This window comes from Chelonia mydas, chromosome 14 (assembly GCF_015237465.2).
Source record: "Chelonia mydas isolate rCheMyd1 chromosome 14, rCheMyd1.pri.v2, whole genome shotgun sequence".
In the NCBI taxonomy this organism is placed as follows: domain Eukaryota; kingdom Metazoa; phylum Chordata; order Testudines; family Cheloniidae; genus Chelonia; species Chelonia mydas.
This window is the reverse complement of record NC_051254.2, coordinates 34,867,218-34,939,114: the sequence shown is the minus strand read 5'-3', so window position 1 is coordinate 34,939,114 and position 71,897 is coordinate 34,867,218. Positions and strand designations below refer to the sequence as shown.

The 71,897-nt window shown below is 44.3% G+C and overlaps 3 protein-coding genes and 3 pseudogenes across 4 annotated transcripts in view; 5 read left to right on the top strand and 1 right to left on the bottom strand.

The window, feature by feature from the left end:
* The window catches only part of LOC102930616 (olfactory receptor 14A16), a 10,253-nt gene extending 3,594 nt beyond the window's left edge, over positions 1-6,659 (top strand). Inside the window, exon 2 of the mRNA XM_007053858.3 lies at positions 6,626-6,659. Coding sequence (XP_007053920.3) covers positions 6,626-6,659 — 34 coding nt within the window. The remainder of the gene's footprint in view (positions 1-6,625) is intronic.
* Positions 6,660-12,005: 5,346 nt separating this feature from the next.
* LOC102930401 (olfactory receptor 14A16) lies at positions 12,006-19,810 on the top strand. 2 transcript variants are annotated; one of them, XM_007053857.4, is made up of 2 exons: positions 12,006-12,015; positions 18,064-19,810. In XM_007053857.4, the coding sequence occupies exon 2, from the start codon at positions 18,084-18,086 to the stop codon at positions 19,044-19,046; it is 963 nt and encodes a 320-aa protein (XP_007053919.2). In that variant the 5' UTR covers positions 12,006-12,015; positions 18,064-18,083; the 3' UTR covers positions 19,047-19,810. The 2 variants fall into 2 exon arrangements, with proteins under 2 accessions (XP_007053919.2, XP_043384474.1); XM_043528539.1 differs by lacking the exon at positions 12,006-12,015 and adding an exon at positions 16,055-16,525.
* Positions 19,811-27,391: 7,581 nt separating this feature from the next.
* LOC114022123 lies at positions 27,392-28,219 on the bottom strand (annotated as a pseudogene).
* Positions 28,220-39,784: 11,565 nt separating this feature from the next.
* Positions 39,785-40,732, top strand: LOC102943310 (olfactory receptor 1020-like). The gene has a single exon (XM_007070747.3). The coding sequence runs from the start codon at positions 39,785-39,787 to the stop codon at positions 40,730-40,732; it is 948 nt and encodes a 315-aa protein (XP_007070809.3).
* Positions 40,733-54,530: 13,798 nt separating this feature from the next.
* Positions 54,531-55,450, top strand: LOC102943085 (annotated as a pseudogene).
* A 2,023-nt stretch (positions 55,451-57,473) lies between these two features.
* Positions 57,474-62,501, top strand: LOC102942867 (annotated as a pseudogene).
* Positions 62,502-71,897: the final 9,396 nt, after the last annotated feature.

Sequence of the window (71,897 nt, the reverse complement as noted above, 5' to 3'; positions counted from 1 at the left end):
TCACTGCAGCCAGGCAGCAGTGGGCAGTGGGGGCCTCGGGAAGGGGCGGGGCAGGGACAGGGAGAGGTGGGGCCACCACGGCCCAGGCGTCCGGTGGCGGGTTGTCAGTGGCTGCGCCGGAGGAGGCTTAGCCTCCCCTGGCCTATTATACCCACCACCCATGGGGACATGGAATGGGAAGAGATTGTGCCTGATAAAGTGTCCTGGGGAACGTTGACACATTCTGATATAAACCTCCACTGGACAACAGAGGAGATGAAGAGTGAAATATTGAAAAGTGCCTAAAGGCCAAGAGTTAAAGGTATTTAGGCACCTAAATATTCAGAAAGGTGCCTACTGGGACCCTCAAATGTGCCTAAGTCCCATTGATTTCATGATTTCCACCCATCTGAGCTGTTGCTAGTGGTCTCCAACTGTGCAGTCTTCTGAAGGATCAATAAGCCAGCTCTGACCTGTGATGTCCATCTGGATGGTGCAAGGGGGAGTTCAGTCTCCAGGACCCATTCATGACCTGCATCTCCACAGAGATTGTGCCAACCAGCAATGGGGACATTGTCTGCCCATCCAGCTAGTGGTGGGTTTTGTAGTGACAGGGCAAATCCAGGATCTCAGATCCCAAAGCTTCTCTCTTGAACTTTGAGGAATCTGGGATCCCAACATGGTTTAGAGTCTTGGTTTGGGTCCATCTCTGCTTTTCTGTCATGTGGACACAATCCTGCTAAGGGGAATGCTTCTTCTTTCAGCTTGAGTAAGCCTCGATGCTATATCCCAGCAATGTCCCAGTCTTGTTTCCACTGGAGTCCATAGGCTCTCCATGTCTTCTGGGTAGAGCTGGTAGGGAATTTTCCACTGGAACGATTTTCCAATGTAAAATTCTCGCTCACAAAATCAAATTTTTCCATGAGAATATTGTGGTGTTCAGCGATCCCTCTGTGCTGAGGGAGCGTGCAAGAGCTCAACACGTAGGAAAAAATGTGTCTCTTCTCCACATGAATGTGGTTAGCACCTAGGGATTCCTGCCTCCAGCCACTGAGTTCAGCCCACTCGGCCTTGCTGCTTCTACGTTTTTGCTCTCCCGCTTGTTTGCCGACACTGCAGACATGCACAGGGCAGGGAAGCCTGGGTCTGAGCTGGACAGGGCTCCAGGGATTGAGTCCTGGAAGCCCTCAGAGAATGGACGTGGTCACATCTTCTTCTCCCTGGCAGTGAAATGCAAAGTCAGCTGCACACAGCCCAGCTGCAGAGACCAGTGTGTCAGAGTCACCTCTAGTCCCGTGGTTAAGCCACCCAGCTAAGGGGTGGCAGAGCCCTGTTCAAATCCCATCTCCTCATCAGGCAGAGGGGAATTGAACTGGGCTCTCCCACATCCCAGGGAGTGCCCTAACCACAGGCTAAAGGTAAAGAGGGAGGCTTCCCCTGGCCTGATTCCTTCTGGCAGGAAATGGCTTAGGTGCCTAAGGTAGCTGACTCCAGGAGAGGCATTCCTGGCTCTAGACCTCAAACAGAGATAGGGGCGTCTCTGCAGCCTGGACTTTGGTTGTGATGTGCCTGAAAGGGGCAGGGCTTAGGACACACCCCTCTTGTCAGCATCTCCCATTGGCTAGTTTAGGAATCACTCTGGCTTTTGTGGGTCCTGTTCTTAGGGGCCTGTCTCTCCGAGTTCGTTGTATGAGACAGGAGTCCTAACTCACTCTTTGTGGATCCCATTATTCCTCAATGATTTCCTAGGCACCTGGAAGTTAGTCGCTGTGATGCTCAGCCATTGCAGCCCATGAGTCCCCTTATAGATTTGGGGCTGGGCTCCTCTCTCATCCCTTAGAAGGGTCCCTCCTGCTCACGGGGGAGGCTCTGGGCAGGGCTGATGTAGTGGGAATGTCCCACTGCCTTGCCCACACTGTGTATGTTAACTAAATGACTCAGGGCTTGATCATGCTCCCATTCAAATTAATGGGACTTATGCCATTCACTTATTTTATTTGGGGCATGAGAAGAAAAATAGACCCCTTTCTAGTGTGTGATCTGACCCATCTTCGAAACCACGGGGCAGGAAAGAACCTGCTATTGTCCCCCACCAAAGATGGGCCACGCTATTCAGTGGCCGCGCTGACTCCAGGGGCAGGAGGAGGAGAACCGGCCCAATGGGCAGAAGGTAGCAGCAGCACTGACTTTGGTTTGGGAGGAAGGGTGGGCTTGAGTCAGAAAATGTCTCGACTGGGTCGGTTGGGTGGGCTTGGATCGGGGTTGGGTCCAGGTCCGGGTCAGGCCTAAAAATCAGTCCTGAGCACACTGCTAGTCCAATCACCATTACATGTCTACCAAGGAGTCAATCATCTAGACAGCATGTGTTCCATTATACCCTAATACACCTCCCAGTTTACAGAGAACAAAAGGTGACTACGGCTTTGGCCAGTGGAGACAATAACACTTACTTTGCCCATTGCGGTTGGAACATTCTATGCTTTGGCAAGACTTACATCTTTGGTTTTGATTATAACTTGTTAGTCACATAGTACAGCCAATCATAAAGCATAAAACAGCTTCAAAAATAGGTCATGACTTTTAGATATATTTTCCGCTCTATAAACCATGTAAAATCTGCCTGCATGATTTGCAAGAATTGCATGACAATTCTTTATTGTCTCTCTTATCCTAACATCGCAAAGATTCGTGGGAGTCTTGTTTGTCAATTGTTTAGCACAGCCATGAGCAATGCTTAACCTTTAGATCCATGTGGCAATATTTCCCCCGTTTGCTACCATAATCATTAGTTATGGTAGTACCTTATCTGCTTAACCTCCACTGGAAACATTCATATATGTAGCTGCAGATAGTGCTTCAAGATGAGATTTATAGTTGTGCATTAAAAACTATGAATCACAAAACAGAACTAATACAACTAATATAATTAGTTGAAAAACCTTAAATCCTGCCTCTAACCTCGTATGAGTTACTGATTGTTATGAACTAGATCATCCTGTTAGCTTTTCCTTGGACTAGGCCATACTGATACTGATTTGGATCACATGAGTATACTTTCTATTTAGTAACTTCTTAAGGTTTGGAGTTAAAGGATTTATGTTGACCCTGAACTTGGATCTATCTATCTATCTAGGTCCATCTCTTCAGGAGCATTGTTAATGGTGGTCTCATTAGCCCAGACTGAGCCAGGAATAATAACTGTGTGGAAGCAGGGAAAGAAAGAAAGGGTTTAAGTGCAGTCATTTAAATGTCAGAGACAGAACAACTGTTAAGCTAAGTCTTAGCCCAATATCGTGAGACCTGTAGAAGCAGGGCTCACGTCAGAAGTGAGTAGGAAACAGCAGAATAGTCAGTGTGACCGAGGCTTGAGATAATGATGTGTTGAGAAGAGAAAGTGAGAAAATACTGAATTACATAGTAAACAGCCTAAATAAAATGCAGATGTTTTTAAGTAATGCACATCACAAAGAGGTATAAATGCTTGTGTGATTTTGCTTGCACTTTGGAGAAACTGAGGCAGAGATGCTCTCTGCCAGCTGTATTCTTCCCTTGCATTTGCTTGAATAAAGCTGTCTCTGATTTTGTTGCTTCCAACCTGAGAGTGGAGTTTGTTTTCTTTCACACCTATGACAGTTTTTTTTTCTAGGGGTGTAAAACAGAAGTTGTAGTCAGTAACGGGACACATTAATGAGCCATACTGACAGATTTTATGGTACTGCTCCTTCACAGTATAGGTCACCCTCACAGCTGGTTTATGCCATTTGGTAAGCTGTACCAGACAAGACACAGTAGCAGCTGTTAGAAGAAAAAGGAGCAGGTTGACCCAGAGGCGGATATAAGTACAAGCTTCTTTATTGTGATACTTGTTCCCCTGGACCCAATTGTCCAGTATTAATCGAATTGATTACAACATATGCTTTTTGTTTAGATTAGTACGTACATGCCTACCTCCATTACAACACCACAAAAAGCCTTAAGTAATAAAAACACCCACTGTTAGTAAAGCCACCACTATCCATTACTCATAGCATTACACGTTACTTTTACCTTGAGGATACAGTTCTTTGCAACAATTTGTTGCCATAAATCTCCCTCATCAGCAGTTCTCAGGGAAGGAAGGAAGCGTCCTTTTCGCACACTGAATGGCGGGGCATTCAGGCTGGAGGTCCTGGCTCCAGCTAGCCTAATACCTTGGTCCACTAATCATGCTGTGCCAAAAAAAACCCAATCCCCCACAAAAAACAATGCAGCACAGGTCAAAAAAATAAGCTACTAAATTTACAAATATAGCTTTCAAAAAAAAAAAAGCTAAGGCAACGCATAATTTCAAACACCCCATAAATATAATCAATATTACAATTCATAAAAACCATTCCTACAACATAAGTAATACAACCAAAAATTAAATATGCATCCATTAAGCCTGTCCAAAAGGCACAAGCAATATCAGTGCAAGCACAAAGAGCAGGTAGTTCAATAGCCAGTTGAAATGCATTCGTTCCTCAAAGGGCCTTGGCTTCCAAAAATCAACATTTGGCAATGCTCCACCAGGAGCTCCTGGAGTAGCTGTATCACATGGTCCCAGTACCACCATAGTCCAGTTAGTAGGTATTGTTGGGTGTCCTGTTACATTAAGCCAATGCATAGCCGGTATATAAATCTAATAGGTAAAGTTTCCCCAACTTCAAAAAAAAGTTTCCTGGTCCAAATCCCACCCTCCACACACCTTCTACCCTCCTGTCTAGCATACTCACAGATTGGAATTGTGATGTCAAATACCCCTCAGTAGAACAACATGACATATGAGGCATGCTGCAAGCTCTGGATTTATCATGCCATATGAAAATGTTTGGTATCTCCAGGCATTCCTTATAAATATTTCCTTCCAGGTAACCTCTTGGATGGACAGCTGCCAATTTATCAAATACTTGGCCAGAAGGATTAAACACAGGCAAAGAAATTAAAATATACAGGAGACTGGCTATTGAGATACAATTAATTTTACAGGCATCCTCACTGGGAAGTGGCATTACTGACCCAAAGTTGCTGATGGTATAAAACTGAATTAGTTCACGTGTCCAAATACAGGACCAATTTATAGTCTGATTTTCCTGGGTACATTTAGGACAATATCGCTTGGGCATATGTCAAGGTTCCTTCCCCACTCTGAACTCTAGGGTGGAGATCTTTATGAAAGGCCCCCTAAGCTTATGCTTACCAGCTTAGGTTAAGAACTTCCCCAAGGTACAAACTTTGCCTTGTCCTTGAAACCTATGCTGCCACCACCAAGCGATTTAGACAAAGAACAGGGAAAGAGACCACTTGGAGATGTCCTCCCCCAAAATATCCCCCCCCACGCCCTACCCCTGCTTTCCTGGGGAAGGCTTAATAATAATATCCTCACCAATTTGTACAGGTGAACACAGACCCAAACCATTGGATCTTAACAATGAAAAATCAATCAGGTTCTTAAAAGAAGAATTTTATTTAAAGAAAAGATAAAAGAATCACCTCTGTAAAAATCAGGATGGTAAATACTTTACAGGGTAATCAGATTCAAAACAGAATTATTCTAGGCAAAACCTTAAGGTACAAAAAGACAAAAAACAGCATAGCACAGCAAATTTTACAAGCCAAACACCAAGAAAATCTAACGCATTTTCGAGCTAGATTACTTACTAACTTTACAGGAGTTGGAAGGTTTGCATCCTTGATCAGTTCCCAGCAAAGGTATCACACAGACAGACAAACTCTTTGTCCCCCCCTCCCTCCAGATTTGAAAGTATCTAGTCTCCTCATTGGTCATTTTGGGTCAGGTGCCAGCGAGGTTACCTTGGCTTATTAAGCCTTTACAGGTGAAAGGCTTTTGCCTCTGGCCAGGAGGGATTTTATAGCACTGTATACAGAAAGGTGGTTACCCTTCCCTTTATATTTATGACAGCATATATTTGTCTTTAATTAATCTAGACACTTTGTGTCCCTTAGGATCCTTTTGTACTTCATCCACAGCTTATAATATATAACTGCTATAAGCAGTAGAAAATATTTCCTTACCCCTGTATTTATCTTTCCACTTTGCACTATTAACATTAATTATTTCCTCAGCTAGCCCATCTGTTTCATTGGTATTGGGTTAAGTACTATATCAGCCTGTTTATAATGGAAATAGCTGATCTGTTTTTTTGATATTCTCTTAGTGTACCCTGTTCCAAATTGACTTACCTGATTTGAAAAGGCCCAGAATAGAACTTATAATTCTGTTTAGGCTTTGTAACCCCCCCATGTTCTGAATGCCAGAGGAGACCTGATTTTCCTGACCTCCTATAGTACCTCATTTTATTAGGATATGCAGCCAATCTCTCAAATCAAACCAACATGTACAACCTGGACACACTAGTATCATTACAAAGACCAATCTCTGCCATATTCTAATTTAACAAATTTAAAACCCCAGATATATGCATAACCCGAACATTATTAATCAAAGGCCCAGGTATCAGAGTAGCAGTGAGTCCATCTTTGGTCCTACTTCAAATTCTGTACAGGAAATGGATTCTGCAGTTGTCACTGTGGTGATCACTGAGTGGATCTACAACCCATAGAGTAACTGTTTTGTTTGTGGTACACGGTTCCCTTCGGGTCTCTCTTTCTTTGGAGAGGAGATCAATACTTATTTATAAAACACTTGTTCTTCCTTTGTTAAGTTCTAAATTAACAAGGAAATGCTGCTGGCAAAACCAGACACCTGATTGCTATTTGTACTTTCAACTGCATTGTGTTTTACGTTATTAGTTGTTCCATTATCATCAAGTTTCCATACAACAAAATATACAGAAGATTTTGTCCAGATAAAATATATCACAGAGAAGTTGTGGATTCCTGTGAGATCATGTTACTGGTTGAAACGCATTGTTTCAGAAGGTCCCCACTACTGCAGTTTTATGGATGTTGAGATATGAACCTCATTTACTACCTACTGGGAAGCAGATCCATAGGAATAGCCCTGGTAGGATGTTGCCTTCTATGACTTCTTCTGCTGGGAAGAGAATTCTCTTTTGAACAGCTTAAAGTTGTTACATAATGAATTTTATCAATCAAACTCTTATTTCTAGTAACTCACTTTCATGTATAGGTGATCTTTATGCAAAAAAGTTTACTTTCCCCCTTTGACTTTCTGTCTTTTGAGGGATAGTGTAGCAGATCACCACCGTGGCCCCTCCTGCTGGTTGCCTCAGGAATTAGCTCAATTCCAGCACTCAGAGCACCTCCGGCTGGCCGGTGTCTCTCCTGCCTCAGGCCCTCATGTCCCTCCCAGACCCCAGTGCCCCTTTACCTTGGGGTTCTGCCCACAGCAGTACCCCTACACTCAGTTTCCCCTCCCAGGGGAACACCCAACCCTCTATGCCCACCTTGTTTCAGTGGCTACTGCCAGTTGTCATCTAGCCCCCATTCTCTGGGGCAAACTGCAGTCTGTAATGGCCACTCATCACTAGCAAGAGGGGTTGGACCTGCTGCCTTTCTTGGCCCAGCTGTCTCCCTGCAGCCCTAGTACCTCTGTTGCCCTTCAGCAAGGCCTTAGCCTGGGGACTGGCCTGGCCTGGCCTGGCCTGGCCTGGCCTCCTTCAGGCAACTAGGTCCTTCCCATTCCAAGGCCGGAGTGAGAGCGATCCAGCTCCTCCCTTTGTCCTTATATCAGGGCCAGCTGTGGCCTGATTGGGTGTGGCCACAGCTGTGGCTACCTCTTCCAATCAGCCTACCTTTTTTTCCTAGGAGCAGGGTAACTGCCCCGCTACAGATAGTTACAGGACTTTACCCAAGTTTTTTAATTAATTTGCTTGTTATAACAATTAAACCTCCATTATGGGTTATTAACAGTTTTGTACAAAACATCAATTCCAATAACCAATAAATTTAAAAAAATAATTTTGCCGAATAATTGAATTGATGTTATGATAATTTGCTAAACTGATGATTAAAAGTAGTATGGTACCACTAGTGAAAAGCAACATTGGTGGTTTTTTTTTTATAATTATGCACACAAAATTAATTTTTGTTCTTACAATAAAACCAAATAAGACAAAAATAGTTAAGTTACACACAAATGTATAGCATATATATATAAGACATCTTACAATTAAGATGAATGTGGCACCACAATTGTTATACTTGGCCATAAAAGATAAGACATTGAAACTTAAATCCATTAATACAATACTTGCCAGGAAACAAAAGGGATTAAATGATTGATTAGGCAGGTTATCCGTTACCTTTCCATTTAAATACTCCCATAAAATGAATTAGAATTCATATTAATTTATTTGCCCCCTTAATTGTATTAATTTAATTAACTTAAGGCAATATACATAATTTCCCCTAATGATTATTGCTATATATAGAAAATTATATTACAGATTTGACATTTGGATTCCTAAAGGGTTAAAATTATTAATTTCACTGAATTTATTCAATGTATTTATTGCTAAAGTTAATTTGGTTTGTGAGAGTTTAAAAGGGAAGTTTTGTCACCTTATTTTTCCTCTTTGTCTACACCTGCTTTTATAAATTAAGTATTTTGCTTTTCTGTTTTTTTTTTTTTCCATGCTGACTTCCAGCATGATCGTACCATTTATGCTAAAGGGTTTATTCTCTTTCCCCACTCCTCACCCCACCTTCCACATCTGGATTTTTAAAGAGTTAAATTTATTTAAGAAAATAAATAGAGAGAGAGAGAGAGAGAGAGGAGGAGAAAAGTGTAACTTTTAGCTACAAACAAATGCACTTGTATCTTTTGTCTTTTCAAATGACCAGTGGGGGCTAAGGCCAGGGACTGATTGAAGCACAATCTGTTCCCACACCATTAAGCTTCTGCATGGTGTGCAAGGGATATAACATAAGCCCAGGGATTCAGCTACTGATAGCAACCAAAGCAATCAGACAGTGTGGGGAATCCCCTAGGAAACCCCCATAAAGGTCACAGAGCTGTGAATATCCCCAGCGGCCATTACCAGGGGAGTGAGTGGAAAATAGATCAACAGCATGGGCCAAATATATCCTGGTTACAAATCTGCTGATTTCCATGGAAAGACACTGGAATGGTCTTGGCCCTATGGAGGGACCTGTACCTGACTCGGCAGCATCCTGTGCAATTAGAGCAGGAACAAGGGACAGTCTGTACTGCAGAATCTGCACCAATACAGTGGACTCTTGCTCCAGGCTGTGAGCTAGGACAGGGATTTTCAGAGTGACTTAAGACAATTAGGTGCCCAACTCCCATTGACTGCACAAGGGGAGATAGGCACCTAACTCCTTAGACCCCTTTGATTATAGCAGCCTTAATGTACAGAGATTTGTCTTGTCCTCTTATCTCCTATTATTTTTGGTGTCACCCTAACCCTAAATGGTCAGATCATTAGCGCAAGGGTCTGAAGTCTGACATTTTTCAATAGAACACATAGAAGTCCAGGTAGCAGCTGTGCAATCTTCCCCCACTCACCATTCCCTGGACATGTGCCTCTACCCTGTGCAGGAGCGACCCTTTCTGTAGATGTCAGGATATCCTCTTCTTTATGCCCCTGGAGCTTGCTAGAGTAATAGAGCACAAGGGTGCAAATATACTGCCAGTAATATTGATGTTTGTGTGGTGGGGACACATATCCTGGGTACAAATCCATCAAGGGGCCTGAAAGCCCTGGCAAGGAAGGCTGCCGCGGAGCCATGTATCATGGGAGGCAAGGCTTCATTGCCAGCCTGCCTTTCCTTCATTGAAAGTTCATGGAATCTGAGATGTTTCTGTGAATCTCTGGGTTCTATGAGTCGGCAATATTGGACAAAACTCTGTTTCCTCAGAAAATTTCTAACCAGCTCTACTTGTGAGCTACCCTGTTATTTATCTCTGCCCTAAGCTGGAGTGAGCTCCACCCTGTATCACTGGAACTGAGTGAATATGACAAAATCATCCCTGTATGAATAGTAATGTTACTTTTACAGGGAATTTGATTCAGCTGAGTTCATGGCCCGTGTGTGAATATTCCAGCATTGAAGACAGGAATGTGCATGGACATTTAAGCAACAGGGATGGGATTTTCAAAGGTGCCAAAGGGAGTTAGGTGCTGAATACCCAGTGAAAGTCAATAGAAGTCAGGTGCCTCAATACCTTAGGCCCAGTTAAAAATCACAGTGTCTCAAGGTGGGCTGAGGGAAGGGAAGGTGGGCTTTTAAGGGAAGATGGGCTCCTCCATACCTGTTCCCTGTCATCTGATCCCAGGTGATGGGTTTGGGCCTGGGGCTGGGTTGGGTCAGGTGACCAGACATCAAATGCAGGAAAGAGCTGGGCCTGATGCCCTGATACAAGGGTAAAGAGTAGAAGAATTTTAGGGATCAGGAACCTCCTACAGGGGAACCAGAGAGGACCCAGGGTCAGAGAGGACTTGGGAAGCAGCTCTCCAGAGCAGCCAGAGGGGAGGCCTGGCTGGAGAGACCTGCACTGCTGGGCAGGAACAGAACCCATCAGAGGGAATTAGGATCCCACAAGGGACATAATGGCCTGATGAGTCTGGAGAAGGCAGCCTGGAGATTCTGGCTTTCAACTTTTCTTCTCTGTTAATAAACCAAATCTCAGAGGGGACAGTAATTCTAAAGCACCAATTGCAGTGGGATGTTTGGATGGGGAAAGAGAGGAACTGAGGCAGTGGCTGGATGTGACAGCAGTTTGAGTAAGTCCCTTTTATATGTAGCCTTTTGCTTTACCACTAACCCTAACCCAGACCCTAATCCAAAAAAGTGCCTGAACATGAGTTTAACTTTAAGCTTTTAAGAGACTACTCAGATGGTTAAAGTTAAGCATACACAAAAGTGGTTTCCTGAACCAGGACCTTTGTACAGAATATTCAAGGGTGGTGGGGTTTGAAATCATAATCATGAGTGTTCACCATGGATCCTCTCATGATATGGATTCTCATAAAACTATTGACTTCAATGGAGCTATAACAATTTACACCATCTGAGGATTGCCCCCTTCATTTTTACGTTAATACTTCAATTTATCCAATCAAAGAAAACAAACAGCGTGTTGAAAATATATCCACTTGAAAGAGTTTTAAGTTCATACACCGAGTACATATGATGAGCTGATTGTAATGGAGCTATGGGATAGGAAATATTCATAGACATGCTTTGGTAAATAATGTTTAACAATGAATACTTATAAGAAAATTATGATCTGGACATAGACAGTCATTGCAGGAAAAGAGGATCAATAATTTGCGTTATCTATCTAATCTATCTATCTATTAGTTCACAATCAAACAGAAATCTATCATTATGGCACAATTAGGTTTTGTGTTAGGACAAGGAATGGTCTATCTAATCAGATACCCAGTTTTTATCGAACATATTTGCAGCAGTGTACACAACGATGCACAGAAGGAAGAATAAATAAATAAAAGAATCAACCAAATTCTGATGTCCTTTTTCAGGTTGGATGTGAGTAGATTGACATGGGATGCCGCATGGAATGCCAGATCAATGCAAGTGATGACACTTTTCCATTTACACCAAGGTTAGAACAAAATGACCCCAGGTAAGTAACTTATACCAGTGTTTATGTTACCACTGAATTGATCCCAGAGGCATTGGGCCAGAAACTCATCGGTATTAAACCCTTGATGTCAACGAAGCTACTCTGCATTGGCACAGGTGTAGCTGAGATGGGAATGGGAGGAGCAGGGGGAAGGGGAGGAGCAGGGGGTAGGGCCCTGAGGTGAGGGGTGGGCTGGAGGCCCCTAATGTTTTTTGTGACCAGGGACCCAATCAATCTTAATCCACCTCTACCATGAGTGGGCAGACATAGAAGGAACTCTACAAGGTGACTCTCATGCCTCGATTTCCTTGGCTACATGGATTTTATCCCTCTCTGGCAACAAGGACACAAAGAGAATAAGTACCTACAACTGCTACCACCTGAGGAATCTGTTTGGTTGAGCTCAAGTGGTAGAATCATGTGTTTGGGGATTGATTCTGAGACTTCAGTTTCTTACAGTGACCAATTAAGTTTGCAGACACATCCTGAAATTATAGCAGAGTATTCTAAAGTTTAGTTTGAATGTAAAGAGGCATGTTTTATTCACTTCATCACACAGGAAAAAAAGCCCTTCTTATTAATTTCATATGTATTGCTAATGATCTAAGGTGATGTGCTGTGGAAGAAGGAGGCAGGTCATGGTCCATCAGCAGGTGAATGTTCTGCAAAAATGAGCGCCTTCCCCTCCCCATGGGGCTGAGACTCAGTGATCTGGGGGAATATGGGACTCACTGATTTAAGAGCTGTAGAAGGGCTTTTGCTGCTCTCAGGATTCTGTCCATGTCCTTTGGGTTATGTCCCATAATTGTCTCACTAGATCAGAGGTTGGGGCAATAGGTGGTCAGTCACTGCTGACCTGTCTCCTTCTTGATGTGCTGTTCATCATTCAGAGGTTCAGAATCCCTGCCCATGTCTGCAGCTCTCTGGGGTGAAGGGAAGGTTCAGGACAATTCCCTCCCCCTTTCCAATAATCTGTGCCCGTGGGAGAGAAGGGTCGATTCCCCAAGGGTCCTCCTTTATCTCAGGGTCTCCCTGGGGAGGAGCCAGTGGCTGTTCTCAGGGCCCTCTCCTGGGTCTCAGAGGGGTTAGAGGTTCTCGCTCCCCAAGGCAGCCTGGTGCCCTATTGTTGGTGAGAGGCCTGGGTTTGGGCCTTACTAATGGTCGTGGTTTGTGTGTGCTACAGAGATCCATCACTACGTGGTTCAAAGGGAATCCCCTGGGTGGGTGAGTCAATGCAGGATTGTGCCTCAAGGGATCCAGCCACTGTCTCCCTGGCTGATCCCCAAGTCTCTGAGAGCGGAGCTGCTGGGTCAGTGAGTGGGGAAGAACATGCCCAGCTATTACCTGACCAGATCTCAGCTGGAGTCCCAGCTCCCTGTGAGAGCACAGAGAGAGTGTGGGGGTTTCCCATCACCATTGGGAGTCAGGAAGCAGAACAGATCTGCGTTGGGTCAGGGACATGGTGAGCTCCTATCCTGGGATGCATTACTGCACCCTACGAAAAGCTGAGGGAAACATCAGTGGGGTGGGGAGTGGTACCTGAGTCCTCCACCGGGGCCACTCTAGGGCGATACCATCCCAGCCCCAGGATTTGGAGCTGGCTCTGTGCAATCTGCCAAAGGCACGTGCCCTGTTGCTTTTAGGTCTTTGGAAAGATCTTCTCTGAAGGGCAGAGAAGATCCTTTCTGCAGGTGGTGCTGCTGGCCATCTACGACCCCTTGCTGTCCATCAGCCAGGCTGTTCCTCCATCCTGGGGGAAGCTGCCCAGCTGATGGAGACAAGGTGAGAGGCTGGATTAGGCTCAGGAGATTGGGGACGGGACCCAGGACCTGTCACCTCTAGGCCCCGGAAAGTCACTCCCGTCCCATCGCCATTCGGTGTCCGGGAAGCAGCAAGGCAAATGAGTCAGAATGGGTACCGTGGCTTGAGGTGAATTCAACTCCATGAGCAGGATGGACTAAGGGACTGAACTGCAGAAATGCCACAGCCACAAAAACTCCAGTTCCAGTCAGTGCCGTCTGCGCTCCCTCAACACCTCTGAAAACCTGGCCTTCAGTGAGGAGCCAGGACCTCAACCCACTAAGAGAAGGAAAGGGGAACAGCCATAGCCAGGTACATCACCATCCCACTCCTCAGTGCCTCTGGCCCAGCTCCCTTGGCTTGATGGAGCTGCTGAGATTGGGATGCAGTGAGAAGAGATGAGAACAAGCTGGGGACATAGTAGAATGGCAGGGAGGGCCCCTTCCTCCCAAAGGAGAGTCCATGGCCCCTCCATGGGGGACCGTTCCTTCCCTCCACACTGTGTGCTTTGGTGCATGGACACTGCCCAGCCATCATTCTCAATGAGTTCTGTGATTCATGCACTCCTTCGTACCTCTCCCTTTAATACCTATAAGGAAGCAACAGGAAACTGTTTTGGGGGGCTATAACTCAGAAAACCCTTAGCCAAATGACCCCAGATTTGGATCACTATCACGACCCCATGCCCCCTGGAGGCAAACCAAACTTCAAAGCAAACTGAGTGACTGGATTTTAGAGCACTTACAAGGTTTAAGGTTCAAAGCGTATAAAATGGCTGGAATGGAAACCCTCTGGCTATTTCTCGGTACTGGTGCATGAGGACAGTAAGAAGTGATGTGGTGGAAAATTAACCACACGTTGTGTTTGGTTCAGAACAAACCTGAGGCCAGCTTTATTCAAGCATGCTCAGACAGGGAGAGTCAGCTGGAGCTGCTCTGGCATAAACAGCAATACAGGAGCTTATATTGCTGAAAACCACAATTTGCCAAACCCACTTCCTTCAACAGCATTTTTCTTATTTGGCATATAGTGCAAGCTTCAACAGTAGCTTTGCCTTACTTGGCGTTTAGCAAAAACAAGCTTTTTCTGTTATTGACAGGTGTTTTCCTTTGTGGCTAATGGTTTTTTCTAACTTCTAGCAGTTATGGTTACATTTCTTAAGCTGTGCTGTTGCAATTGCCCCTCAATGGCATTTTCCTCACTCTCTTCTTATGCTTCATATACACAATTAGCTTGACTGAAGATTTAGGCCTATTAGTTTAGGCCTACTAGATTTTTCCTTCACAGTGAACATTGTGTTAAATACAGCTTGGGTTCCCCAAAGATAGAATAAAGTCAACAGGCTGAGACATTTTTGACTCTCATCACATCAATAGTTTGAGCTCTAGCACTGCACAAAAAAATTCACCTAGAAAAATCCTTTTCATCTCCGCGACCCCTAGCTCAAATGACTTTTTGAAAAAAACAAACTATTCTTCTTGGCTTATAGCTCCATAACCCCTAGGTCTAATGACCCCTAATTCAGTTTACTAATCCTACACTGCACCCTCTGGAAGCACACCAATTTTCAAAGGAATCTGACTAAGCATGTCAATGTTATGGGCCTTAGAAAGCTGACTTTTAAATGGTAGTCACAACACAACTTTAACTATACTATAATATTTCTAAGTTCATTTACTGGCTGAGTACCCATCTCTCAGATTTCTGTCTATTAACCGTGATCTCGGAATATTCCATGAGCATTAAAACGGGATTGTGCTGTTAAACAAGGAGAATGCTGACAGAGCAATAAGCATCAAAGTATGCACCACAGTATAGACATTCACCTCATGTAAACTGTCACAGCTCCACAGCACTATGCCAATTTACACCAGCTGGGGATCTGGTCCTTCATATTTGTTCAGTCTCTCTGACATACACAAACCAGTGTGAATTAAACATTGTTAAAATGCCATGCAGCATTGCACCTGCAGCCTAATGAGCCTTTTATTATAGTGTTGCCTGCAGTAAGAAAAAAAATGTAATTGCTAAGAAAGAAAGAAAGAAAGTTGGGCCATTCATCCCAATGGAAGTCAAAGCTCAGACACAGAAAATCTTAGCAACAGTGAATTCCTCCAAAATTCTGTCCCTAGTGGGAATGAATCACTCCTTAACATTAAAATTTACACACTTGCAATTAATCCCATGGAACAAAGAATGAAGAAAGTGCAGATGGGTTCAGAACTTTTGTCACATCTTTGGTTTAAACTCACAGGCAAAGAATATGGGTTTGAAACTGTGTAACAGGCTAGATCCCCAGCTGGTGTAAATCAGCCATTGCTCCATTGAAATCAAAGAGCCAGATCCCCAGTTGGCAAAAATAGCCCTAGCTACACGAGTGTGGACATGGTTCTTAGTTGTTAGTGTTTGCTTTGGGTACCTCTTAATGACCTAATTCAATCAGCCCAGCCAGCCTGAGCTGTGGGTTCCCCTAGTGGCTGTACTCCAAGAGCTGCTGATGCAATGCAGGAGAAGGAAGGGTGGGGGGAATCTCTGCTCACCCAGAGGTAATTATGTGGAGTTAATGAAGGAATAGGCTATTCCAGGCCAGCTGAGCATCTGGTGCCACTAGGCTCTTAGCGATTGTAGGTGACATGTCTGTGTTATACATATATATTTTATTCTGCAACCCCTTTGGGACACCCTTTGAGCCTCAGCCCTGCCTTATTTTTAGCCAAGGGTCCTTCCAGGGATGCTGCCATTGTATGAGATCCAGGGAGGGTGCTCTTCCCTGAGGCTAGGTTGAGCTAGTGCAGGTTGTCAGGGTGGTTTGCTTCAGAGTTGAGATTAGACCTGGGTTCACAACCCTGGAGACTGGATTCAGCTATTTTGCCCCTGCACAAACCAGGATCAGCTCTAGAGCTGGGAGGGGCTTTCAGTCTCTGATCCCATTTAGTCTATCACCTCTCGGACTATCCTGCCCAAGGAGGGGAGCAGGGCGCACACATCTGTGGAGTGGATCCCTGTTTTCTAGGAACTGCAGAGAGACCCAGCAACTCAGGAAACAGTTTCTGGATAATACAGTGATGGGGGCATGATAGACAGATATGATTATTTGGACATTATCACTCTAACAGAGGAGGATCAAATGCATCACAAGTTGGGAAAAATTCTACAAAGACCAGCAAAGTAAGTTTCCTATTTCAATTAAATATGTTAGGGTATTGATATACAGGGCACATCTGAGAACATAAATATGCATGACAATTGGAACTCTTGAAGAGTTTTACTATCAGTTTAATCAAATACCTAGCACCAGTCAGACTTATTTTTTTGTTTATTTTTCAGCAGCAAAAATTGATTTTTCATAGAAACTGTGAAAACTCAAACATTTGTTTCATCATGGCAACTGAGAAGAAAACAAATTTAACTAAAAGCTGTTGAAAACTGAAAAAAAAAAATAGCCTCTGCTGTCCTTGGAAAAACAAAATATATATCGAGGATAGCAGAGATTTTCCATGAAAATGTGTTCAATTCAAAACCCAATTTGCCTTTGAAATAATTAAAGCAGAAAATGTCTGTCTACCCGGAACTGGAAACTTTGCACCAGGGTAGGGAACATTAAGATTTTCCACTAATACCACAATTTCAAACCCATTCGCTCTATTGCAACTGTTTCAAAGGGATAGCTCCAGGATGGTTAAACTGAGTGCAGTCAAGTCGATAGCCCACAGAATATATTTTAAGTGTCATGATGCTAAAAGACAGAGTTGAAGCCCCCAGACAAAACCTTTCTATCTTGACACTGCCCAAGGAGAGACAGAAGGTCAATGGGATTAGAACCTAGATCTCCTGCTCTAGCACCATATCTGCTGTCCGATATTGCTGCCAGTTAAATGGCAGTGCTGTTGAGCAGTGCACAGAACATACACATAATAAGACACAGTCCACCCCCCTAAAAGCTTCCAGTCCTAATGGACAAGGCAGAGAAAGGGAGGGAGGAGATACAGAGGCACAGGGCGGGGAAGTAACTGGCCCAAGGTCGCCCAGCAGATCAGTGGCAGAACCAAGATCAGAACCCAAGTCTCCTGACTGCCACTGACCTGCACAACATAGACATAAAGTCACAGAGGGAAATAATGCAACCTAGAAGTAACTGAGTGATGCTACTAGCCCATCATCACACAGAGATGGAAGTGCAGCTGGGATTGGTGCCCTAAATCAATCTGTAAATAGGTAGCGGGCCGTCTATGTGGAGAAATCATCACAGACGAGCTGCCACATAGGAAGCTGGGTGAGTCACTGTCGTATTTCTCTGGAAAGTGGGAATTGGGCTGTGCTGTCATTTTAGTATGTTAGTTTCATGCCCAAGCTGTGGACTTGCTGTTTGTCACAATAGGGAACCATCTTGCCTAGAACTGTTGGATTTGGATTGTACTTTGTTCCATCCTTCATACTGCATTTTATCTGAGGCCAGAGCCTCAGCTGGTGTAAACTGACCGAGCACCATTGAGTTTAAGTGAAATAATCCAGTTTTCACTAATGTGATAATGCACCTGATTACTGCTCTGAGTGATGGGTGAAGAGCACTTGTGTCTCCTCGACAATGGAAGTAATGAGTGCTGTACACCATTGACATCACATCATGAGATATTTCAGAAAGAGAATCAGGATCATTTCCTCTGTCACTGTAATCCTGGCCACTGCCCTTCTCCTTCCCTCCACAGCCATCACACTGAGGAAGAAAATGTCCAACCGAACCACCGTGACCGAGTTCCTTCTCCTGGGATTCTCTGATGTTCAGGAGCTGCAGATTTTACATTTCATGGTGTTTCTAGTGATTTACCTGGCAGCCCTGATAGGGAATCTTCTCATCATCACCGTTGTTGTCCTCGACCACCATCTTCACACCCCCATGTACTTCTTCCTGATGAATTTGTCCATTCTAGACATTGGCTCCATCTCTGTCACTGTCCCCAAATCCATGGCGAATTCCCTCATGAACATCAGGTCAATTTCTTATTCTGGATGTGTTGCCCAAGTTTTTCTCTTTGTCTTTTTTGTTTCAGCAGATCTTGCTTTTTTGACTGTCATGGCGTACGATCGATACGTCGCCATCTGCCAACCTCTGCACTATGAGAGAGTGATAAACAGGAGAGCTTGTGTCCAAATGGCAGCTGGTGTCTGGATCAGTGTTTTTCTCTACTCTGCATTCCACACTGGGATCACATTTGCAGTCTCCTTCTGTGGAGGCAATATGGTGGATCAATTCTTCTGTGAAATCCCCCAGCTCCTCAAGCTCGCCTGCTCTGACACATACCTCAGTGAAACTTGGGCTATTGCCTTTAGTGTGTGCTTAGCTTCAAGTTGCTTTGTTTTAATAATTGTGTCATATGTTCACATCTTTACCATGGTGCTGAGAATCCCCGCTGAGCAGGGCCGGCATAAAGCCCTATCCACCTGCCTTCCTCACCTCACTGTGGTGTCCTTGTTCTTTTGCACTGCTAACTTTGCCTACAGTCATCCCACCTCCAGCTCAACCTCAACTCTGGATCTCGTGGTGGCTGTTCTCTATTCCGTGCTGCCAGCAGTGATGAATCCAGTCATCTACAGCATGAGGAACAAGGAGATCAAAGCTGCATTGAGGAAACTGATAGCGTGGATGTTATCCACCAAAAATAAACTGTCCATTTTTTCCCTTTGGTTGTGATTTCATTCTGTGTTTCTTTATAAATGTAATCCTCTGATGACATTATCGACTCCATGAGAACATACTTTGTCATTTGCTTATGCAGAAAGGTGTATTTAGACAGGTAAAAATGTACACAAACACCACTCAAGTCAGTGGAGTTACTGTAGATTTACACCAGTGTAAATAAGATCAGACTCTACCTATCTATCTATCATGTTTTTTGTACTGACACCCATCATCCGAGCACCTTCCACCTCAAATGAATAGCCATAATCAAGTCCCCAGTGGGCTTCATGAAGTCTCTCTGTCTTCTTTCTTGGGGCATAAACTCTGCTTGGGGTGCCATGGCTTTTGGTTAATTGTTTGCTTGTGTAACAGAGTGGGGTATGATGGTGTCAAACTGTTAACTCTGTTGTAGTGTGTGTGGAAATATTGGCATGGTGACAGCACAAGTCTGGCCTGCCTCAATGGCAGCCTGTTGTGCTGCTTTCCAGACAGCTGCCTTGCCTGGGAAAGGTGTTTGATACCATCATAGGAGGACCTCATTGAGAGCCATCCAGGCGAGAGTCTGAGGCCATCGAGTTTTGTTGTGTCTCGACTACTTGCCCTCCCACAGGCAAAAAAATGATTTTTCTATACAGGGGGCCCACAGGAATGAATGTTGGAGATGGAACTTCACTGTTTGAACCCATGGCACAGTGACAGGGGCCTATTTAAGAGTGCTATTCTGCTCTATGCAGAGAGGGGCCGACCATGCCCACACGTAGGAAAGACTTGCAGGAGCAAGAGGGTGGGAGGGACTCTGCCCAGCCTGAAACCTCAGACTCACAGAATGGATGAGATCAGACTAGGGGAGGGGGTGTCTCAGGACCATCTTCTTTCCAAAGATCTGTAACGCTCGAGGGCTTAATGCATAAAGTTTCTGTGGTTAAGAAATACCTTTGCTAAACCCATGTTCCTCTCCTTCTTGTCACATTCATCTTAAAGGGCTTCAACCAGAGTGAGCACAGCCTAGGTGAAGCTCTGGCAGAGTGTGTGTAAGTGACCTGGGGGCTTGGGGGAACTCAGACACTGGTTTTGAGCTCTAAGGCAGCTGGACAGGGGCCTCCCAGTGGCCAAAGGAAGGGCGTCAGACCAGAGGTCTGAGCTGGGGAATGGTGTCTACAGCCCCAGAGCTAGAAACAACGATGAGACTCTACCCAGATACAATTACCTTGGAAGAACATGCCACCCAGTGATTGGGTCTGCTTTCATGAGATGGGTGACTATACAACTGGGTACTGGGCCAGATTGTAACAGCTAGCTCGTCTGGCTATTGTTTTGTTTTATCAGTTGGTCAATTTGCTTTTAGGATTTTGTTTTGTTTTTTTGTGGGGTGGGGAGGGAAATGATTGGCTACATAGGGGTTTCACAAAAAGAAAAGGAGGACTTGTGGCACCTTAGAGACTAGCCAATTTATTTGAGCATAAGCTTTCGTGAGCTACAGCTCACTCCGTCAGATGCATCCGATGAAGTGAGCTGTAGCTCACGAAAGCTTATGCTCAAATAAATTTGTTAGTGTCTAAGGTGCCACAAGTCCTCCTTTTCTTTTTGCGGCTACAGACTAACACAGCTGCTACTCTGAAACCTGTCATTATGGGGGTTTCAGTAATTTGTCATGTATTCGGGAGGGCAATGTATTATTGCTTTGACTGGGTTTTCTGAGAGAGCTGAAGGTTTGCTTCCCACAAAGATGAAGGGGTGGGGAAAGAGTTTCTGTAGCTGTCTGAATGACTGAGTTCCTGTTGAAATGACTAATTTTAACATGCCTAGAGCCTGAGCTAGGCTTCTTTTTTATTAATGTAAATGTAAATGTAAATAAATAAATAAAATCTATGTCATTCTTGCTATGGTGAGAAGGCCTTTTTGAAGAGAAACTTACTCCAGTGTTTCCTGAAGAAGAACTGACTCTGGATAGTAAGCCCATATTTGGATCCCATTGAAGTCACTGGGCTAAAGCCAGTCACTTCAAAGGGGTCAGGACTTGGCCAACAGCCAATATACACAGGGATCCAAATGTTGCTAAAGGCAGCCTGGAGAAAGCGAATGGGCCAGAGATGTAAGTGTGAGATTCCCATCTTCTGTGCCAATGAAGAGTAGCTCCATTGACATCAAGGGTTTAATACTGATGAGATTCTGGCTCAATGTCTCCCGACTCAATTCAATGGTAACCTAAACACTGGTGTAAGTTACTTGTCTGGGGTCATTTTGTTCTAACCTCGATGTAAATGGAAAAGTGCCAACACTTGCACTGATCTGGATTCCATGCGGGATCCTGGGTCGATCTGCTCACAAGATGAGAAAGGAGCTCAGAATTTGGTTGATTCATTTATTTATTAATTATTCCTTCTCTGTGGATTGTTGTGTAAACTATGTATATGATAGATAAAAGAGGAGTATGTGATTAGACAGACATAGTGATGGGACCGTTCCTTGTCCTAATACACAAACTAATAATGTCATAATGCTAGATTTCTGTTTATGAATTAGTTTATGCTAATTATTGTACAGCTTTTCCTGCCATTACTGTCTATGTCCAGATAATGATTTTCTTATAAGTATTCTTTATTAAACGTTATTCACCAAAGCATGTCTATGAATATTTCTTACTCCACAGCTCATTAACAAGCACCTCATCCTATGTACTGGGTGTGTGAACTTAGAGCTCTTTCATGTGGATACATTTTCAACACACTGTTTCTTTTCTTTGACTGGATAAATTGAAGAATTAGAAAGCTTAAAAATGAAGAGGCCAATCCTCAGATGGTGTAAATTGTTATAGTGCCATTGAAGTCAATAGCGCAAAGAGAATTTATATCATTGGAGGATCCATGCGGAACACTCATGATTATGAATTAACCCCTGCCCTCCCCGCCCCCCTTGAATATCCTGTACAAAGGCCCTGGTTCAGGAAACCACTTTGGTATGTGCTTAACTTTAATGACGTGAGTAGTCCCTTCAAAGCTTAAAGTTAAACTCATTCCTAAGCACTTTGCTGGATTAGGGTCCGGGTTAGAGCCAAAGGCTGTATGTAACAGGACCTTACCCAAACTGCTTTTACACCCAGCCACTGCCTCAATTCCTCTCCTTCCCCAGTCAAATGTCCCACTGCAATTGGTGCACTGGAATTACTCTCCCCTCTGGGGTTTGGATTATTTACACGGAATAACAGTTAAAAGCCAGAATCTAGGGGCTGCCTTCTCCAGGCTCACTAGGCCATTATGACCCTCCTGGGCTCCTAAGTCCCTCTGATGGGTTCTGTTCCTGCCCAAGAGCGCAGATCCCTCCAGCCAGATATCTCCTCTGGCTGCCGTGGAGAACTTCTTCCCAAGTCCTCCCTGACCCTGGGTCCCCTTTGGATCCCCTGGGGGAGTCTCCTGATCCCTGAAATTCTTCTAGCCTTTACTCTTGGATCAGGGCATCAGGCTCAGCTCTCTCTGCTTCTCAGATCTCTGAGCGGTGGAGCTCTGTCAGACCCATCCCAGACCCATGGCCTCTCCAGACAGATCTCCCCTAGGTCTGTCCTACCCACTGGTGCCCCTCATTCTGATGGATCAGGCTCCCTCCCATGCCTGGTCACTGATCTAACCCAGCCCCAACCCAAACCCTCACCTGGGATCAGATGACATGGCACAGCTGTGGATGAGCCCATCTCCCCTTAAAAGGCCAGCCCACCCTGAGGCACTGAGATTTTCAACTGGACCTAGGGTATTTAGGTGCCCGACTTCTATTGTTTTTCACTGGGAGATCAGCACCTAACTCTGCTGGCATTGCCAGCAGATCAAGGGACGTGATCGTTCCCCTCTATTCAACATTGGTGAGGCCACATCTGGAGTACTGTGTCCAGTTTTGGGCCTACACTATACTACAAGAAGGATGTGGAAAAACTGGAAGGCGTCCAGCAGAGGGCAACAAAAATGATTAGGGGACTGAACACATGACTTATGAGGAGATGCTGAGGGAACTGGGATTGTTCAGTCTGCAGAAGAGAAGAAGGAGGGGGATTTGATAGCTGCTTTCAACTACCTGAAAGGGGGTTCCAAAGGGGATGGATCTAGACTGTTCTCAGCGGTAGCGGATGACAGAACAAGGAGTAATGGTCTCAGGTTGCAGTGGAGGAGGTTTAGGTTGGATATTAGGAAAACCTTTTTCACTAGGAGGGTGGTGAAGCACTGGAATAGGTTACCTAGGGAGGTGGTGGAATCTCCTTCCTTTGAGGTTTCTAAGGTCAGGCTTGACAAAACCCTGGCTGGGATGCTTTAGTTGGGGATTTGTCCTGCTTTGAGCAGGGGGTTGGACTAGATGACCTCCTGAGGTCCCTTCCAACCCTGATATTCTATGATACTATGATCTTTCTTCTAGTTTTCCAAAATGTTACCTCTTCATGGCAAAGTTCTTCATACTTTGATATGTTCTCTTATTGTTTCTTTTTTATGTGTCTGTCTTCTGGTCTGGCAATATGAGTCTATATGGGCTTGTTTGTCTTCTTTTCCACAACTATGTCCAGCCTTTTTGCTTGCACTGTTCGGTCTGCGACAATTGCCAGATCCCTTCATTTTCTAGAGCATTTTCAATTCGGTGGTTGTAATAGTGCATGGTTTGTTTAAATCCATATATGCCACAGAGGCTCCAAGGGAGACACTTGGCAACCACATTGCATCCATTCATATCTTCTCTCCCAGTCAGGCTCCTGTAGGAGCTCAACACAGACTCCCCATCTCTTCATTTTCAGAACACATTCTGAAGTTTTGTCATTCAATTTTGCTTTCTACATCATTAAGCCATATTCATGTGCTCTCCTAATCACGCTTTCTCTCTCTCTTTTGAGGTATTTTTCTTCAAGCCACAAGTTTGTTAATCTTCTCTCACTAATGGGTTTGATCCCTCTCAACCACTGTCTGTCCATTCATTTCTTTGTAAATCTTTCAAACCTTTCTTCGGCAATTAGCTTTCTCCTTTCTTTCATGCTTTCTTGGGCTGCGATGCAGCTCAGTCATCGCTTGTTATCACGACCAGATGATCTTTAAACTGGTTGACTCTGTATATAATTTGATATTATATTCTTCATTATCAGTTGCTTCCTCCACAGATAGCAGACATTTTTCCTCCATCACATCATCAGATGTGAAGCCTGTCCAAGTCTTGATTGATATTGAATGCTCTGTGCATCACCAGAAGCTTTCGTGTTTGGATATCAATTTCTTTCTTCCCCACGTGATCCACTGGATCACTCTGGCAAGTTTTCTGGTCCATTTAAAGACAGGGGGTCTGAATCTCAAGTGATAAGCAATATTACTGTATTATAAGAGTCTACAGAGTGAGGTCTTTTCTGAAAGCTAATGACACCCTTGTGATTAATATCATTGTGAAATGTATGTATAACACTATATGAGGAAATATGGATCCTTAATTATATTCTGTTTTAAAGTCTGTGGCCAAACAGGGAGAAACTGGTTGCCTCCCAGAAAAGAGAGAAGGCAGCAGTCTATGTGTCTCCTACGTAAATTAAGCATGGTGGAACCAAAACAATGAAAGCTCCATTTGTATATGGGGACTGGGAAGCCCACAGGAAGGGAAGAACATGATAAGGTCATCCTGCCTCTTGAAGTAAGGCTATGGGGTTGACTTGGCTTTTTTACACTTGGTGGAAGAGGTGATGGACAGTAATTCCAAAGCCACAACTGCCTTGGCATCTGGCAACCAGGAAGGCTCGGATTCCCAAAGGAAGTGAAGGGAACTAAGCATCCAAATTACAGTTGGATGTGAGTACCTAACTCCCATAGGCTCCTTTGAAAATCTCAGACAGACTTCATATTTTGTCAAGGATTAGTTCCAATATTAGGGCCTCAGCTATGCAGTGCCATGCTGTTTCAGACTGAGAAGAGGGACTCAGTTTAAATACGTCTTCACAGCTGCTTTACCCTCCCTCCAACCTTGAATACTTGGTCATGCACGACGTTTCTTCTGCATGTTCTGCTTTTTTGGGTGAATCTCTGTGCAGATAAAGCTGGGCGGAGGAACTGTTATTGTGTGCATGGAGGAAAGACCGAGAGGGAAATCAAAGATCTTAGAAACATCTAAGGCACCAAAGTTTAGTGTCCACATTTCATTTTGCAACCATGTAAAGACACTTCAAACCTAGCTGGACAATAAGGGCCAAATGATAAAAGTCCCTTCTCAAACTTCCTGCCTCTAACTTCACAGGAATTTTTTCAGGCCCAGTGTTGTGAAATCCTCAGTGATGTGAGGGAAGAAGAAAGGCCCAATCAAAGAGATCGTTAAATCCAGTTAAGATTATAGGTGATCTTCATAATTCTGTTGAGATCTGGGCTAGGTTATTCAAAATGACCTTGTCATAACCATAGGGGTAGCCTAAATTCCTCCTTACCTGTAAGGGGTTAAGAAGCTCAAGTAATCTGGTTGGCACCTGACCAAAGGAACCAATGGGGAAAAAAGATACTTTCAAATCTGGGGGGGGGAAGGGGGGGCGAGAGGCTTTGTTTTGGGTTCTTTGTTTCTGTGGGACTCTTGGGACTAAGAGGGACCAGATATCAATCCATGTTCTCCAAACCTTTCTAAACAAGTCTCTCATATTTCAGACTTGTAAGTAACAGCCAGGCAAGGTGTATTAGTTTATCTTTGTTTTCGCAACTTGTGAATTTTCCCTTTGCTAGAATTTTATCCCTGTTTTGTTGTAACTTTGAAACTAAGGCTAGAGGGTGTTCCTCTGTGCTCTTTCAATTTTCTGCTACTCTGTAAGATTAACTACCAGCCTAAGTTTACAGAGGTGATTCTTTTACCTTTTTCTCTTTAAATAAAATCCTTCTTTTTAAGACGTCCAATATATCAATGGTATATCAATGGATGATCAGTCCACTGAGAACAGAGTGACGGTACCCTTTAGATGTTAATTGCAGATCTCTACAGTTTAGCAAGGTTACTGCTTTTATACTCCAGTATAATACTAATTAACATTAAACTGTCCTTTACCATAATTTGATACCCACCACCTTCTTATTTGCTCTTTACATTACACATTATTTCAATTAACATCTGCACCAATGTCCTTCCCATACTATCAAGATAGGTAGCATTTTAATAAAACATTCTCAACAATTCTTAAAAACACTGATTAAAGCCTTGCTTAAACCAGTTATAACCCAAACATAACAGTAACATAGCCCTGGGCCCTGTCCTTGTCAACTCTTACTTTCCCATAACACTCTGTCTCCAACTTATCTCTAAATTTCTCACACTAGCAACTGCAATTTCCCATATTCCTCTACACTTGGGCTAACTTAGACCCCAAATCTAACATCTACTTATTTCTTAACCTAACCACCCTTTTGGCTATATTGTTAAAAAAATGTAACTTATTTCTAGCCTGAGTTTCCAGCCATTGGATCATTTTCTTCCTTTTTCTGCCAGACTAAAAAGTCCTCTTTGATCAGAAATTTCCCCCCCATGTAGATACTTATAGACCATGATCAAATCACCTTTTAACTTTCTCCTTGTTAAGATCCATAGACTGAGTTTCTCATCCAGACCACCACCTTGGGGCCAAAGCAATATACATTGTTGTATACAAAGCAGTTGTATCATTGTTCATATGGATCTGTATACATCTTATTATGCTCACACTGTATATGCTTTAACTTCCATTCCTTGTAAGCCCGATTACTTGAGTAGGGTGGCTGATAGTTTGAGAGAGAGCAGATTTTTGTTCTCTGTATCTGCATACTCTCATCTGCAAAACCCTGATCACTAGTTATTATCTCAGCTGCTCATGACTCAACATCACAGCTTATGTTAGCAGGGACACTTCTGCAGCCAGATCAGAGGGTATGTTTTGTTTGGACTGGGAGCAAAGCACTCTGAATGAAGAAATGGGACTATGGCTCCTGCGTCCTCTGAAGCTAAACTGACTGATTTTTCCATTGTTCTAAGACCCAGGGGGGTTGGGTCTGTAGTCCCTTTGTAACCAATTGGTGAGGATATATGCTCAAGCCTTCCCCAGGAAAGGGGGTGTAGGCTTGGGGGAATATTTTGGGGGAACAGTACTCCAAGTGGTCCTTTCCCTGATTGTTTGTTAAATCACTTGGTGGTGGCAGCGATCCCAAGGCAAGAAAGGAATCTGTGCCTTGGGGAAGTTTTAACCTAAGCTGGTAAGAATAAGCTTGGGGGGTCTTTCATGTGGGTCCCCACATCTGTACCCAAGAGTTCAGAGTGGGGAAGGAACCCTGACAGACCTAAAGAAATTAGACACTGATCTGTCAGTGGGAGTTGGGTGCCAAAGTTCTTTAGGCCATTCTCAAAATCATACCCTAAATCATGCCTAAATTCTGCATCATGACTTTCCTGAAGGCCCCCTTCACCTCTTTGTTTCTCAGACTGTAGATGATGGGGTTGAGCATTGGGGTGGTGACCGTGTACATAAGTGACAGAGCTTTATGGAAAGCTGGGGACAGGTCCGCTGATGGTGCCACTTACATGATAATGATGGTCCCATAATACAGACTCACCACCAGCAGGTGAGAGGAGCAGTTGGAAAAGGCCTTTTGCCTCCCGGCGAAGGAGGCGATTTGCTGGATGGCCGAGAGGATAAGAACGTAAGACACAATTATGAAGAGGAAAGGGATCAGGGCTACCAGGGAGCAGCAGACCAGAATGATCATTTCCGCCAGGGGGCTTTTTGCACAGGATAATTTGAGCAGCTCCGCCATGTCACAGAAGAAATTATTAATTTCATTGGGGCCGCAGAAGTTTAGCTGGGGCACCATTCCCACTACTAAAGCTGAGGCTGAGAAACCAGTTATCCAGGAGGCAGATACCAACAGAAGGCAGACCCTGAAGTTCATCATAACCTTATAGCTGAGTGGGTTGCATATGGCTAAGTAACGGTCATAAGCCATGACTGCAAGAAGGAAGCACTCTATGGAAGCCAAAGCACCAAAGAAAAATAACTGTGTGATACAGTCCCTGAAGGAGATTGTCCTATCCTCTACCAGGAACCCAGCCAGCAACCTGGGGGAAATGACTGAGGTGTAGCAGGTCTCCAGGAAAGACAAGTTCGCCAGGAAGAAGTACATGGGGGTGTGAAGCTTCTGATCAGCCACAACTAGCACAAGAACTGTTACCCAAGAATTTGACATTCCTGCGTGCTACCCCAGAACTTGACAGTACTGCAGCCAGCAATTTTGTATGTTCAGTCACTGCCAGCTGAAAACCAAACATCACATAGCTAGGAAAATCATAGGCCCTGAGAGGCATGGCCAAATAACTGCGTGTTTGCAGTTTTGCTATCAGAATGGGAGGTTGGGACAAGAAGTGAAGATTCGAGGAAAATAAAAGGAATGTTTGGATAATGACTTAGGTTTTAGGTGCCTCTAATATGTAAGTTTTATTGTTGATATGAATAGAAATGCTTTCCTGATAAGGAGAATAATGAATTGTTATGGCTGTTGTTAGAGAAATTATTAGTCTATTAGCGGCTGAGTTATGTGCTTTGTCCGGATAAAATTTATAAATATTTTAGTTAGGAAGTGTGCTTTGGAGCAGTCCGAGAAAGCTGTCTTTGGGCAAGGATTTGACAGCTAAGTTCCCCAGCAGCTAGACGGAAAGCAGGGCCCCCCTGAAGCCTGGCTGCTGATCCCTCAAAACCATTTCTTAACTTTAGGTTTTGAAATGCTTTAAACCTACTGCAACAGAGTGTGTGTGTGTGTGTGTGTGTGTGTGTGTGTGTGATCTAATAAAAAGTAGTTTTAGGTGAAAGCACTTTTGCTTCTACCAATCATTTATCAGACGGATGAGCTGTGCCCCCATCGATTTATTCCTGACACCGCTTGGAGAAAAACAAGTAAGTTACCACTGCTTTGGTTTCTGAAAACCCTGGTTAACACACTCTCCTCAATGGGCTGGGATCCCCCATCTGAACTACATCTCCCATAATGCAGCAGGAACAGGAACTCCATATTGCACAGCTTCCCCTTATTAAAATGAGAGACCATGATGCATTATGGGAGGTGTACTCTAACTGAGGATGCCAGCCACAGGGGAGAATACAGACACAAAAAGAAAACTACAACTTCCAAGAGGCACTGCATTCCCCATTTAAAATATGTTGATGAAAAAATGAAATTTTCCATTGAACAGACACCTTTTTGAAAATTAAAAAAAAAAATTACTCAAAACCCCAATATCCCAATGAAAAACAGTTGTAGGAAAATTTTCAGCCCCAGATTTTAGTATGAATGCGATTTTGGTCGATAGGACTAGATGCTTTAGCTCCAGTCCAATGGGTCAGAAAACAACATATGAGCTTAACTACAAGATATGAACTTTTAGAAAAATGCCTGCATGGAAATATGAGTCTAGCACTTTGCCCTGCAGGAGCCCAGACCTGGGCTCAATTTAGCTTCAGAGGACGCAAGAGCCATAGTCCCATTTCTTCATTCAGAGTGCTTTGCTCCCAGTCCAAACAAAACATACCCTCTGATCTGGCTGCAGAAGTGTCCCTGCTAACATAAGCTGTGATGTTGAGTCATGAGCAGCTGAGATAATAACTAGTGATCAGGATTTTGCAGATGAGAGTATGCAGATACAGAGAACAAAAATCTGCTCTCTCTCAAACTATCAGCCACCCTACTCAAGTAATCGGGCTTACAAGGAATGGAAGTTAAAGCATATACAGTGTGAGCATAATAAGATGTATACAGATCCATATGAACAATGATACAACTGCTTTGTATACAACAATGTATATTGCTTTGGCCCCAAGGTGGTGGACTGGATGAGAAACTCAGTCTATGGATCTTAACAAGGAGAAAGTTAAAAGGTGATTTGATCATGGTCTATAAGTATCTACATGGGGGGGAAATTTCTGATCAAAGAGGACTTTTTAGTCTGGCAGAAAAAGGAAGAAAATGATCCAATGGCTGGAAACTCAGGCTAGAAATAAGTTACATTTTTTTAACAATATAGCCAAAAGGGTGGTTAGGTTAAGAAATAAGTAGATGTTAGATTTGGGGTCTAAGTTAGCCCAAGTGTAGAGGAGTATGGGAAATTGCAGTTGCTAGTGTGAGAAATTTAGAGATAAGTTGGAGACAGAGTGTTATGGGAAAGTAAGAGTTGACAAGGACAGGGCCCAGGGCTATGTTACTGTTATGTTTGGGTTATAACTGGTTTAAGCAAGGCTTTAATCAGTGTTTTTAAGAATTGTTGAGAATGTTTTATTAAAATGCTACCTATCTTGATAGTATGGGAAGGACATTGGTGCAGATGTTAATTGAAATAATGTGTAATGTAAAGAGCAAATAAGAAGGTGGTGGGTATCAAATTATGGTAAAGGACAGTTTAATGTTAATTAGTATTATACTGGAGTATAAAAGCAGTAACCTTGCTAAACTGTAGAGATCTGCAATTAACATCTAAAGGGTACCGTCACTCTGTTCTCGGTGGACTGATCATCCATTGATATACCATTCCATCTTTGAGTGTAAGTGTAATTGTAGGATTGTGTAAGTGGTAATTGCACGCTTGTTTGCTTAACTGATCAATTTTCTTTTTAATAAAGTTTGGTTGTATTATTCAAAGTGTTTCACAGGTGTCCAGTAGTAAATACATTTTCTGTAATTGACTGAGACGCTCGAACCTGAAAACTAAGTTGAATTTTATTTCACCCTTATCTTTAACTACTTAATATTATTTGGGGACATTTCAACATAAAGGCTACAACAGTGAGTGTAATTAACCATTGGAACAACTTATTAAGAGATATAGTGGATAATCCATCATTTGGAGTCTTTAAATCAAGATTGGCTGTTTCTTTCTAAAAGATCAGCTATTGCTCAACCACAAGATATGGGCTTGATGCAAGAATCATTGGGTTAAATTCTCTGGCCTGTGTTATGCAGGAGCTCAGACTAGATGATTGTAATGGTACCTTCTAGCTTTGAAATCTACGAATCTGTGACCTAATATGTCTCTTATATCCTTAATATCAATTATTCTATGATAGTTTATGGAGAGTCAGTATGATCCAGGGATATTGATTAGTGCTCTGAAATTCTGGCAGGCAGGGATTTATTCCTGGCTTTAGCATTGACCAGCTTCATGGTCTTGAGGATGTCACTTCCCATGTTCTGTCTCAGTTTCCTGAATTCTAAAACTGAAGCTTTTACTTTGTGACTATGGCACCAACAAGGAGGTATTCAGATAATCCCAGCAAGATGTGGTCTTGCATCAGTTGAGAACAAGATAGCTGCAATGGCAGGTGTCACTGTGCCTCAGTGGGTTACATCTGAGAATACCAGATTCAGGACAAACAACTGAGAAACAGGGCAGACTCACTCCAAACTGGTGGTTATTCTATCATTAGATTATACCAAGCTAGTAACAAAAGTAAACTTCTGTCTCACCACACTGGTTAACAAGAAGTCAAAGATGCAGTCTCCTTAGGAATTTCATCCCTAGTTTCACCAGCCAGACACTAGACTTTATGATGAGTGGTTACTGAAAATCAATTTATCAAACAAAGGGTTCTTCTAATCCCAAGAGATCTGCTACATAGCCAGGTCAATATATAACTCAGATCTTACCCAATAATCACACTGCTGTCAATCTTTTAGTAACTAACATCTAAAGGTTTATTAGTAAAAGAAAAGAAGAAGAGAATTAAAATGGTTAATAGATCATATACATACAATAATTGGAATGTCCTTATATCAGGTTTGTAGCAGTGATGTTATAGACAGCTGGTTTGTAAAGTCTCTCTGGTAACTTCCTCAGTCCATAGTTCAATATGCTCCTTTTAGTTGTAAATCCATGGTCCAGATAATCAGGGCAGGAAATAGGCAAAATGTAGTCACCCCAAGGGTCTTTTACAACCTTTGCCACATGCCTGGAAATTTTCTGTTTCAAACAAAGCTCATATAACAGTTTGTGGAAAGTTACTGGCAAAAGATGGAGTCCGGGGTCACATGAGCATATCACATATCCTTACATGGCTTGCTGACTCACAGGGGGTAGCCATTGGCCCCTTGGAGGCTGAGAAGTCTGCAGGAAGAGCCTTCTGGGAGCAATGAGTCTCTTCTATAGCCCATTGTGAGAGCTAAGTATCTTTGATGGGCCATCAACACAAAGCTGTCTAGCCTAGATGTAAATCTTATCTGGTAGGTGTTGCCCAGGAATACAGCAATATGTAAGATACCGATGCATAGACAATATTCATAACTTCAGATACAAAAACAATGCATGCATATAAAAACAGAATAATCATACTTAGCAAATCATAACTTTTCCATTGACACCTTACATGACATGCTTTGTACAAGATTTGTTGCAATTGTCTAACAGTGGCACTGTCACTGATATTGGTTATATTTGCTTATATTTCAATCATACAGCCTCACAGCGGGGTCCTGTCCAATGTGCAGAAGAAAGAATGCTTTTACATAAAGTGTATAGAGCTGAGGTTGAAGGAAGTAGAGGGGTGGCTCAGGGCCGTAATAAGAGTGGGGCAGCCACACGGGGCGCAAAGCCTGCAGGGGCAGAAAAATGGGGCGACACAGGATCGGGCCCAGTGGTGTCAGCTGGAGCAGAGGGTGCTCAGCACCCCATCCCGCTCCTGCTGACCCCAGCTGGAGCAAGCTCTCCCTGCGGTGCTAGGACCACTGGCTCCCTGCCCATGGGCCTGAGCGGAGGCGTGTGTCAGACACGCCCCTGGCTACCCCGCAGCTCCTGGTGGCTGCTGGCAGGTTGCCAGGGTTACCACCATACATCAGGGTTTTCCCAGACATTTCCTCTTTTTTTGTCATCCGCCCTCGGTCTGGGTGGATTTTTGAAATAAGAGGAAATTTCTGGGAAAGAGCCGTCTCCACACCCCCGCCCCCATTGGTCCCTCCTCTGCATGTGCCGCTGCCAGATCCCGCCCTCCTCGCCCCGCCCTGGCCCAGACCGCCAAGTAAGAGGAGCCACCATGTGCCTCTCGGCCAGGTGATAGGGCCAGGCCACAGCTCCCTGGCCTGGGGAGGGGGAGAGGCCCACAGGGAGGTGCTGACTGATGGGCTGGCGCTGCGTCCCGGGCCTGCACCAGCCACCCTACCACCTCCCTCACCCCCCAAATACCCCTCCCAGTACACACACACTCCTCCAGCACCCCCCAAATACCAGCTCCAGCGCCTCCCAAACACCCTTCCCAGTATACACACACTGCCCTCCAGCACCCCCAAATACCCCCTCCCAGTACCTCCCAAATACCTGCTCCGGCACCCACCAAATACCCCCTTCCCAGGACACACACACACAGAGTGTACTCGATTTGGGAACTTGAAATATGGTAATCCTAGGGGTCGCTCCATTCATACTGCCTCGGTTTCCGGAGCTGGCGGGAGAGAGTCTGTCCTGCTAGCAGCAGCCCCCAGACCCTGGGCTAGGCACCGGGCTTGTGTGACTGAGCTCAGAGCTCGGACTGTGCGACTGTGAGCCTGGCAGCCATGGGGCTGAGGCAGGGCAGCCAAGGGGAGCAAGGGGCGGTTCCCACTCTGCATGCAGGGAGCGTGGGGAGAGTGACCCAGCTGCTGAGAGGCAGGTGCCCAAGGGGATGAGCAGGGAACACTTCAGGGAGCATAAGGGCCGGCTCCAGGGGGTGTTGTTGGCTGGCGCCAGGCTCCTTTGGGGCAGAGGCAAGAGCACATCAGAGATGCAGCTCGGAGCTGTGCCACCCGCCCTGCCTGGGGAGTGCCTGGCCATACAGAGGCAGCCTGGCTCGAGGAGCAGGGCAGGGAGGGATGTCGGACAAGCCAGCCAGTACCCCAGCTCCCATATCATGGAGAGCCAGGGGCCCGAGTGGGCTGGGTGGCTCCCTAGGGGCCATGCCCCACAGTTTGAAAACCTCTCTGCTAAATGGAAGGCAGAAATCAGGTGGAGGGGAGGAATGTGACCCTTCATGCACACCCCTCATGCACTAGGAGGCACACGTATGCTTGCTCGCCCCCGGGTGCTAAAATGCTTAGTTATGCTCTGGGGTGGCTAGAGTTGGGGAGAGGAGCCTGGCTCGGGGGGCTGGCCAGAGTGGAGGGGTGGAGACAGGGCTGGCTGGTGGTGGGGAAGGGTCAGGGGCCTGGCAGGAGGGACTGGCCAGAATATAAAAGAAATATAAAGTAAATTAAAAGAATGTTTTTTAAAAAATATGTTTAAAAAATAAAATTTAAAACTTGAAATAAAAAGTAAAATAAATAAATAAATAAATAAATAATAAAAAAGTAAACCCCTACTTGGTGAGAGTCCAGGGGACTTGTGCTCCTCCATCCCATGTCAGGAGCTGCTAGTTACGGCTCTGAGCCACGCCTCTACTTCCTTTAACCTCAGCTGTATAAACTTTATGTAAAACCATAGTTTCTTCTGCACGTCAGACATGACCCCGCCATTGCAGCCATCTTGTTCCCAACTGATGCAAGACCGCATCTTGCTGGGATTATCTGAGTAACTCCTCGTTGGTGCCATTATCAAACACACCAATGTTAAGAACACGCTGTAACTTTTAACACTGAAAAAAATGTTTAATGTCTTCTACTCAGCTGTTTATAATGGATGTGTTTCTGCTCCATATAACACAGTTGACATCACAATGGCATTGAACACTCATCTCTTAGTTTTCATTCAGATATCCTGCTACCTACAGAAGCCTTTGAAGATGCTGAAATGCTATTGACCCAAGACCAATCAGCTGTAGAACCTTGGAGCTGTCACCTGACTATCCAGATAGGTAAAACTACTCACCCATTTAATGTCAAAGACATCCACATGCAGCATCAGCAGGGCATTTGTTATTGTTTTATGGGAACATGCATAGCTTTGGTTATATCATAGGTTCTGCAGTTTTTTCTCAGCTCCAGCTTTAGAAGTAGTTGGTCAGTAGTTTCTCCAAGGAGACAATATAATCCACATACTCAAGATGTAGTAATCTTGATGAATCTTTAAAATTCACACCTCCTACTTTGGCCTCAATCATCCCTGTCAACGGAGAGTGTATTAGAACACTACATGATGCAAGTGAGAGAAGGCATCCCGGGTGTACTCCTGATTTTACGGAAAACCAGTCTGTAATACAACCATTGACCCTCACGCAAATAAATGTGCTGTGTTACAGTTGCTCCAGAAAGCACACTAAGCTCTCGGGCATCCCATACTGGTGTTGCAGTGTCCATAGCACTGATCGATACACTCAGTCAAAAGCAGCTGCAAAGTCTATAAATACAGTGTTAACCTCCTTTGGTTGCTCTTGTTGTTTTTCAGTAACATTCCACAGATCTTTGTATAAACAATTACATAAAATAGTCATTGGAGCAGGAATGGGGGTCTCCCACCTCCACAGGGAGTGCCCTAACCACTGGGAGACAGAGTCATTCTCACTCTGGCGCTCTGGCCCAATGGTTGGCCTTCAGCTAGCCACTGGCTGTTGGTAATTGGCTCCTGTAGTATTGATGGTTTTGACGATCATGGTGCCTTTCTGTGCTTCCAAGGAGGTTGGCCATTTCTTTTGTGATTTTATGCCTCTGTTAAAACTCACCTGTACTGACATCCACCTGGTTGAATTTCTGTCTTTCATAGTGTCTGCCTTTGTGGGTGTGGTCCCATTTCTACTAACCCTAGCTTCCTACTATAGGATCATCTTGATCATCCAAAGGATCCCTTCCAACTCAGGGAAGAGAAAAGTCTTCTCCACCTGCTCCTCACACCTCCAGGTTGTTTCTGTTTCCTATGGGACCATGTAACAGCGTAGCTCCCACCTCTCATGGGCATCCCCTTCTGGTTGGGTGTTTCTGAAGTCTTTAAACAGTCCTGGCCCTGGTATTGGGCTGTACCCACAGGGCTTCCTCCCTGGAGGCAATGGTTTCACCCTCTTAATCTGTTCTGGCCCCAGCTCTCCAGTTGGGTCTCATGACAGTTCAGTCCCCTTCTGGGGGTTTACCGCTGTCCAATTGTAGGCCCTTCCCCAGTGGCCTATGTGGGGGACCCAGACACACCCAATACTCCCCAGCCCAGGGACCCTAAGAATTGTAGTCATGTGCCATCATGTCTCTTTAGCAAAATTGCCTTCAGTTCCCTGGGCCACTTCCCCACAGCCCCAGCCTTCACCAATGCCTTACTGTTAGCTCAGGGCTCTTCCAAGTTCAGGCCCAGCAGCCATCCAGGAACTCTTCCTCACTCCCCCGGTCCCTGCCAGCACTGAGCTGTCCATTGTGTTGCAGTTCCCTTTGGCCAGCCAGGAGCCCCCATCTGCACTCCACTGACTCCAGCAAGGAACTGACTGTATCTGGTTCTGCAGCTCCTTTTATATGGCCCTCCTGGGCCCTGGCTGGCCACCTCCTGCAGCCTCTCTGATTGGCTGCTTCCCCCACAGCCACTCTAGACCATTTGGAGGACCTCTCTACTGCTCCTTTCCTGTGATGGGTGTGGCAGGACCCTGACGCCTTGAGCAGGGGGCCTCTGGGCCTAGTCCACCCCATCACAGACCATCATAATTGTCTCTAGGGCCTCTATAGGAAACAGTCACCAGATTTAAACAAGGTCCTCTCCCTGCTCCATACAGCAATATCTCCCATGTTCAACCCCCTCATCTACAGCCTGAGGAGCAAGGATCTCTGGGAAGGGTCGGAACAAAGTGGTGACTTTCATAACGAAGCGCAGTTTCCCATAAGGTGACCCAAGTGACTGGAGTAAGAGAGGAATGAGGACCTCTAATGTACTGAAGGTTCAGTTCTATTGGAGTAGAGATGGTCAATCCAATGGGACCCAATTACAAATGTCAGGTTTGGGTTGGGTATGAAAACTCAAACTGTAAGATGGTGCAACCCAGCCCCCGCTCCTCCACCAGCCCAACCCCCTTGGAGCCGGGGAGAGAGGAAGCATGGAGGCATGGGCTGGAGGTGGGGTAGGTGTGGAAGGGGAGGCTGGGCAGAGCCACGTAATTTTGGGAACAGGGAGGAGGGCTGTGTCCCCTCCAGGGCAGGATCCACTGCCGGTTGTGCAAAAGCAATAGCAGGCATGGGTAGCAAGGAGCTGGGCAGGCAGATATTGTGGGTGGCCAGGGTGGGGGAGCGGGGACAACATACCACCACAGGTTCCCTGACCCCACTGCTTCCTCAGTCTGCTGTGTGTCTCTGAGGCAAAGGTGAGGGTCTTCCCCACTGCCCTTCTCCACATCCACCTCTGCCAGAGTCCTGGCACTGCCTAAGCTCCCTCTGAACCCCAGTCTACCTGGCATACACCCCAGCCCCAAACCTCAGCGCGCTGTTCAAGGCAACCTGAACCCAACAGTATCCGACTACAAGTGTTGGGTTTGGTCAGGTCAGGTCTGAAAACAACTCGACCCCCTCGGGCTGGGGTCAGGTTTGGATTGATTGTGGCCTAGTTATGTTCAGGCCGGGCTTTAAAATTAGGTTTGAACAGACCTTTATATTGGAGATCCCGTGTAGTGTGCGGTATTTGAAACTGCATCCGATGAAGTGAGCTGTAGCTCACGAAAGCTTATGCTCAAATAAATTTGTTAGTCTCTAAGGTGCCACAAGTACTCCTTTTCTGTTTACAAATTGTAAGTCACAGTTACCTTTTTGTACTTTCATTGTGTGATTCTTTATGAACAGAAATAAAAAAATTAATTGAAGAAAGAAAGAACTGGAACTTTTCTCCAGAGCCTTTTTGTCATTAAAGCTTTACCAAATTCATAACCCTCTTGAGGTTCCCATGTTAATTTTGTTTGTGCAACAGACATTTCAAAATGCTAGCGGAGGGTATTATTATGTCTCTTCACTGAGGGAGTCAAAGCAATCCACAAAAGGGTCGGGAAGAAAATCATTGCAATGATGTAATCTTTAGTGAATGGGGAAAAGGCATATAACTAAGCAGCAATGTCATCTAAAAGGTGCTGCAAGTCGATAACCAAGTCCCAGCTTCTCAACATTCGAATGAACATCGGAAAGGGGTGTAAGGGACATGTGAGTTGACTGTGCTATCTTATGAATATTATCTATGTGTTTGATCGTTATTGTGTGGCTTGCTAGATGGCTGCTGGGAGGTTAATTCCAATCGGACCAGAGACCACATAGGCTGGGAAGCAGACAATAACCCCTGATATCTCCCTGTTTTCTGGTACTTTAAGGACAGTCCTGGCATCAGTGCCATTAAAGTGTTACCTCCACCATGCTGGGTTCAGCACTGGGGCTGGTAACCACAGATGGGAGGACCAACAGGTGAGAAACTGAAACAAGGAGCTTTGGGAGTGGTTGAAAATCTGAGCCGCTAGAGCTTAGGAGAGAGGGACACAGAGGCTGCAGGGGTACAGACCGTTCCCCCCAGGACCAGCCGTCTGGATAAGCTAAGCCTACCTAAGCTTTAGGTCAGACAGATGCATGTCGGCTGTTTTGTTATGCTTTGATTCCTGCTGTTCAGATTAAATACTTGGCTTCACAAAGGCTGGTTTGGGTCACTGTGTTCATACCAGTCAAGCATGGGGAAGTCTTGCAAGGGCAGATGAACCTACCCAGGTCTGTTCAGCACTCACAGCTGGTAAACAGGTGTTGCAAACCGGGGACTGGGTCTAAAGAGTGGGAGAATTGCGGGTTTGCACCCCAGTCAGGTAAAGGCTCAAGGCCTCTCATCTGCACTGAGAGATGTCAAAGGTGCAGCTAGCCCTGAACCGTGATAAGGACACGGGTTAGGGTGGGTAAATGTTGCTAGTATAGCTAGTAGCCTTACATGCAATATTTGTTTTCCTGTATGCAATAATAATACTAAGCCTTTCTATAGAGCTCTTTGGCAAAGAGTTCCAAAGGCAAAAAACAGGATTAGGCACCCACCCTATGTCCTTTTTGTGCCTTTCAAAGTCTCTCCCTTCCTTCCTAAGTCACAAAGTAAAAGCTTCAATTTTAGAATTCGGGAAACTGAGACAGAACAAGGGAAGTGACATCCTCAAGACCATGAAGCCGGTCAGTGTCAAAGCCAGGAGTAGATCCCTGCTTTTCAGAATTTCAGAGCACTGATCAATCCCCCTGGATCATACTGATTCTCAGTGAACTGTCGTAGCGTAATTGATGTGAGGGATACAAGAGACATATAAGGTCACAGATTCGTAGATATCAAAGCTAGAAGGTTTCAGAGTAACAGCCGTGTTAGTCTGTATTCGCAAAAAGAAAAGGAGTACTTGTGGCACCTTAGAGACTAACCAATTTATCTGAGCAGGAGCTTTCGTGAGCTACAGCTCACTTCATCGGATGCATACTGTGGAAGCTGCAGAAGACAAAGCTAGAAGGGACCTTTATGATCATCTAGTCTGAGCTCCTGCATAACACAGGCCAGAGAATTTCACCCAATGATTCTGGCAACCAGCCCATAACTTTTAGAAAGAAACAGCCACTCTTGATTTAAAGACTCCAAGTGATGGAGTATCCACTACATTCCTTGGTAAGGTGTTCTGATGGTTAACTACACTCATCACTGAATGCATCTGATGAAGTGAGCTGTAGCTCACAAAAGCTTGTGCTCAAATAAATTGGTTAGTCTCTAAGGTTCCACAAGTACTCCTTTTCTTTTTGCGAATACAGACTAACACGGCTGCTACTCTGAAATCTGTCAAAGGAAATAGTTGTAGATTTTTGGAAAGGAGATCTTTCCGGTTTTGTTAATCTTCCTTCCTTCCTTTCTTTCCTTCCAGAGAATACATGGCACACATGCAATGGAAAAATGAAACATCCATCACCAAGTTCATCCTTCTGGGATTCGGGAACCTGAACGAATTTCAGATTCTGCTTTTTGTTCTGTTTTTGGTGATGTACATCCTGACTGTGGCTGGGAACCTTCTCATGATTGCGCTAGTTGTGTATGACCAGCACCTTCACACCCCCATGTACTTCTTCCTGGGGAACTTGTCTTTCCTGGAGACCTGCTACACCTCAGTCATTTCCCCCAGGTTGCTGGCTGGGTTCCTGGTAGAGGATAGGACAATCTCCTTCAGGGACTGTATCACACAGTTATTTTTCTTTGGTGCTTTGGCTTCCATAGAGTGCTTCCTTCTTGCAGTCATGGCTTATGACCGTTACTTAGCCATATGCAACCCACTCAGCTATAAGGTTATGATGAACTTCAGGGTCTGCCTTCTGTTGGTATCTGCCTCCTGGATAACTGGTTTCTCAGCCTCAGCTTTAGTAGTGGGAATGGTGCCCCAGCTAAACTTCTGCGGCCCCAATGAAATTAATAATTTCTTCTGTGACATGGCGGAGCTGCTCAAATTATCCTGTGCAAAAAGCCCCCTGGCGGAAATGATCATTCTGGTCTGCTGCTCCCTGGTAGCCCTGATCCCTTTCCTCTTCATAATTGTGTCTTACGTTCTTATCCTCTCGGCCATCCAGCAAATCGCCTCCTTCGCCGGGAGGCAAAAGGCCTTTTCCACCTGCGCCTCTCACCTGCTGGTGGTGAGTCTGTATTACGGTACCATCATTATCATGTACATGGCACCATCAGCGGACCTGTCCCCAGGCTTCCATAAAACTCTGTCGCTTATGTACACGGTCGCCACCCCAATGTTCAACCCCATCATCTACAGTCTGAAGAACCAAGAGGTGAAGGGGGCCTTCAGGAAAGTCATGATGCAGAATTTAGGCATGATTTAGGCTGTGATTTTCAGTATGGTCTCAGGAGATTTAGTACAAAACTCCCATTGGCAGATCAGTGCCTAATTTCTTTAGACCACCTTGAATAACCTAGCCCAGATCTCAACAAAATTATGACGATTGCCTACAATCTTAACTGGATTTATTACTGATCTCTTTGACTGGGTCTTTCTTCTTCCCCAGCGTCACTCAGGATTTCACAACACTGGGCCTGAAAAAATTCCTGTGAAGTTAGAGGCAGGAAGTTTGAGAAGGGACTTATATCATGGCCCTTATTGTCCAGCTGGGTTTGAAGTGTCTTTTCATGGTTGCAAAATGAAATGTGGACACTAAACTTTGGTGCCTTAGATGTTTCTAAGATCTTTGATTTCCCTCTTGGACTTTCCTCCACGCACTCAACAACAGCTCCTCCCGCCAGCTTTATCTGCACAGAAACTCACCCAAAAAGGCAGAACATGCAGAAAAAGCGTCGTGCATGACCAAGTATTCAAGGTTGGAGGGAGGGTAAAGCAGCTGTGAAGACATGTTTAAACTGAGTCCCTCTTCTCAGTCTGAAACAGCACGGCACTGCATAGCTGAGGCTCTAACAATGGAACTAATCCTTGACAAAATATGAAGTCTGTCTGAGATTTTCAAAGGAGCCTATGGGAGTTAGGCACCCACATCCAACTGTAATTTGGGTGCTTAGTTCCCTTCAATTCCTTTGGGAATCCCAGCCTTCCTGGTTGCCAGATGCCAACACCTGAGCTCAAGAAAACCTCTTCTACCGAGTGTAAAAAAGAGCAAACTACAGAACATCTGAAACCAGGCAGGGGAGGACAATGGTTTGTGCAGAGGGATACGCATGCACATTTGTGTGTGTACACACATCAATTAATGTAAACATTTTGGCATAGTCTATATAACCATTGCATTTATGCATCACAGTATATTGTCCACATCTGGTTCCCAGAAGTAAGCATTTCCATCAGTAAGTTTTCTGAGGAAAGCTGTCCTACGTTGACCTGAATTATACCGGTGTTTTGAGGGAAGAATAAGTCTATCCACTTCTTATTGCAAAACCTTGTAGGAGATTGTTATTCCCTGTCCAATTCAAAGATTTTCATAAGTACAGTCGAGTCCCACAATTTAAAACTCAACCCATTAGCATTATGGACAATTTTGTGTCTCCAAAGCTTTGTTCTTAGCAATGCCCGGTGTGACTTGACTTGTTTTTCCCTAATGTAATTGCATTTAGTGAAACAGCCTAATGAGTCTCTACAGGGAAATGGTTCACATCATGATGAAGCATAGTTTACCTTTCTGAGCAATGATGGTCCGTTATAATGCCCGGCCCTTTGCCAATAGTCATCCTTTATTTCATGGACTAGCTGTCCATGACTCATTCTTGGCACGTACTGCCATACTGCTCACTTTGCAGTATAACAGCCCATTTATCAACCTTTCTTTTTGCTCCCCACTCAAACATTATGGGCTATGTTCTCCAGTGGTGTAAAATAAGGTTGCTCCACTGAAAATAATGAACTGGATTGCCATCTGGTTTAAATTGACATAGCTCCATTGAAGGCAATGGGACACATTCCCCCTATGGTGTAAATTGATGTATCTCCATTGAATAAGTGAGACGGGATCCCCAGCTGCTGGGAATCAGCCATAGCTCCACTGGAGCCAATGTCCCAGATCCCCAGCTGTAGGAAATTGGTGTCTCTGCATGGAAATTAACAGAGCTATATCAGCTTACTAGAACTGAGAATCTAGCCCTATAGCTGCTCCTTTTTTATCTCTTATTTTCTGCAGCCACCTAGAGGTGTTTTTATAGTATGGCTTCCCCTTTGGAACCCCAGAGGTTCTGCTGACATCTGGTCCCCATTATACAATGTAGCTGCTCCTTTCTCACTGCATATCAATCATCCAGTACAATGTACACGGTAAGGTCTCATCAGTGACCCAATTCAGGCATGCTGCAGCATTTAAACAGTACAGCTGCTCTGTTCTCCTTCCTTCCCATCCTGAGGCAGCAAGATCTGGTGGATTGGGCACTGGAGGTGTGGATTTGTGCCCTCGCTCTGCCATATATCTGCTGTGGGGTCTGGGGGAAATTATCTCACTTCTCTGTGCATTGGTTTCTCTTCCCAATCTTTGTTACCTTTATCTGTTTAGACTGTAAGGCCATTGAGTCCGGATCATCTCATACTGTGTGTGCAAGCCCTAGCAAGCACAATAAGGCTGTGATCTTGGATAGGCCATGAAATCACAGCTGTGATATACATAAATACTACTACTAATTGTCCCTTTTGGCCTATTGCTCTCTCAGACTGATTGGAAAGAAGTGGAAGGGGCTATTTCCGGTGTTCTCCATCCTGAAGCTAGAGGGTCTGGATCACAAACAGCACCCCCTTAGGGTAAAAACCTAATTTTTCATCTCATGACTACTGTCTCAGTCTCTCTGCAGACTCGGGCAGATGTTGCTGCATCGATTACACTCAAGGCAGTTGTCCCCTCTGAGCATGATTGTCTCTGGCTCTCTGCAGACTCAGTCAAGTGTTGTGGTGTTGGTAATACTCAAGGCAACTCCTGCCTCTCAGAGATATTGTCTCAGGCTCTCTGCAGACTCAGGCAGAGAGGATGAATGTGTCTTTCCCCTTCCTTCCCATAGAGCTGAGGGAGCTGGTGGGGGGATAATCTGTACATTTAGGCCTGAATGCTCAGACCAGGATGGAGAGGCAGAGCAGAGGAAGAGAGAGTGAGAGCAGCCAACTAGGAGAAGCAAACTGAGGGCTAGCGGCCAAGGGAGGGAACAAACTAAGGACCACATTTTCAAAACAGCTCAGCATGGCAGATGATGAGCTGTGTCAAAAATCTATCTCTAAGTGCCACTAAGGAGTTGCTGGCTGATGGACATTTTTGAAAACCCGGTTCTTTTCAATGCCTAAATGGGAGCGGAGCTTTTTTTGGAAAATCTGTCATCAGTTGTGGGTGCCAGGGTGTTGGAAATCTGGCCCTTTGGGTGAGATTTTCAAAAGCACCTAAGTGATTTAGCAGCATAACTCTAATTACTAGAGCCATTGGAACTTGGGCTTTAAATAGCTTAGAGTCTTTTGGAAAATCCCAGTCTTGTATGTGTCCAGCTTAGTGCTGAAACATCCCAGCCTGGGAGCTATATTGTGGAACATAATGGAGTGCAGAGCGCTGTCTTTGGATAGGTGCCCTTGTGCTATCTGAGCACTTCCCAAACAGTGACAGATTTTATCCACACAACAGCCCTGTGAGGTTGAGGAGGATTATCACCTTTTTACATTTCAGGTACTAGGGCACAGATTGGAAGTTTTTCTAAAAGAGCTGCTTCAGGAATTGTTTTGGGGCAGTCCTCTGGCCTGTGTTATACTGCAGGTCAGACTAGATGATCACAATGGTCCCTTCTGGCCTTGGAATCTATGGATCTCATATTTATATCATTTACAGGAGAAGATGGGGTCTCCCCTGACACCACTGAAGGGCATTTGGAATGACCAAGACTGGGAGTTACTGTGTTTTCTGTGCAGACATACAAACAATGATCCTGATTCCATCAGCCTTCTCTTCTCAAAGGATGACTGTCTTCCAATACATGCTCTATGGGATAATTGCTACTGCATGATCCATGTAAAGCCTGTTGCTGAGCCTGACCCATGGTTACTGGCCTAGTACATGGGGGGAAGCTGTACATATGATATATCTTGATTTTAGTAAGGCTTTTGTCACAGTCCCACATGATATTCTCAGAAGCAAACTAGGGAAATGTTGTCTAGACATAATTATTGTAAAATGGGTGCACAACTGGTTGAAAGACCTTTCTCAAAGAATAATTATCAACGATTCCTTCTGAAACTGGGAGGGTGTATCTAGTGGGGTCCTGGAGGGCTCATTCCTGTGTCTGCAACTATTCAATATTTTCATTAATGACTTGTATAATGGAACGGAGAGTCTGCATATAAAATCTGCTGATGACACCAAGGTGGGAGAGGTTGCAAGCACTTGGAAGACAGGATTAGATTTCCAAACAACCTTGACAAATTAGAGAATTGGTCTGGAATCAACAAGATAAAATTCAATAAAAAACATGAGCAAAATACTTCAGTTAGGAAGGAAAAATCAAATACACACCTACAAAATCGGGAATAACTGGCTAGGTGGTAGTACTGATGAAAAGGACATGGGGGTTAGAGTTTGAATATGAGCCAACAATGTGATGCAGTTGTGAAAAAGGCTAATATCATTCTGGGGTCTATTAACAGGAATGTCGTATGTAAGACACAGGAGGTAATTGTCCTGATCTACTTGGCGCTGGTGATGCCTCAGCTGTAGTACTGTGTCCAGTTCTGGTCACAGGAAAGATGTGGATGAAGTGGAGAGACTCCAGAGGACAGCAACAAAAATGATAAAAGGTTTGGAGACTCTGACCTGTGAGGAAAGGTTAAAAAAAAACAGGCATGTTTAGTCTTGAGAAAAGAAGACTGAAAGGGGACCTGGTAACAGTCTTCAGATATGTTAAGGGCTGTTATAAAGAAGCTGGTGATCAATTGTTCTCCATGTCCACTGAATGCAGTACATCAAGTAATGGCCTTAATCTGCAGCAAGGGAGATTCAGGTTACATATTAGGAAAAACTTTCTAGCTATAAGGATAGTTAAGTTCTGGAATAGGCTTTCAAAGGAGGTTGTGGAATCCCCATCACTGGAGGTTTTAATAACAGGATGGACAAACGTCTCTAAGGGATGGCCAAGGGTTACTTGGTCCTGCTTCAGGGCAGCACTGGACTTGATGACTTCTTGAGGGCCCTTCCTGCCCCACATTCCTATGACTTTATGGCGGGTTCACTCGGGCAACATGCATGAGGTCAGAGATGGAGGCAGGGAAGAAAAAAAAAGGAAGCATAGCCATCAACAAAGCTGAGTTCAGGAGTCAAAGGGACAACAGAGCTTAAGACAGAACCAACTAAGACCCAAGCAAGTCAGTAGATGCTGTCATCTACTGGCTCTTTCCGAAAACATCTGCCACTTTCTCAACTGTTGTCGCACTTTGCAGACATATAGTAGACATAACTGGAAATTCATGAAGGAACTCTTATGACATCTAGTAACCATTATACAATATAACCAACCCTCCACTTTCAATCATTCTCTGCTGCCCCCGCCAGTGCCCATTATACTGGATAGCTGCCCCTTTCCTATGCCAGTCTCTTGTGCTAACTAATGCCTGTTATACATAATAATATGATTATTAATAATAATAATACTCAGCTCTTATTTTCCCCTGTGTTAGTTACCTTCCCAAAGCATCAAGTATTTCCCTATATTTCATTTAATTCTAATTGTATTTTTAAACCGTTCCTAACTCTTTGAACTCACATGTTATCTACTTGGACACAGTTGCAGGCATATCATATCATCATCGTCATCAATAAAAATACTAGTATTTCTTTTGACCATCATGTTTCTTTATTGTTTTCTGGAGGCAAAAGGCATTTCCAATAGCTCTGTGAATAATTTTCATAATACATGTGAACCTGGTGAAACCGCACAACAGATAGTTCAGAGAGAAATACGGGATGTATCAGCAATTCAGGCAAGCAATCATTAAAATGTAAATTAAACTTTGAAACTTAATTTGAAGCATATGAAACATATTATCCCCTCATTTATCTTTTTTTAATGCTAAAACAGAGAGTGACAAAGGAGGTCTTGACATCTTGGAAGTAATTTATGCAATTCACTTTTTTTTTAACCTCTAAGGCACAAATTTGAATGAACTGTTGCTTGTTTCTTTATGATACAAGCTCATAGGCCATGCTGAGAGGCATGAAAAAATAAACAAATAAACACACACAAAAAGAAACCTAAACACACAATGAACAGTCCCCTTGGAAGACGCTTTAGGCCAGTTTGAACATCCCAGAAGCAGAAGTCTCACTGAAAGTCACTGAGGCTGTGTCTACACTACAGAGGATATACTAGCATAGCTATGTCAGTGTAGCTATGCTGAGATAACACTGTAGAGTAGACCACCAATGATAGGGGTTTTTCCATTAGTGTAGGAACACCACCGCCCTCAACAAAGTCAGCTACGTCGATGGAAGTAATTTTTCTGTCGGTAAAGCTGCATCTACACTAGGGATTAGGTCAGCACAGGTCAGTCAGGAGTGTGGTTTTTTCACATCCCTGATGATGTGGTTATGTCAACCTAACTTGTAAGTGCAGACCAAACCTTAGGCACTTTTGAAAATCTCATCCATATCGCACAAGTTCAAAGCATAAGAAGGATCCATTCACAAATAAGCAGAGGTCTCATATACTTACCCCATAGGGGAATGTAACCTACCTACTGCTTGTAGGGAAGAGGGTTCTAAGGGCTAGGCTTTCAAGGTGTTTAGGCAGCTAAAGATGCAGACAGGTGCCCAGCTGGAGTTGTAAAGTTCCTAAACAGGTTACGTACCTAACTCACATGGACGTCAATAGGAGTCAGGCACAGAGGTGAAAGTAAGTTGGTACGCCCCGGTACGGCATACCGGCAAGAGCCCATGCACCATACTAGGGTGGATCGGCTTCTCCAGGAGGCAATTTAAAGGGCCTGGGGCTCCCAGCAGCGGCTGGAGCCCCGGGCCCTTTAAATTGCGGCCAGAGCCCTGCCGCCAGAGCCCTGGGGAAGCGAGGCGGGGCTCAGGTGGCAATTTAAAGGGCCCGGGGCTCCTGGCGCAGCTACCGACCCGGGCCCTTTAAATAGCCACCAGAGCCCTGCCGCCGCTACCCCAGGGCTCTGGCAGGCTCCAGGGACGATTTAAAGGACCCAGGGTGGTAGTGGCAACCGGAGCCCGGACCCTTTAAATCGGCTCCCAAGCCCTGCTGCTGGAGCTCTGGGGGTTGTAGCGGCAATTTAAAGGGCCCGGGGCTCCACTGCGGTAGTGGCGGCTGGGAGCCCCTGGCCCTTTAAATCGCTGCCGGAGCCCCCAGCTGCCACTGTTACCCCGGGGCTCTGGCAGCGGGGCTCAGGTGGCAATTTAAAGAGCCTGGGGCTCCCACTGCCTCTACCCTCCGGAGCCCTTTAAATCGCCACCTGAGCCCCGCTGCTGGAGCCATGGGGTAGTGGCAGCGGGGCTCTGGCGGTGATTTAAAGGGCCCGAGGCTCCCAGCTGCTGCTACCACAGTCCCAGCCCCGGACCCTTTAAATCTTGATTTATAGGGCCCAGGGATGTAAAGGCCCTGCCTCTTCTGGTAGAGGCCACGCCTCTTCCGGTTGAGGCTCCACCCCCTCCTAAGGACTCCGGAGTACGGGTAAGTTCTTTAAGTTACTTTCACCCCCGGTCAGGCACCTAACCTGTTTAGAAAATCCCACTGGACTCCCATCTACATCTTTAGGCAGCTAACTACCTTAGAAAATCTAGTCTTTGGCTCTTAGCGCAACCATAGCTGGAGGGAACAGCCTGGATTTGTTTGAATGCTTGTTTGTGGGGTGAGAAATGTAGGATGAATTTCTACCACTAACAACAATGTGGTTTGAGGACAGGAGCAAGGCAAAAGGGAAAATAACCTGAGGGTGGAAGAAATTGAGTGAGAAAATAAGAGAGGAAGGGAGAGAAAGGGACTGGGATGGAGGAATGCTGAGAGGGCAGGGGAAGGTGGTGGAGAAAGGAGGGAGCGAGAGAAGAAGGGACTGTGGAATGGATGGTGAGAAAGAAGAAGGAAGGAAAGAAAAAGACAGGGGGAATGTAAAGAGATGTAGACAAAAGCTGCAACCATGTCCCCAAGAGCAGTAACAAGAATCAGTCCTAAACCTGAGTGAGAGTTTGAGCAATTAGAGCATTTGTATTGTGTTAATTTTAGTTCTCATGATTAGACAGTTAGCTACAGGCCACCTGGACTCTGCTTCTCTGCCTCGTTATATCAGATCAAATTATCTCCATTTCATTGCCAGTGAAAAGCAATTAGCACGATTTATGTGATGCCGTGTGAAAGGCACAAATTTACTGGCAGCTTTCCTCAGTGCCGCCTTCACCTCTTTGTTTCTCAGGCTGTAGATGAGGGGATTGATCAGAGGAGTCAGGACCGTGTAGCCAACAGAGAACGCTTTGTGAAAGGCCCTCAGTTGGTTGGTTTTTGGCAACATATAAACTGTCATTAGGGTCAAATAGAAAATTTTAACGATGATGAGTTGCGAGGAGCAGGTGGAAAAGGCCTTTTGCTTCCCAGTGGTTGAAGGGATTTTCAGGATGGTGGCGATGATAAAAATATATGATATTACGGGCAGTGGAAATGGTGGCAGCGTGAATATATAGGCCAGGATGGAATCCAGGAGTACAATGAGGCAGTTTTCACTGCAGGAGAGTTTTCTTATTGGGGTGAAATCACAAAAGAAATGGTTAATTTCATTGGGACCATAGAAAATTAGCTGTGACATCAAATATATTATGGTGCTACAAGCCAGTGATCCCAGTATCCAAGACCCAGCTGCTAGCTGGAGGATAAACCTACCATTCATAACAACTGCAAAATGTAGTGGTTTACATATCGCTAAATACTCATAAATAAGACATTGCTGCTAGGAGATAACATTCTGTAGCTGCCAATGAACATAAGCAATAAAATTGTACAATGCAGCACCAAACAGAAACGATTCTGTCCCCAGTCAGGAGACTGGCCAGCGTCCTGGGCAGGAGGGTGGTGCTGTAGCAGGTCTCCAAGCAGGACAAATTTCCCAGGAAGAAGTACATGGGGGTGTGAGGGTGCTGATCAGCCACAACTAGTGCAACGATGAGGATATTGCCAGCCACAGTCACAATGTAGGTCACTAAAAACAGCAGGAAGAGAAGATTCTGCAGCTCAGGGAGATTCTCAAATCCCAGGAGGACAAATTCAATGACAGATGTTTGATTTCTCCATTTTGTGTTTGCCATGTGTCTTATCTAGAGAAAATCAAACAAGCGTTGATGCATTTTGGGAGACAACTAAAGAAAATATCATCACATTGTCACAGATTATGAGCAATTAATTCAATATATCTTTTCAAACTGGCTTGAGTGAGATAGGCACCCAAATTGAATTGGATTTGGATGTCTGACCCCAATAGGCTCTTCTGAAAATCTCAGCATACGTACATAATGTTTAAATGTCTCTCCTGGTTAATTGTTGAAAGAATAACTGGATGGAGAATGCAGCCTAAGGAGATATATTAACATCTTTTGACAATTTTTTTGTCATTGGGTTAAGCTGAACGTCAGTCTCCGAAAACCTGACGAATGCCATGGGGTACTGGATGGGGTGACCAGATACCATTGTGATGATGGTCGCCACTGTGATGATGGTCAGATAGATAGATAGTGATTTGTGATTCATGATTTCAAGTGCCTTATATTTTCAGTGTACAATTTGAGACAACAAAATCACTAATCACTAATCAAAATCTTGGTTCAACAGATGGATAGATAGATTATATGGAAAGAGAGAAAGAGAGGTTATTGTCTGGCTGGTATGTAGGTAGTTAAACTGGTAGATGAATCTTTGTTCATATATTTCGGAGTGGTAGCAATGTTAGTCTGTATCAGCAAAAACAATGAGGACTCCTTGTGGCACCTTGGAGACTAACAAATTTATTTGGGCATAAGCTTTCGCGGGCTAAAACCCACTTCGTCAGATGAATGGAGTGAAAAAATACAGTAAGCAGTATATATATATATATATTTATATATATATATATGTATCTATGCGTTAGAAAATTATATATTTATATATATATGTACCCATGCTTATATATGTACCCATGCTTCAGTCACACCTCAGACTGCAGTGTAGACATACCCTCACTCTAGCTAGGCTAGCTCCAGTGAGGGTACGTGTACATTGCAATCCAAAGCTGGCTAGGCTAATTTGAGTGGAGTAACTTGAGTGCACTAACTCAAGCTAACTGTTGCAGTGAAGACAAGCCCTTTAACATGTTCATCGTCACAACATTCTGTGAGGTAGGGAATTGCTATTAACCCGATTTCACAGATGGGAAACTGAGGCACCGAGAAACTAAAGGTAAAATTTTCAAAAATGCCTAAAGACAAGATAATCACAGGTATTTAAGTACCCAAAGATGCACATAGACACCTACTGAGATTTTCAAAAGCACCTAAGCAGGTCTGGTGACTAACTCTTATTGATATCCATGGGCGTAGGACCAGCCTAGCCCTTTGTAAATGGGACTAAATGGTATAGGCACTCAAATGTCATTGAATGTGAGTTGGGCACCTCCCATAGGTCATTCTGAAAATTCCAGATGCAATACTCTGGCCATTTCCAAAATCTGCTGTCTTCCCATTTGATGGGTGTAATTTGCCGTTTCATGATTATTTTATAGGGGACTTGTTGACCCTCAATATTTTTTTTATTTTTTTGTTTATTTTATTGATTTATTTTTGCAATTTTAGTTCAGACTATGTTTTAAAATCTCTGTACTGGTCAGTGTATTGTGATAATATTTAAAGCTCGTCAAAACTGGCTATTTCCATTCCACGGGGAAGTCTGACTTTTTTTTTCATTCCAAATCGGAACAAAACGAAACAATTGTTTGTTTTCCCCTGTGTATGAAAATGCAAAATGTCCAAAATATTTGGTTTGGGTCAATCGAAATGAAGTTTTATAGAATCAGAATAGCTATGAGCATGGTTGAGAACTCCTTTTGTTCAGAATGTCACCAGATTCAATCATCAGTAGGATTCACGATCTGTTACGGTCCAATTTTTAAGTTCTCAGCCATTTTGCCTTTACAAATTAGACCCTTTGCAACAACAAGCCATGTATCTATGCCAGGGAAGAGTCATTGTGATATTAAAGGTAACTCAACCAATCACCACCCTTACTCTCCAGATAATTTGCATGCAACAATTTCATTGGTTATGTGAGGGAGCTTGGATAGATGGTTGATTACTTGGCCCATGTGCCAAAGTACTTCAAAACCACCCACACAACAACCAGCACGCAATAAACCCAAACACATATAGCCCCTCACCTCAGCACATGTCCCTCTTTCACCACCCGCTCAAATCCACACACCATTCCCAGAATGACTCAATAAATTGGTAATTAAGGCACTCACCCAGGAGGCAGGAGATGTAGATCTTCTCTATGACTGATTCAGATGGGTGCCTGGATCACCAGACTATAGAGTCATTCTCTCTCTTTGGCCCAATGTCCATTTAATTTTTTATCCAAAGCAGAATAACCTCAGTAGGAGAGATTGAGAGCAAAATAACCAATTTGTCTTGGCCAAACCAAAAAATCAATTATTTCCCCAGTTCTAGTCAAGGCCCCTAAATATCATTGTCATTCAGTGCAAGTTAGATGAGTTACTCCCTCAGGCTCTGTTGAAAATCCAAGGTGTGATTCTACCCTCACTTACACCAATTTTACACCATTGTAATTTGACTGGAGCAATTCCATTTATTTCTGTGGAGTTAGCTTGGAGGAACACTGGAGTAAGTGTGCTCAGAATTTGTTTTATTGCCATCAAAGGTGTTTCTGAAATCAGAATCTGGCACACTGACATCAGTTGATTCCTTCATGATTTAGATGATGTGAGAGCAGAAGCGGGTCAAAATTGTTCAGAGCAGAGCTGATCAGAAAATGGTTTGGTTTTGGTTTTTATTAAGAGAAATTTGATGGCAAAGGCAAATATTTTTGTTTTTGTTAAAAAAATCGGTGGCAATGTTTTCCTTTTTTTTTTCCCCATCCCAAACCCTCTGAAAACAAGAAAACAGATTTTTTTTAAACTTTGGGCAACTGAAAAATTTTGGCTGAAAACTGAAACATTTTTGGCTAAAAACTGAAATGTTTTCAGCCAAAAATTTTCAGGTTTGTGGTTTCTATTTTCCAAAACAGATGCTTTCCACCAAAACATTAGCACCATTGAAAACCCAGCTGTACATTCTCTACCTCGGTTAGAAAAACAAACCCCGCCAAAAACCCAAATAATTTTATTGTCTCTTCTATGAGTCTTTTAGGTTGCAAGGATTCAGTGCACAAAGGAACCTATCTCAACAGAGACATAAAGTAACTGAAATACTCATAGCCATCAAGGCATGGTTTCTTCAGAGTTATCAAACACGCTAATCTCTCCAACTACTAGTAAATTTTAAAAAAATGATTATCTTAGAATATTCTTTTAAAATGTAATTGTTTTTCCCTATGTTATTGATTTTTACCCAGGCACATCAATGCATTTCTTTACCTTGGTCCTATGGCTCCACTGCCTTGCGCCTTTGTGTTTCATTTACATGTGGGCAATGTAAATACTGACTGGGTGTGAAAACACTCCAGCCAGTGGAATGAGTGGGTAATACTGGGATGGAGTCATTTTGCACTCACCTTGCATTGGTGTAAATGACTGCTCATGGTATATGAGTGGGGCATCAGCCTCCCTAAATGTTATTCCTCTCTCCATGGCATTGCATTAGTTTAAGGAATAATACTAAGAATTATAATGTATAGATTTTCAAAGGAACCTAAAGATGTTATGTGTCCAATTCCAGTTGAATTTAAACTAGTTCTATGCCTGAAAAAATCCTCTTGTCACCTGCTAGCAACTATGTTAGACAGAGGAATTCTCCTCTCATGTTATAGGACAGGGAGATCCAGGGTGACATTCTCAGAACTAGCCACTGATTTTAACTGCCTCAGGTTTTGGGTACCCAATCTGAGACACCTTGGGCTCGATTCGCAGAGGGCCTTAGGCACCTAGGAGATCACTGGGGTTCAGCACCCAGGCTCCCTGTGCAATGAATGGAGAGAAATAGGACCCTAAGAATGGGATTCACAAAAGCAGGCCTGCTACGCAGCTTCTCACCTAAGTTAGCCGAAGTTAGCCAAGGAGAGGGATGTGTCCCTAAGCCCCACTCCCTCACAGAGTTTGGCACTTACGTCCAGTCTGCAGGGAGCCACCTATGTCTGCTTGGGAGTCTCAGCTGTGAGCTCTCTCTTGGGGTCAGGGAGCCACCCCATTTTTGCAGGAGGAGGGCCTTGCTCATAACTGTTAATCCAGTGGTTAGAGTACTCACCACAGATGCAGGAGACGCAGTGCCTAATTTGTGCTGAGCCCCAACACCTCTAGGCTTGGCAGTTCAAAGCCCCAGCACCTCTGGGCTTGCTGCATTGGTTATGAATGTAAAAAAATTGCTTGAGACCCAGCCCCTCTTTCATTACAAATTGCACTGAGGAGACCTCTGGTTCAAGTTACCCCTCCAGCTCAGGAGGAGAAGAGAGCTAGGCGAGCTAGGTGGAGGAACACCTGCCTTCCCCTGATTCATGCATAGCTCTGGGAGTCAAGTGTCCAGACACCTATAGGGAAGCAACAGTGTGGATGCTCAGAGGAAGAAACATAGGTGCCTAGGGAGCTGTTACTGCTGCAAAAACGTTGGTGCCAAGCAAGTTCCAATGCCTGTGGGGTTCAGGAGCAGCTGAGGGGGGCGGGGGCTGTGAATCCCAGTGAGGCCTGATTCTGGGATTTAGGCACCTAAGGTGGCAATTAGGTGTTTAATCCCTTTGTGAACCTTACCCCTTGAGCCTGATTTTCTAACTCCAGTCAATAGGAGCTGGGGGTTCTTAGTCCTACTGAACATCAACTACTGGGGGGCTTACGTTGGGCATCCAAAAATGGGAGCACCCAGAATCAGTGGCCACTATTGAAAATGTTTGTCATGTATTATATGTGTATATATTGCAGGATTCTCCCAGCTAAACCAGTGAATGAATGATTATATTATCTCTGCAGTTGGACAACAACAGGGCGACATGGCTAATGAGAACCACACGGTTGTGACACAGTTCCTCTTCATGTCTTTCTCTGAATTCTTGGAGTTGCAGATTTCCCTTTTCTTCTTAGTGCTGGTTTTGTACCTCATCACCTTGATGGCCAAAACTGTCATCATCACGATCACAGTGGTGGACCCTGCCCTTTGCTACCCATGTATTTCTTCCTCCGGAATTTGTCCTTTCTGGAAATTGGTTACACCTTGTCTACCATCCCCAAGATGCTGGAGAACTTCCTCTCCGAGGACAAGAGTATCTCATTCTTGGGCTGTGCCACAAAGATGTATTTCTTTTCCCTCCTGAGGCTCAGGGAGTGTTGCCTACTGGCCGCCATGTCATATGACCGTTATGTGGCCATATGTCACCCTCTGCGCTATATGGCCATGATGAGCAGAGGTGTGTGTCTCCAGCTCTCAGCTGTGTCCTGGCTCATTGGGGTGCTGGTGTCATTAGGACAGACAACTTTCATATTCACTCTGCCCTATTGTGGGCCCAATAGGATTAACCACTTCTTCTGTGACCTGCCCCCACTGCTGAAGTTGGCCTGTGCAGATACTTACAGGAATGAAGTAGCTGTTTACACCATCGCTGTCATCTTCATTTCAGTCCCCTTCCTGCTCATCCTTCAGTCCTACGTCCGTATCCTCTATACTATCTTCAAGATACCATCAGCTGCAGGCAGGAGCAAAACTTTCTCCACCTGCTCCTCCCACCTCATTTATGGAACCGCCATTGTGATGTATCTGAGGCCCAAATCTAGCTATTCACATGACACTGATAAACTGCTTTCCCTGTTCTACACAGTGGTGTGCCCAGTGTTAAACCCTTTAATCTACAGTCTGAGGAATAAAGAGGTGAAGAAAGCCTTGAGACGGGTGATGGCCAGAAAAATATTTATTTGAAACTTGTAAAAAAAATTAAAAACATATTCTTGTGATGGATTTGGAGTTGCCTGTAGTAATTTATGAAAATACCATATGATCTGTATGTTTGTCTGAATATTGTAAAGGTGTTTTTGTATTCATATATTGGGTTAATTTATTAGTTGGGTGGTCAGGAAACTACTCAGGAAGCTATATGACAACACAGTTAAGAGCTCCTCAGCAAACACCAAGGACAATTAACTGTGATATCCTTCCTCCACCTGTGGTTGGCCTGCCAGACCAGTTTTCCCAGGACTGAATCCCTCCCCCCGATGAGGTCAAAATTTCAAATTTTGAAAAACATCAACAATTCTATTAACTTATCAAAGCAGAGCAAAACAAATTTACTAAATTTCTGACAAAAATCTATTTCCATGTTTTTGAAGATCTAACATTTTCCTTCATTGATTTTTCACCCTGCAGAATTTTGCCCCCTTCTTTTGCAGCCTTCCTCATATCCTTTCATATCCCAATTTCACTGTAGCACTTAAATAGCATTTTATTTTATTTTTTTATTTTCTGCTTCAATTAATGATTTCTTTAAAGAATGTTCTACTTTAAATTCTTCAAGGACCAGTTTCTACCACTCTCCCTCTCATGGAGTACCTTAATGTCTGAGTAGAGATAACAGTCTGGAGTTAGGTGTTACTCATTGTAAGCGTGAGTGGCAGAATTCAGGTTGAGATTTTAAAAGGATACTAGGAGTTAGGCACCCAAATCTAATTCAATTTCATTAGGTGTTGGCCACCTAGCTCCTGTAGGCCTTTATGAAAATCCAGCTTTCATGTTCAGGGCTTGATTCCTGAAGCACTTATCACCAGGGTATAGTGCTTACTACAATGAACAGTTCAATTCAATCACAGATTCCAAGGCCAAAAGGAACCACTGCGATCATCTAGTCTGACCTCCTGTATAATACTGGCCACAGAACTTCCTCAAAATAATTCCTAGAGCAGATCTTTTAGAAAAACATCCAATCTTGATTTAAAAATTGCCAGTGATGGAGACTCCACCACGGCCATTGGTGTATGATCCAATAGTTAATTACTCTCATTGTTAAAAATGTACACTTTATTTCCAGTCTGCTTCAACTTCCAGCCATTGGATCATGTTAGACCTTTCTTCGTTAGATAGACTAGTCAAAAAGCTACTCATGGCCAGCATTACCTTTAATTAGTATCCTCATGTTAGATGGATTTGGGTGCAGTTGACATTGGGATATTCCTTGTAAACATGGAACCTGTTAAGGAGTTGGTAAAGAGAAGTAGGGGGCTAATGAAAAGGATAAGTACTTCTGAAGAGATAGACCTGGATGTAGAGCTGGACTTTGTGGAGCCATAAAGGTGCTGAAGTGAAAGAAAAAGAGTGGTGGTGGTGGTGGTAGGAATGAGAGAAAATGGGGAAAACTCACTTTCACATTTTTATTGATCCCCCCCCCCATATCAAAAAGTGGAAGAGTTTTCTAAAGGTATAAAATGTGAGAGAAAGTAACACTTCTCACTTTCTAAATCCTTTTCACACTATTCGGGGGGGGGGGGGGGGATTTAAAATAGAATAAAGTGTTTTTGCTCCCAAATTTTCCTCCTTTTTTTTCCCTTCACTTTTCTCAACTTTTCCCATTGATTTTTTTGTCAAACATATTTTTCAAGTTTTTTGTTGAAAAAATGTCAACCAGCTCTAGATAAAACCCCATCTTCCTGCTGCAAAATAACAGGACCCTGTCATTGGAGCTCAGAGAGAATCCTGTTATCAGTATTAGGCCTTTGACAAAAAGTTAAGCAGTTCTGATTAGCCAGAATATATGACTATCACAGTCATAAGGATGGGGGTCTCTATGCAGGTTTCTATCTATAACATCTGAGATGTGCAATTTCATATCTGTGTGAGAGAGTTCTATGCCAATAATCTCCACAAGGGACATACTTGTGTCCTTTGCCTTTATTGTTTCTGGAGATTCAATATAGCCATCCAATGGCGGGTGGAATAACCATGGGAATCCACAACAGCTGGATCCATCCTCTTGGGATACTCCAACCTCACAAACCTGCAGGGTTTGCTTTTCTTGGTCTTCTTAATCATCTTCATGGTGCTCCTTCTAGGGAATGGTGTCATTGTCTTTGTCATGGTGTTGGACTCTGCCCTCCATACCTCCATGTATTACTTCCTGAGAAACTTGTCCTTTGTGGACATCTGCTACACCTCAGTCACCCTGCCCAAGATGCTGGCCAATTGCCTGGCAGAGGATGGAAGGATCTCATTCACTGTCTGTGTTGCTCAGATATATTTCTTGCTTTTACTAGGTGGCACAGAGTGTTTCCTTCTGGCAGCCATGGCCTATGACCGTTATGTGGCCATATGTAATCCCTTGCCTTAAACACTTATTGTGAACAGGGAGGTCTGTGTTAAGATGGTAGCTGGGTCCTGGCTTGTCAACATCCCAGTACATTTTTGGGCAGACGTAGCTGGTGTTTTCTTTGCCCTTCTGTGGGTCTCATGAAATTAACCATTTCTTCTGTGACATCCCCCTCTGCTAGAGCTGTCCTGTGTGGACACCTACAGGAATAAAATAGCTGTGTTTATGGCAGCCCTGCTTTACATGATCACCGCCTTTTTCTTAATTGTTATATCTTATATTAAAAGCTCATAGTAGGTAGGTGATATGGAAGGGGGGGGTTCAGCTGTTGTGACCTGCACTGGATGTGCCATGTTTGTCTTTCTTCCACAGGACAGAAGCGACTTTGTCTGTACAAAGTGCAATCTGGTCTCCATATTGGAAGAGAAGATTGAAGGTCTGGAGCAACAGATAACGACCCTGCATTGTATACGAGAAACTGAGGATTTTCTGGACAAAACTCAGGATAGGCTTCTAGGGGCACAAAGCTCTAAAGATATAGAGCAGGTTGCACAGAGGAGCCAAGAGGCCAGTGAAGAAGCTTGGCAACATGTGACCTCCAGAAGAGGTAAGCGGAATGTCCGGGTTCCAGTAAACAGACACAGGTAACTAACCGCTTTCATGTTCTCTCCACAGGTACCATTGCGGAGAGTGGACGAGATGATATGTCTGAGGGGAGAAAGCAGAAGGAGACTCCGCTGGTTGGAAGGCATGAGATGCGACGTCCTGAGGTTGGGGGTTCCACGACCACCACTCCCAAGAGGAGAAGGCGGGTGGTTGTGGTCGGGGACTCTCTCCTCCGGGGGACTGAGTCATCTATCTGCCGCCCTGACCGGGAAAACCGAGAAGTCTGCTGCTTGCCAGGGGCTAAGATTCGCGATGTGACGGAGAGACTGCTGAGACTCATCAAGCCCTCGGATCGCTACCCCTTCCTGCTTCTCCACGTGGGCACCAATGATACTGCCAAGAATGACCTTGAGCGGATCACTGCGGACTACGTGGCTCTGGGAAGAAGGATAAAGGAGTTGGAGGCGCAAGTGGTGTTCTCGTCCATCCTCCCCGTGGAAGGAAAAGGCCTGGGTAGGGACCGTCGAATCGTGGAAGTCAACGAATGGCTACGCAGGTGGTGTCGGAGAGAAAGCTTTGGATTCTTTGACCATGGGATGGTGTTCCATGAAGGAGGAGTGCTGGGCAGAGACGGGCTCCATCTTATGAAGAGAGGGAAGAGCATCTTTGCCAGCAGGCTGGCTAACCTAGTGAGGAGGGCTTTAAACTAGGTTCACCGGGGGAAGGAGACCAAAGCCCTGAGGTAAGTGGGAAAGCGGGATACCGGGAGGAAGCACAGGCAGGAATGTCTGTGAGGGGAGGGCTCCTGCCTCATACTGGGAATGAGGGGCGATCAACAGGTTATCTCAAGTGCTTATATACAAATGCACAAAGCCTTGGAAACAAGCAGGGAGAACTGGAGGTCCTGGTGATGTCAAGGAACTATGATGTGACTGGAATAACAGAGACTTGGTGGGATAACTCACATGACTGGAGTACAGTCATGGATGGTTATAAACTGTTCAGGAAGGACAGGCAGGGCAGAAAAGGTGGGGGAGTAGCACTGTATGTAAGGGAGCAGTATGACTGCTCAGAGCTCCGGTACGAAACTGTGGAAAAACCTGAGTGTCTCTGGATTAAGTTTAGAAGTGTGTGCAACAAGAGTGATGTAGTGGTGGGAGTCTGCTATAGACCACCAGACCAGGGGGATGAGGTGGATGAGGCTTTCTTCCGGCAACTCACGGAAGCTACTAGATCGCATGCCCTGATTCTCATGGGTGACTTTAATTTTCCTGATATCTGCTGGGAGAGCAATACAGCGGTGCATAGACAATCCAGGAAGTTTTTGGAAAGCGTAGGGGCCAATTTCCTGGCGCAAGTGCTAGGGGAGCCAACTAGGGGGGGCGCTTTTCTTGACCTGCTGCTCACAAACCGGGTAGAATTAGTGGGGGAAGCAAAAGTGGATGGGAATCTGGGAGGCAGTGACCATGAGTTGGTTGAGTTCAGGATCCTGACGCAGGGAAGAAAGGTAAGCAGCAGGATACGGACCCTGGACTTCAGGAAAGCAGACTTCGACTCCCTCAGGGAACAGATGGCCAGGATCCCCTGGGGGACTAACATGAAGGGGAAGGGAGTCCAGGAGAGCTGGCTGTATTTCAAGGAATCCCTGTTGAGGTTACAGGGACAAACCATCCCGATGAATCGAAAGAATAGTAAATATGGCAGGAGACCAGCTTGGCTTAATGGTGAAATCCTAGCGGATCTTAAACATAAAAAAGAAGCTTACAAGAAGTGGAAGGTTGGACATATGACCAGGGAAGAGTATAAAAATATTGCTCGGGCATGTAGGAAAGATATCAGGAGGGCCAAATCGCACCTGGAGCTGCAGCTAGCAAGAGATGTCAAGAGTAACAAGAAGGGTTTCTTCAGGTATGTTGGCAACAAGAAGAAAGCCAAGGAAAGTGTGGGCCCCTTACTGAATGAGGGAGGCAACCTAGTGACAGAGGATGTGGAAAAAGCTAATGTACTCAATGCTTTTTTTGCCTCTGTTTTCACTAACAAGGTCAGCTCCCAGACTGCTGCGCTGGGCATCACAAAATGGGGAAGAGATGGCCAGCCCTCTGTGGAGATAGAGGTGGTTAGGGACTATTTAGAAAAGCTGGACGTGCACAAGTCCATGGGGCCGGACGAGTTGCATCCGAGAGTGCTGAAGGAATTGGCGGCTGTGATTGCAGAGCCCTTGGCCATTATCTTTGAAAACTCATGGCGAACGGGGGAAGTCCCGGATGACTGGAAAAAGGCTAATGTAGTGCCAATCTTTAAAAAAGGGAAGAAGGAGGATCCTGGGAACTACAGGCCAGTCAGCCTCACCTCAGTCCCTGGAAAAATCATGGAGCAGGTCCTCAAAGAATCAATCCTGAAGCACTTACATGAGAGGAAAGTGATCAGGAACAGTCAGCATGGATTCACCAAGGGAAGGTCATGCCTGACTAATCTAATCGCCTTCTATGATGAGATTACTGGTTCTGTGGATGAAGGGAAAGCAGTGGATGTATTGTTTCTTGACTTTAGCAAAGCTTTTGACACGGTCTCCCACAGTATTCTTGTCAGCAAGTTAAGGAAGTATGGTCTGGATGAATGCACTATAAGGTGGGTAGAAAGCTGGCTAGATTGTCGGGCTCAACGGGTAGTGATCAATGGCTCCATGTCTAGTTGGCAGCCGGTGTCAAGTGGAGTGCCCCAGGGGTCGGTCCTGGGGCCGGTTTTGTTCAATATCTTCATAAATGATCTGGAGGATGGTGTGGATTGCACTCTCAGCAAATTTGCGGATGATACTAAACTGGGAGGAGTGGTAGATACGCTGGAAGGGAGGGATAGGATACAGAAGGACCTAGACACATTGGAGGATTGGGCCAAAAGAAATCTGATGAGGTTCAATAAGGATAAGTGCAGGGTCCTGCACTTAGGATGGAAGAATCCAATGCACCGCTACAGACTAGGGACCGAATGGCTAGGCAGCAGTTCTGCGGAAAAGGACCTAGGGGTGACAGTGGACGAGAAGCTGGATATGAGTCAGCAGTGTGCCCTTGTTGCCAAGAAGGCCAATGGCATTTTGGGATGTATAAGTAGGGGCATAGCGAGCAGATCGAGGGACGTGATCGTTCCCCTCTATTCGACACTGGTGAGGCCTCATCTGGAGTACTGTGTCCAGTTTTGGGCCCCACACTACAGGAAGGATGTGGATAAATTGGAGAGAGTCCAGCGAAGGGCAACAAAAATGATTAGGGGTCTAGAGCACATGACTTATGAGGAGAGGCTGAGGGAGCTGGGATTGTTTAGTCTGCAGAAGAGAAGAATGAGGGGGGATTTGATAGCTGCTTTCAACTACCTGAAAGGGGGTTCCAAAGAGGATGGCTCTAGACTGTTCTCAATGGTAGCAGATGACAGAACGAGGAGTAATGGTCTCAAGTTGCAATGGGGGAGGTTTAGATTGGATATTAGGAAAAACTTTTTCACTAAGAGGGTGGTGAAACACTGGAATGCGTTACCTAGGGAGGTGGTAGAATCTCCTTCCTTAGAGGTTTTTAAGGTCAGGCTTGACAAAGCCCTGGCTGGGATGATTTAACTGGGAATTGGTCCTGCTTCGAGCAGGGGGTTGGACTAGATGACCTTCTGGGGTCCCTTCCAACCCTGATATTCTATGAAAATTGCCAGCACAATTCTGAAGATGTCATCAATCCAGAGCAGACAGAAGGCCTTCTCCACCTGCTCCTCACACCTCACTGTAGTGACTCTATTCTATGGCTCTGCTATGATTGTGTATTTAAGACCCCAGTCTCTTAAATACACAAACTCAGTGGACACTGACAAACTGCTTTCTCTGTCTTATACCATTATGACTCTGATGTTTAACCCCCTCATATATAGTCTGAGGAACAAGGAAGTGAAAGCTGCCCTAAGGAAAATATTAGATGGAAAATGATTCCACAAAATACACCACATATTCCTCAAATAATGTTCTAGATTTCTCTAAATTCCTCTCAAGGCAATTCAGACCTTCTAAAATACATTTCTGATTTCTCAAAAGAAGTTCTAGATTTCTTAAGATATATTCTAGACTCCTTGGAAAGTCCACCAGACATATTATTGATTATTATGCATTCCAGTTTGCATAAGACTCGAGACACTCTGGCAAACTGAAAGGATTCATTCAGACATGATCACAAGATACATTCCATATTCCTCAAGATTTGATTTGATTTTCATGTTCAACTTCATCACGTGTATTGGAAGGAACAGAGAAGAAAATATTATCTTGAGGGAAATAGTATGTAGAAAACAGTTGCTTAATATTGGGTTCACATCTGTTTTCTTGATAAAATGTGACAATTGTAAGTATAAGTGGATTTGATAAAGCAAGCACATTTGTAATGAATGAATGCATTTTGATAACGTAAATTCTTTCTTTCTTTCTTTCTTTCTTTCTTTCTTTCTTTCTTTCTTTCTTTCTTTCTTTCTTTCTTTCTTTCAGTTTCTGGAGAACTGCATTAAGGTCTGAAACAATATGTATCTTCAAATATAAGCCAATGTGTAATACGTTTTAAATGCAGATTTCATTGTGTCACACTAAATAAAATACGAATTTTAAATTCAAATCACTAGGATTACAAACACTGAGTTAATTTATTTTATCCCCAAACTTTTAATCAGGATTACCTAAAAGGAAATGAGTATTTTGATGCTAGATTCATATAGGGACTTAGGTGCCTAAATTCCAGAATCAGGCCTTCCCGGGTGTCAAGGTTCCTTCCCACTTTGAACTCTAGGGTACAAATGTGGGGACCTGCATGAAAACCTCCTAAGCTTACTTTTACCAGCTTAGGTTAAAACTTCCCCAAGGTACAAACTATTTTACCCTTTGCCCTTGGTTTTCCACTGCCACCACCAAACGTTTCTCTGGGTTCCTGAGAAAGCGTTGTTTGGAAACGTCTTTCCCCCCAAAAATCCTCCCAACCCTTGCACCCTACTTCTTGGGGAAGGTTTGGTAAAAATCCTCACCAATTTGCATAGGTGACCACAGACCCAAACCCTTGGATCTTAGAACAATGAAAAAAAGCATTCAGTTCTTGAAAAGAAACATTTTAATAGAAGAAACAGTAAAAAGAAAAGGATCACCTCTGTAAGATCAGGATGGTAACTACCTTACAGGGTAATTAGATTCAAAACATAGAGAATCCCTCTAGGCAAAACCTTAAGTTACAAAAAAGACACACAGACAGAAATATTCATTCTATTCAGCACAGCTATTTTCTCAGCCATTTAAAGAAATCTTAATCTAACACATACCTAGCTAGATTATTTACTAATTTCTAAGACTCCATTCCTTTTCTGTCCCCGGCAAAAGCATCACACAGACAGACACAGACCCTTTGTTTTTCTCCCTCCTCCCAGCTTTTGAAAGTATCTTGTCTCCTCATTGGTCATTTTGGTCAGGTGCCAGCGAGGTTACCTTTAGCTTCTTAACCCTTTACAGGTGAGAGGATTTTTCCTTTGGCCAGGAGGAATTTTAAAGGGGTTTACCCTTCCCTTTATATTTATGACACGCCCCCCAAATCTCAGCTAGGGTGAAATGCTGGCTGGGATTTCCTCCTGGAGCTCTAGGAAAAACAGAGTTAATAAGACACATGCACCTCTAAATATACTACCAAGTACATAAAGACTAACAATATTTTCCACATCTCATGGACGATTTTAACCAGTTGATTCTGAGAAACTTTCACGGGAGAGTGCATCAGCCACTTTGTTAGAAGCTCCTGAGATGTGTTGGATGTCGAAATCAAAATCTTGGAGAGCTAAACTCCACCGAATAAGTTTTTTGTTATTTCCCGTGGCGGTATGAAGCCACCGTAGCGCAGCATGGTCGGTTTGCAGGTGGAAACGCAGTCCCCAAACATATGGGCGTAGCTTTTCCAGAGCGTAGACAATAGCATAACATTCTTTTTCACTGACTGACCAGTTGCTTTCCCTCTCAGGCAGTTTTTTGCTGAGAAACACTACAGGGTGGAATTCTTGATCCGGTCCTTTCTGCATTAAAACTGCTCCCACACCACGCTCGGATGCATCTGTGGTTACTAGGAACGGTTTGTCAAAGTCTGGGGCCCTTAGTACAGGGTCAGACATGCGTATCGCTTTAAGCTGGTTAAAGGCCTTCTGACACTCTTCGGTCCACTGAACGGCATTTGGCTCTTTCTTTTTGGCTAGGTCTGTCAGTGGGGCGGCGATTTGGCTGAATTGCAGTACAAATCGTCTGTAATAACCGGCCAAGCCTAAGAAGGATTGAACCTGTTTCTTTGACTTTGGGACAGGCCACTTTTGGATAGCATCCACTTTGGCCTGTAGGGGGTTGATAGTTCCTTGACCCACCTGGTGTCCAAGGTAAGTCACTTTGTTTAGGCCTATTTGACACTTCTTAGCCTTAACAGTTAGTCCTGCCTCCCTTATGTGCTCAAAGACTTTTTGTAGATGTTCCAGGTGTTCTGCCCAGAAATCCGAAAAAATGGCTACATCGTCAAGGTAGGCAACTGCATATTCTCCTAATCCCGCTAGGAGACCATCGACAAGTCTTTAGAAGGTGGCGGGTGCATTCCGCAGCCCGAAAGGGAGTACATTAAATTCATACAGCCCGAGATGTGTGGTGAAGGCTGACCTTTCCTTGGCGGATTCATCTAGCGGTACCTGCCAGTACCCCTTGGTTAAGTCCAAGGTAGAGATGAACTGGGCCCGTCCCAGTTTCTCTAATAGTTCATCTGTGCATGGCATTGGATAGTTGTCTGGGCGAGTTACAGCATTTAGCTTACAGTAGTCCACGCAAAAAAGTATCTCCCCATCTGGTTTGGGAACTAGAACCACTGGAGATGCCCATGCACTTCCAGAGGGGCGGATTACCCCCATCTGTAACATATCCTGCATCTCCCATTCTATAACAGTTTTAGCTTGAGGAGACACCCGGAAAGGTTGGACTTTAATTGGGTGAGCATTACCTGTGTCAATGGAGTGGTATGCCCATTCAGTCAGTCCTGGGGTGGCTGAGAACGTCAGCGCGTAGCTAGTCCACAGCTCCTGGATCTGCTGTCGCTGCATACGCCCAAGGGTCATGGAGAGGTTCACCTCTTCCATGCCACCAGCACTTTTCCACTTCCATGCCACCAGCACTTCCATGCCACCAGCACTAGCATCTTGAAACACAGGGTCAGAGTTGAAGCGAGCAGCCAAAGCCTGTCTACCTGGACACTTCTAATGGCCATAAAGGAGGTCAATAGGACCAGACCCCAGATCTCCTGGTCTAGCACCATATCCAGTGTATATTACTGCTGTTGAGCACAAATGCTGTAAATGGGTCCACAGAACCACAAAATAAGACACAGTCCATCCCCCAAAGCACTCACAGTCAAGTAGACAAGGCAGGGAGAAGGAGGGAGGGGAAAGAGAGGCACAGAGAGGGGAAGAGGCTGCCCTACGGTCACACAGCAGGTCAATGTCAAAGCCAAGAATAGAACACAAGCCTCCTGACTTCCACTGACCCTCACAGCACAGACATAAAGTCACACAGGAAAATAATACAACATAGAAGTGACTGAGTGACACATCACATAGATGTTCACAGATTCTAAGGCCAGAAGGGACCATTGTGATCTGACCTCCTGTATAACACAGGCCAGAGAACTTCCCCAAAATAATTCTTAGAGCAGATCTTTTAGAAAAAGTCCAATCTTGATTTCAAAATTGTCAGTGATGGAGAATCCACCACGACCCTTGGTAAATTGTTCCAATTGTTAATTACTCTTAGTGTTAAAAATGAGTTCCTTATTTCCAGTTTGAATTTGTCTAGCTTCAATTTCCAGCTGTCAGATCAGGTGATTCCTTTCTCTGCTAGATTGGAGAGCCCATTATTAAACATTTGTTTCACATATAGATACCTATACCCTGTAATCAGCCTTAACCTTCTCTTTGTTAATCTGCCTAATTAATAGCAAATGATTTCATTAAAGTGGAATGGCTTCAACAGGAGAGATGGAGAAGACCCTACCTCAAGATTTCCCCTAGGCCAGTGGTTAGGGTATTCACATGAGAAGTGAGGAGCTCTTGTTGAAATCCTTTCTCATCAGGCAGAGGGGGACTTAAACTGGGGGCTCCCCCCACCTGGGTGAGTGCTCCAAGTCTTGAACAAACAGTCATAAGGAAGGCCTCCTTCACCTTCACCTTCCCCTCACACTCTTGTGTGGACAGAGGCAGGTGCCTTCCAAATTCTTACCCCCCCTCCCCCACCAAAAAAAATCTGAAATGTTTTGAATGGGGGATGTCAAAAACATGTCAATATTTTTAATGGAAATGAAATAAATTGACATGTCAACATGAAATTGATGTTTTGTTTCTCCTGATCAAAAAATTGGGAAAAAAAAAAAATCATTAACATGGACATTTTTCCATTTAAGCTTCTCATCAGAAAATGTGATTAAAGAAAATGGACATTTATGTTCATTTTTATTAAATCACATTTTCTGATGAGAATTTTTTTAATAGAACTATATCCCCAAAATAAAGTTAATGCAACACACTGTTTTCAGTCAAAAAGCAGAAGAGCTTTATTTACTGAAAGCAGAAACAGCAGAAAGAGCGAAGGGGCCAGATTAATAAAGGCATTTAGGTGCCTAGTGGGATTTCCAAAAACATCTAGGCCCCCGTTGATTTCAATGAGTTTTAGACACTTAGGTGCTGTTGAAAATCCCAATAAGTACCTTAATATCTTTGAAAAATCTGTCCCTAGGTGATGAAGTGCTTGGAACAGCTTCCAGGTAGATGAGGCACTCAAGAATTTTTGCATGAGCTGTTTGGGAGGAGTGAGCATGGTGGGTCAAAGGTAGAGCTGGACAACATTTTTCCAAGTCATGGGCAGATTAATTTTCACTCAGCAAAATCACTTTATACGCTGATATTTTTGTACCACTGAAGAATCCATCTCATCAATCCCATCATTATTGAATGTAGTTGAAATTTTTGGAACGATCTGTAGTTTTTACATTAACTGGAATAAATCACAGGCAATGGATATATCCAAAAACCAGATTCTTCTGTGTCAGCATTTTCCCTTTCAAATATGTAAGGAAATAACTTATTTAGTTGTTAAAATATGTCCTAATCTTCCCAGAATTGTTTCTATAAATGTGGACTATATATTAAAGAAATTTCCAAGTTTATAGAGAGGTGATGTCTCCTCTCTCTTGCCTTACTGGGGAGAATAGAAATATCCAAAATGAATATCTTGCCTACAGTGACTTATATTATTAACCTATTATCTTTCAAGGTCTCTCTCTCTTTGCTCGAATAAATAGGCTTACCATGAAATTTAGATGGGATAAAAACAGTCTCACTTGTCACACAAGATCCTTAAAAAATCCTGGGCAACTGGAGGTATGGGGTTGCCAGATTTGTATCTATATTACCTAGCATTTCAAACGCGTGCTATTGTAAGTTGGTTCCCCTCCTGTAGCTCTGTATACACTCCGACCTGCTTTGAGATCAAAAAAGGCTTAGCCATGCCATTTGGTTCCCTCACTTCTTTTATATACCTTAGGCTTTTCCCACATCCTTAGGGAAAAATCCAATCTTTGCATCTACATGGGGCATCCTGCAATGCGTTAAGGGTATGTCTACACTACGAAATTAGGTCGAATTTATAGAAGTCGGTTTTTTAGAAATCGGTTTTCTATATTCGAGTGTGTGTGTCCCCACAGAAAATGCTCTAAGTGCATTAAGTGCATTAGCTTGGCGGAGTGCTTCCACAGTACCGAGGCTAGAGTCGACTTCCGGAGTGTTGCACTGTGGGTAGCTATCCCACAGTCCCCGCAGTCTCCGCTGCCCATTGGAATTCTGGATTGAGATCCCAATGCCTGATGGGGTGTTAGCCGATGGCCAGGGATGTTTGGTGAGGTGCCAGCTATGCCCGTTTATACCATCCGTGACTTTAACCGCTAGGACGCACTGTCCCTTCGCGGCGGGCAGCCCGGGCTAGGCTGACGGATGTCCCAAGGTCCTAACCACCCGTGACTTTAACTGCTAGAGCTCAGAGCTCCTTCGCAGCGGGCAGCCAGGATTGACTGACAGGTGCCCCAAGAGTTTGCCCCGTGGAGGCGGCACAACTCAACGCTAGGCTCTTAGTACTCTCACCTAATGGCCAGGCTTTATAGCCAAAACGGCTGAGGTTCTTTAATTGTGTTGGCTGCTTTACAGTAAACCAGAGAAACAAGTCAGGCTTATGCACAATGGTTACCAAAATTTATTAAACTAGATTCTAATCATGTGGTTACAACATTGCTAGTGCCTACTTATTTAAATGTAGAGATGTTACACACACAAACAAGTTACAAAACTGAAGCCACAATCCCAAAGAAAGAAAACAAAGTATAGAGCTCTATTTCAAAATATGTGTACACTAAAGATAGGAGATCAGGTGTGGGTGCTTCTTACCCTCCTTGCATCTCTCGATTCCAGCGGTGCCAAGCCAGGATCGGTCACTCAATTCCGTGGAAAGACGAATAAGGGACAAGGCTTAGGGACCCTCTTAGCTGCAGAAGCCTTGGGAGGCTGTCACTTATCTGACCAGCAGATAGATAGTGAAAAGCACTCAAAAATCATGGTGCTGTAGGTCCCCTACTTATACCTCTGTACTCCTTTATTCTCTTTCTCCTTTCTATGCTAAATTGGGGCTGGTCTGTCGGGGTGACGCCAGCTCTCGCAAGAGTAGTTCACACTTGCAAGGGAGAAACAATAAGTTTCGACTACTGGACATTTATTTTATCAGGGTAAATATTTTCCCACCTAGGATGTTGGTGTGTGTGCATCATGCTGTTTTAGTAGGGGCTAAGAGCCATGTCTGTCACAGCGCCTCTGCCTGCTGTGAGCCTAATCGTTGTATACGTTCCCAGAGGCACATTGTAGCAGCACACCTGTGCTTCTCACAGCTTCAAAGGCTGTGCTGGAGTGCCCTGGTGTTTTGGCTCCCGTGTGTTTCCAGCAATGCTGGTCTGAGGGTGGGGGCTGGCTGTCTGGCTACATGGGGCTAAAACATTGTCACGGGTGGTTCTGGGTACATATCGTCAGGCCCCCGTTCCCTCCCTCCCTCCCTCCGTGAAAGCAAGGGCAGACAATCGTTTCGCGCCTTTTTTCCTGAGTTACCTGTGCAGACGCCATACCATGGCAAGCATGGAGCCCACTCAGCTCACTGTCACCGTATGTCTCCTGGGTGCTGGCAGACGTGGTACTGCATTGCTACACAGCAGCAGCAACCCATTGCCTTGTGGCAGCAGACGGTGCAATAGGACTGGTAGCCGTCATCGTCATGTCCGAGGTGCTCCTGGTCGCCTTTGTGAGGTCGATCAGTAGCGCCTGGGCAGACATGGGTTCAGGGACTAAATTTGGAGTGACTTGATCAAGTCATTCTCTTTAGTCCTGCCGTCAGTCCTATTGAACCATCTTATGGTGAGCAGGCAGGCGATACGGATTGCTAGCAGTCCTATTGCATCATCTTCTGCCGGGCAGGCAAGAGATGAGGATGGCTTGCAGTCCTATTGTACCATCTTCTGCCGAGCAGCCATGAGATGTGGATGGCATGCAGTCCTTCTGCACCGTCTGCTGCCAGCCAAAGATGTAAAAGATAAATGGAGTGTATCAAAACAAGAAATAGACCAGATTTGTTTTGTACTCATTTGCAACCCGCCCCCCACTACCCCCCGTCTAGGGGACTCCTTCCTCTAGGTCACACTGCAGTCACTCACAGAGAAGGTGCAGCGAGGTAAATCTAGCCATGTATCAATCAGAGGCCAGACTAACCTGCTTGTTCCAATAAGAACAATAACTTAGGTTCACCATTTCTTATTGGAACCCTCCGTGAAGTCCTGCCTGAAATACTCCTTGATGTAAAGCCACCCCCTTTGTTGATTTTAACTCCCTGTAAGCCAACCCTGTAAGCCGTGTCGTCAGTTGCCCCTCCCTGCATCAGAGCAACGGCAAACAATCGTGCATCTGAGTAGAGAGTGCTGTCCAGAGCAGTCACAATGGAGCACTCTGGGATAGCTCCCAGAGGCCAATACCGTCGAATTGTGTCCACAGTACCCCAAATTCAACCCGGCAAGGCCGATTTAAGCGCTAATCCACTTGTCAGGGGTGGAGTAAGGAAATCGATTTTAAGAGCCCTTTAAGTCGAAATAAAGGGCTTCATCGTGTGGACAGGTGCAGGTTTACATCGATTTAATGCTGCTAAATTTGACCTAAAGTCCTAGTGTAGACCAGGGCTAAGATGATTACAGCATCTGATCTTACTAATTCTCTTCTCGTACCACTATGGGATACTCCGTGCCTCAGGATCAAGGTCAATTCCACGCTTAAGACAATTTGGATAGAAAAAGGATGAACAAAAATTGAAGATATAATACAAGATAATAGACTGGCATCCTTCGATTACAAGTGTAACAAATATCAGTGATTACTGTCTCACAGTTCTTTCCTTCAGTTACTATGATGAAGGATTCATGCAAGGATTGGGGATGATCGGTCTGTTTCAACTCTTTCACCTCTAGAAGAACATGTTAAGAAATATGGAGAAAAAAGTCAATTTGTAGGAATTGTAGGTGGCTTAATGTTTTGCATTACCCTCTCAATTGCAGCCTCAAAGAAAAATGGGGAAAAGAACTTAGCCTTTTTATCACAACAGAAGCCTGGGAGGGTATCTGGCTTAATGTGAAAAATAATTCAAGTTCTTTATCCTTGTGATTCTTCCAGAACAAGATAGTAAACAGGTACCTCTGGGCTCCAGAACATTTGTTTAAGGAAAGATTGGCAACACACAGTGACTGTTGGAGATGCAAACAGCCACATGCCAACCTTTCACACATCATCCAAAAATTTCATACACCTGCCTAAAAATGTATATTCAGCATTCTCTCAAAAACTTAAAGTGTTGCTATCTTTCCTTCTCCAAGCTTGTGTATTTTAGGGGTGCTGGATGAGTTGGTATTACCAGTTGACATTAAGAAATGGATTGCAGTAACTATTTTAGTGTCCAAAAGAGTTATCTTGAGAAAATTGAAATCTGCACTTCCTCCGTCATACACAGACTACCTTAGTGATCTCTCTACAACTGCATTAATGGAAAAAAATGACTCATTTATTCATCTATTTAGTCACTTTAATAATTGATGCCCTGCATGATCTCTATGGGTTCAGGGTTGTGTTTGTTTGTTTTTTCTTTTGTTTTTTCCAGGTTTTCCAAATAATGAACATTGAATTTTGTTATGTACATTGTATTTCCATCTTGTGCATGTATTAATGTTTTGTTTTGTTATGTGTTTATATTTTATACAAAAACAATAAAAATAAAGTTAAAAATTGTATGCCTTATTTTCAGTCTGAATTTGTCTTCAACTTCCAGCCATT

Excerpts from the sequence above, each read along its gene's own strand:
- LOC102930401 (XM_007053857.4), top strand. The coding sequence starts at position 18,084 with ATGTCCAACCGAACCACCGTGACCGAGTTCCTTCTCCTGGGATTCTCT.
- LOC102943310 (XM_007070747.3), top strand. The coding sequence starts at position 39,785 with ATGGCACACATGCAATGGAAAAATGAAACATCCATCACCAAGTTCATC.